Genomic DNA, 66,823 nt, shown 5'->3' with positions numbered 1-66,823 from the left:
TGCGGATGCTGTTACTTGCCATATTTGGTCATCACTGCCTCTAGAGAACACGGTGCTATAAAAATGTATATAGTAAATATCACACCTGATTGTCTGACCCAAGCACCTCCCTGCAGACCTTTTTGAGAATGGAACGCTGAAAAGATGAGATAATGGTGTTACTTTCTGGTCTCAGCACACAGAAGAACACAGGACAGTGTATCGATCATGCCATACCCTGTATCTCCTCTCTGGCCCAGCTTGAGGTGCTGCTGTCTGCTGGTTGAGATTCCAAGCTCCACCTGGGTTTCCCTGTAGATGAGTGTTTGAAAGCTCTCACTTAATGGTGTCATAATTTGACATAACTGGTATCAGTCTGAATATTTTGTACAATACGGATGCTAGTCTGCACAGATGACTGCATATTGCAAGCTCAAATAATACTGACAGTGTAGCTATTTAAGGGATTTCAAGGTGCTGAGATCATGTCGGTCTCTGAACTGTTTAGGCTTAGAGTGTAGACTGAGTGACTACTGACTAGAGAAGTAGGTGACCATACCATAACTTGCTGCTGGACAGGATTCAAACCCTGCTGAGCTCCAGACACATTAGGTGGTGCTGCAGCAACATTATAAGGCTGTCCCTGCCAATCCGAAGTTTGAAATGAGTCATTATGAATGTTAAACAAGACCAATTCTGAAATAAGACTCCTAATAAGATTGTAAGTTCTCTTTTACCATAACTTGCTGCTGGGCAGGATTTACTCCTTGTTGAACTCCAAAGGGGGGTAGAGCACCATAATAGTATGGCAATCCCTGCCAATCAAAATGTTTCAATGAGTTATACTAAATATCAATGCAATTTTAAAATAAAACAGTGGATGCTGGTTAGGAAATATGGTCACGTTCATTGATTCTGTCTCATTTCCATAAACAGAGAGCAAAATAAGGTAAATATTGCAGATGTGAAGCTATCCATGGTTAACAGATACTTTTCCTGTGCACATGCATTTATCTGTCATTTTCATTTACCGCAGATGGTAGAGCACCCTGTCCCAGGAACTGCTGTTGCTGTGGCAGCCCCAGAGCTGGATTATAGGGCATGGGGCCAACTGGCAGCACTGGGCCCTGCATGAAGAATGGAGGGACACCAGGGACCACCTGAAAAGAGTACACCATTATGCTTATACTGAATTCACATCCAGGGTTGCAATTAATGACAAAGGGAAGAAAAAGAAAATTCCTCATTAAACTTGCAAGTGCAGGCTTTAGTTTTGTTACAGGGAAGAAGTAACACTGTTAGCAATTACGGTGTACCACCATGTTTTATGCAACTTTTATGAGCTAAAATAGCTGACCTGTGCAAACTGAGGCTGTGCAATCAAACCCCCTCCATTGATCAGAGCAGTGTTGAGTCCACCCAGAGCAAGACCAGGGTTCAGTCTAGTCACCAGTCCTCCATTTAGGCCTGTGATCAGTGCTAGTTTCTGCAAGAGGACAAGGAAGGGAGTGACATTCACCTTCTGTCACAGCTGATTGCCATTTTCTCACACTTGTATTTGTACATCAAATTGCAAACATAAGGATAAGATATGGATAAGAATGTCTGCTAAATGCCAATACTATAATGTGATGGATTTATCAGCATTCTTACCTTGTCAGCATTCACCTGGAGGTATAGGAACAAGAGGAACAATAGTTAAAGATATCATTTTAATAGTTTACACATTCCTTGATCTAATGTATTGTTAATATGAGATAATTCAGGAAATACTCACAAGGAGAATGTTGGCTGTGAATACTACAAAGCTGATGAGTTTCATTTTATAGTCAGAATGAGGAGCGCAACACTGCAAAGATAAAAATGTCAGCCCTCTCTCCTTAATACTGTCACAGAAAAGTTATAGCAAATGCAACATTTACTGCATGATTCCAAAGAACACTTACCAATTGATATTGGAGAAATTTATTAGAAATTATTTCTTCTTTTCAGTCTTGACTGAATGTCCAGGATGGAAAGTCTGAGTTAAAACTTCAGACTGAGTTCTCTTGTACCCTTTTATACCCTTGATGATTATCCAAATTCTAGCTGCAAATCTTCACCAATCCATGACAATAGCATCCTTTGGAAGGAATCCTATGTTGCCCATCAGTAATTCCTTCAATGACCACATTCTGGGCGCGACCCTCATCAGAGAGGTTAAATCCTATTATTTGTATTTGTAACTGTCTGATATTGTATGCATTCAGGATGACTAAAAATGGTGACATTGTATATTTATGGCACATATATGTAATATGCATGCCTTGGAGAGTATGACAAGGGTCATGAGATCACTGGAGCCATTGTGAATAGCGTGACAACAAGTGAGGTATTCCTTCATTATGTCAACAGCATTGTTCAGTTTTATTTACATTACAGCTCTTCCTGAATGTGGACACTCTGGGAGGTGCAACCAAAGCCAAGATATTTGCTTTATTTTGATACACACGACCACACTGCAATGGCAAAGTCGTTTGAGTGTGAAGGATCAGAGGGCCTTGATTGCTTCCCATGATACAATCACCTGTGGATGAGGTTATGCCCTCCGCTCCTGAGCCATTCAAATGCAGTATGGTGTCTACCATGCAATTTGAGGTTAGATTGTCTGAGATGGATGATATACAGGGATTACTGCCAAGATAAATACCACTTATATGAGAAGGGAGGAGTGCATAATTATGAATTCCATTGTGGTGTGGTTACTGAAGTAAGAAAAAAAATGTTTCTGGTTCATAAGTTGATAATATAAATCAGCTAATGACTTCATTATTTTTATTTATTTATTTAGCATAGAAAAAAACCATATTGAAGAAAATCTAATAGAAGAAAAACTCAAATGGCTCAATGGTTTGATTTCACCATATACACACACACACACACATACATACACACATACACACACACACATATATATATGTATGTATATGTATGTATAGCATGCATGTTGATGCCTTTCTCATAAATTCACTGAAATTCCACAGGCATTTGCAATCTCCTGATGTATGAGGTTCTGTAGCACTCAGTGCAGGTATACACATTATAAAGGGAACCTATACTTTTTCTGAAGTGGTGCTATTCCAAACAAACTCTGCATCACTTGTCAGGGTTGCATTTATAATGTATACTGCCTGTACCCCATAAACTGAGTTTTTCATTAAAACATTTTTCACTCATAAATAACCTTGCATGGATGGAAACTTACTGTTGCTTTACTATGCAATGCAAACTGTTAATTAGAACATCCCCAGGTGTCTGGTGTTGGAGTCTAACTCCATCTGCTGGACATAAAAATAAATATATTTCTTAACCATACTACCAGAATGGGTGCAAATGAAAATTGGGGCCCATCTGGAATACTGATAGCATTATGAAGCCAATTCACAATAAGCAATTTAGGCCACATTAAGTCACCCAGGCTAAAGAGGCAGTATTTTATGTTAATGCTATCCAGTATTTTCTCTGTTCTTCCATGTAATATTACCCTGCATTTTCTGTGCCTACATTCTGAAGAGAAGGTGTTCTCTCAAAGTTGTGTTACAACTGTCTTAACTGTCAAATGTGGTAAAGAGTTAGTGATGAAAACATGTGATTCCATATGAAAGTGCTGTTGCAGACTATTTATATGCATTCCCACCTCTCTTCTTTGTGTATCGTTTCATCTTTTAAGTAAAAGCAGTCTTCTGTTTTTAACCATCTAGACAATTATTCCCATCAGTGCAATGTACAGGTAGTAACAATAATTTGTCCAACAGTTACTAGCATGAATTTTCTACATTAACATTGCTAATATAATTCCTGAGAAGTAGAGCTATAGGGAATAGTAGAGAATAGGAAGAGGGAAAAGAACATTAATACCAGTTATCTGCAACATTTGTGAAATTAAGCAACAAATCTGTGTGTGTGTGTGTGTGTGTGTGTGTGTGTGTGTAGAACCATTTTCATTTCACAGTTTATCAGTTCTTTACTTTTTCATATTTCTTTGCTTACATTTTTACACCTTATAATTGTCTAGGTGTGCATGTCCTTGCAACTGTAATTTTGTAGCCTTAAATTACACTGAGAAATACAGTAGCTTGCTTTATTCCATCTGATTCATGTTCATTTTCCCACTGAATAATTGTATAGCTATTGTAGTGCTGTTTTCACCCAGTGCTGAAAGTCTTCAAATTTAATTAAATGTGCTAATATAAATTAAGCTACACATTTGCCCTGGACTTCTACACTGTTCATATTATGCATATTAACACTATTTTGACTGTTTTCGTCTTTATACAATGTAATAAAATAGCACTTTAATTAAAATCTACAAAAATGTGCACTGTAGCTGCTGTCCGATATAATGGTAATTTGAATTGCTGGCACAGTCCACATAATTACACAACACAACACTAATAAAAATACAGGGAAAATGTTTTTGTAAGGGAGGAAGACAAACGGAAACGGCAAATGAAAAAGGACTCATATTTTGAAGTGATCAAATTCCAATTAAATGAGCCAACACATGTGTTTTATATTACTGTCATTACTAATGGCCAATATGTTTCTGCTATTAAAGATGTTTTCAGACCAAAACCTTAATATATGAGTTCATAAAGCAACATAAGAGATCTATCAGGTTTTGAAAGAGGTCAGATAGCTGGTGCCTGAATTGCGGGTGTGTCAATCTTGGAAAATGTATTAAATTTCAAGGGGAACAGTGTCAAAAATTATCACAGCATATGTCAAACAAGGCAAAGCTGCATCAGGAAAGAGGAACAAATTGAAGCTCACTGATAGACAGAAACTCAAAAGAATAGTTGCTAAGAATCACAAAACAACAGCCTAAAACATAATAATAATAATAATAATAATAATAATAATAATAATAATAATAATAATAATGAAATACATTTATATAGCACCTTTTAGCCTGTCAAGGTTCTTAATGCACTTTATGTTATAGAAAGTTCTGGAACGTACAATAGATTTCCACCTCCTTCATCTCTCAAAGAACCTGAGGCTTTCCTCTTCAGACTATGGTCCAATACCCCACTACAAAAAGTTCAAAACCTGTATAAAAACATTCCAAGAATGAGTGAAGCTGTTTTGAAGGCAAAATATGGCCCAAATCCTTAATATTTGTATGTTGTTTGGTGTTTCCATTATTCTGTCTACTCCATGTATACATACTGACACACACATATACACACAAGTCCATGCGCTGCAAATCACTAACAATCATAAATGGGAGGACTGGTAACACATGGGAAACAATAAGAAATGACTCCTTGTTTTGAATCAGGCTGAACACCTGTTAGCAACTGCCCCTGCCCAATTTAATTTTGCAGCAGGGGAAAGTCCCACATACCTCCACCCTTTTGAACATTTACTTTCAATGAGAAAAACAAGGAGTCTGGTTTCTGAATCTTATGTACTAATAAAATAAAAAATGGCAAGACGGCTGTTCTTATTGCTGTTTTTATTAGTATGAAAGATGCTATTACCTTTGTTCATATGCCATGCTTGCACCTCACATTTGTGTTTTCCTGTAACATGGTGTAAGTGTTCACTACAAATACTACAAAGTATTGGCTTGCTCCAATAAATAACTGAATAAAGATTACATTTTTGAATAACTTGAAAATTCTTGACGGGAAACTTACTATGGATCAGACTGAGTTTTTAGTGTCACATTCGTTGTATTATATACAAGGCCTGCGTGGCTACATGTTAAAAGGTATTGCATCACTGAGTTACTCCCCACAGCTACACCACTCAAACGCCTACACAAACCACAGAGAAACCAGACAAAATCTGGAAAAGACAACATCTGTAAAAAATTAACTTTGGCTCTTGAATGATAGGGCTGTTGTTTTCGGCCTTGACGATAGATCTCAAGGAAGCAAAATCACAAACCACAGTGATTAGGTTTTGTTTCTGAATTCACTGCTTTGGCAGAATAGCTTATGTTTCAGAGGAACAGATGAGACACAAAACATTGATATTTGAAGCACGTCAGTCATTTTATGTTAAGTAAACTGTAACATGCCCTGAACATGTACATGGAAAGTAATGAAATAATACCTTGAGCTAGGCTCAAATCTTCACAACATTGAACAGACCTGGTTTAAAAACCTTTTGGTGTTAGTTTGAATTGAGACAAATGCTACTATACATTAAATATATACAAATACATGCTTGATCCTGCTAAGTATTTCTAACTCTTGAAAGGCCATTTTCTGTAAAAAAGTAATTGTTCAGTGTGTTTTGTATTGTAATTAACTACAGAATACACTGCTTAGTAATAGCAATGATTTAAATTTGATGACACCAAGTGAGACAAAAAAAACCTTTCACTCACAGCAGTTCAGTATTTTCATGCATTAAAGATGGTAGTGTATGTACTTAAAATGTTTTAAACAAATCCACCAGCAGTCTGTGATATTGCTGCTAATGTCTCAGTGCTGGCCAGAAGCTAAAACACATTTTTTGTTTTGTTTCTTTATTTTGTTTTCAGTTGTGCGTCTGCATTGAAATACACTTTCAAAATATTACCTTCATTTATTCTATTATTTACTGTATTTTCCAATGATTTGTCATGAATCCACCTCTATTTTTTCCACAGTGCTTACTCTATTCTATATATTATTTTAAGTTTTATGTATTTATATACTATATATTATAATTCTAGATAAAATTAGTTCCTATAGCACAGAGCTTGTGCATTGCATCTTGCACTCCCTCTGTAGGTTGTTGCATGCGACAGCCACATCCGCCATAGGCAAACCACCAGGCCACCCCTCCAGCATTCTTCTGGTCCTCCCTGGGAGAAATTGTAGGATATGGAGCAGCTCACTTTGTAATTATCCTGGAAAGGCCTTCATATTCCTTGATTTCACTGAAATTTCACAATCAGGCCTTGGTTAAATAAGTCAGCATTCAAAGCTTCCAGCATTTCCTTGGATTCTTTGTGAACGTAGCTGAGAACAGCTGGAAAGTGCATTCTCCAAAAATGGACAAAGCCATGTGTGGTCATGTAATTGCATAGCAGAATTAAATAAACAAAATAAACAAAACAGACAGTAGCGAGAGGCCATACCATGACAATTGAAAGGAAGTAAGAGCATACACCAAATATGGTCATCCTGGAAACAATATACAGTGGGGTACAGTAAGGTACAATATTGAAATCTTTGAGATAGCTACCGAGCATCAGTATCCCACTTTGACACAATTTTAATCCTTTTCCCTGCTAAAGATATATTTATTCATATGTACATTTCCAGCATTCTAGCATTACTTAATTGTGTGCTGTCTGACAAGATTATCTTGGCCGAATTACAGAGATTACATTTTGGATATTACATTATTGTCATTTACCAGGTGCATGTATCCAGAGCAACTTACATAGGTTACAGTTTTCACGTTATCCATTTATACAGTTAGCTATCTTGTCTATGGTTACAATCCCTGCTCCTTACCACTGCAATAAATATTATGTATCTTCTGTACCAACTGTACCCTTTAGTCAAGGGTATGACAGCATTACCCAGACTGAGTCTGAAGCCTTAAACCACCTGACCAATTCTCTGTCCACCAACTTTCTTCCTATGAATTCCTATAATTTGAAACTTTGCTGAAACACACCAATACACCCAACGACCTTCCCAGCGGTGAACACATCATCTGAAGTAAACCCACATAGAGTATTACGCTAGTGAACACAGCAGTGTGTGCTAAAAAGAACTGTCAATCTAATTCTCAGGGAATATGAGCTTGCTGTTGCGGTCTCATTTGTATTTCAGGCCTTCTTGCCTTTGTGCTATAGATACTGATTTGTTGTTCCTATACACACTGTTACAGTTTTCTAGCTTTCAAGTCTGTTGATTGCACGAAATGCGCTACTGACCCTAAAAAAATACACACAGAAAAAAAAAAACAGGACAATCAAAGCTATGTGTACATTGTCCACCAGGAAGCTATACTTTGGGGGCAGAGTGAGGTCTGAAAATGATGTGGTGGATTTGGCAGTGGTATCTGCTGCACGGCATGTTACCGTGGCAGGATGTATGTAAGTGTGTAAATTTGGAAGCCTATACATTAACATTTTTAAGAGATTCAATTACATACATGTGGCAGTCGGGGCTTACAAACCACATATGTTTCTGCGAAATTATACCTGATGACAGGAGGAAATGTAGGCGTTCTACACCATGAAGGTAGCATCAGAAAAGGGCCACTGGCCTTAGATGGAGTATAAAAGACTGTTGCAGAGTTTTCAACAGACAGCTCACTGCAGGTAGTTACATGGAAACTGTATACAGTATATTGACCTAAAATACTGAAACTCATTCAGAAATTCAGAGGTGTATAAACAGCCAACCAGTGAATCAAGTCAGTTCCACAAAGGTAAGAAAGAGTTTTCGTGTATATACAAGTGTGTTAACAGAAGTACTACTGCCAATAATATTATGACATTATTTTTGTTATTTATAACTAAAACTATACTTTTAAGAACAATATTTTGTTATAGTTTACTGCTTCAGATCATCAAGTCATCAAGGTAGAGTTGCCTACTTCTGTCTTCTTAGTCGGTGTGTAATTCCACATTTTACTAGTTTTATGAGGATTGAATTCTCGTTTGTGAACTCTACAACACTACACAGCCAAATATTTTAATCGCATTATCATCTCCTAGAACATAACAGATTATTAAGAGGTTTCTTCAATTAGCTGATTCTATGTTTAGTCCAGTCATCAGTGAGTGAGCAGTTTATGTGTTCAGTGAAGGCCAAATGATGCATTGCATAAGAGATGGAGAAATACTGTGATGCACCTTCAGTATAATACATATCACAAATAACAATATAGTCAGTAATGGGGATTGTGCACTAAAAAATTGCAACAAAACATGGCAATGCATGATTCAGGTTATCACGAACAACAGTGTTGTACTGTTTTCTTTCTGCTTCACATGACAATGCTATTCTTCTGCTATTGTATTGCAATCATTGCATAATTGTTTTTATATTCACAACATCATGTTGCATTGGTCTTACAATAAATGTATTGTACACTGTCTCCCTCATTCTCAGTTAAGTCAATTAAGTTTAGCAGACCTTTCATTCAAACTGAGCTATTAGAGTTTTTAAAAATCATGTTTTAGAAGTATATATTCATGATGAAATCTCGCTGTCTAAAATGGATCCACTCGTTCTATTTTCCATTACATTATTGTTTTCACAGCATTCCATACCAGCATGAAATTTGCTATAGTGGTCATATCCATCCTGGCTCTAGCTGCAGCTATACCTGTAAGTAGTGTATGCATCATACAATTCATATAAGTCTGCTTATTTGTGTTCAATACAAAGATGTAGATTAAAAGAAAACCACATTATTAGACTATAATCCATCACTCACCACACACACACACACACACACACACACAGAGAGAGAGAGAGAGTATTATTTGAAGAATACCACGTAGCTGTGACTTTCAGATTTTGATTTCTAATGGTGTCCTGCTTTCTCTTTTCTAGACTTACAGAAGTAAGCGGCAGTTGGAGACCTCCAAGGAAGAGGTAAATACATATGAAGAACCTACATCAAATGCCTGTGTCCTATGTAGCTGCACATTTCACATTTGCCAGGCTCTGATAACAATTTACCATGTTACAGCTCATTGAGTGAGGCATGAAAGAATAACCCATAGGCACCAGAGTGAGAAGTAACATTGCATATTTATGGACTCTATCCAAAGCAGAAATGTAGGCTATCATTTTATATTATCGCTCTGTTGTTTTTGTTTCACTGGACCTTAAACTCCAGTGTAAAGTAGGATTAGAAACATTACTCTTTGTAGTTATCATCATAGCATTAAATACGATACCCAATATCAATGTATTACACGAGAATATACAATACACAACATTTAATTCTAATTTTATTGATTTGATAAATCAACATAAGTACTTTCAAAACATAGTCATACAATTTAAGCAAACTGTGAATTAGAAAATGTACCCCATGCATGGAAACAGAAAATGATGTTCATTCAGAAATCATAAAAAATTAAAGAGCTTTTGTTATTTTAAAAGCTGTGTTTGAAAACATTGCGTTCTCATATCCATTTCAACTGTTTAGCCAGAGGTAGCAAGCGATTCCTCAGAGACTGAAGATAAGAGTGAAGAGGTATGTACATGCAGGCATCTTGGCTGAGAATAATACAGATATTATGTGAAAATTACAGTCATGATTTAGAGGTCATTACTGTTGAATTACTGAAATTAATTCAAGCCAATACTAACACCATTTGATTAATTATTGAGCGTACCATCAAACCTTTCTTTATAAAAAATGATGAAGTTACCGTTATACTTTCCCTTTTGATACAGCATGTTCTGGAATCTGTGGCCTCGAGTGTTAACAGTAACACTTCCACGGCTGCACAAGAAGACAGTAATAACAGAACAACTACAACCAATGCAAGTCATCCCTCTGACATCAATAGCACTAGAAATACTTTGGATGGAGAGCTCAGTAACTTCGAAGGTGGTCAGCTGAGTATCGCAGCAGTTACTTTGAGTAAGATGCAAAATAACAAAACAGACATCAGTTTTGAAATGTTCACCGACAGTGATATGCAAGGTGATGAGCCTTTCATAAGCCAAGACCTGATTGCTAGCTGTGTGACAGGCCAGAGCAGTCAATCTGACCCAAATACTAGCTTTGAATCTGACTCAACTTCCAGCAGTGACTCAAGCAGAAGTAGTAAATCTGATTCAAGTACCAGCAGTGACACAAGCAGAAGCAGTGAATCAGAATCAAGTTCCGGTGTTGAGTCAAGCAAAAATAGTGAATCTGATTCAAGTACCATCAGTGACACAAGCAGAAGTAATGAATCTGAATCGAGTTCCAGTGTTGAGACAAACAAAAGTAGTGAATCTGACTCAATATCTAAGGTGGACACAAGCAAAAGTAGCCAATCTGATGCTAGTTCCAGCAGTGATAATAGTAAAAGCAGTGATTCTGAATCAGGTTCCAGCAGCGAGACAAGTAGTGAATCTGAATCAAGTTTCAGCAGTGAGGCAAGCAGAAGCACTGAATCTGACAGAGGCTCTAGCCAGGAGACAGGCAAAAGCAGTGAATCTGATTTAAATTCTTCAAGTGAGGAAAACAAAAATAGTGACTCCAGTTCTAGTAAAAGTGAAAACATAAAAGCCACCAGTAATTCTGTTGTCTCAAGTTCTTCAGAGAGTCTTTCTAATGACAGCAGGGACTTCCTTACTGTGTCCAGCAGTGAGGAGGATAGCAGCATTGAGTCTATGTCAGCTTCCAGTGGCACAAGTCATCCTTCTTCCAGCAGCCATGAAAGTAAAACTGGTGGCTTCAGGTCCTTTTTAAATAGTGAGTTAAGCACCGATTCTGTGTTTGTTGGTGTGACGAATGGAGTCCAGACTGACTCCAGTTTGGCTATGAGCTCAAGCAGTCAGGAAGAAAAAAGCAGTGAACAGGTTCAAAAGACTGATTCAAGCTCCAGTGCTAGCTCTAGTGGCGAAGAGACTAACAACAATGAAGTCTCTGGTTTTGAGAGTAAAGGAAGTCAGAGCAGTGAGTCCAACTCTAGTTCAAGCAGTGAGGAGGACAAAGGCAATAATGGAAGTGATAAAAATGCCAGTTCTAACCTTAGCCCTATTAGGCAGGAGCACAATGGTGTTGGTGACAGTTCTATCAATGTGTTCATCTTCAGTAACAGTGCAGAAGAACAGCAGATCAGTGCGTCTCCCTCAAGCTCAGATAGCTCGACAAATCCCAGTGCTGAGTATGCTTCTAACTTTATAATTACACTGAGCCCAATCAGTGAGCTTAGCTCCAGCTCAAGTAGTGAGGAGGGCAGTGAATCTGTATCCAGTGCTCTCAGTACACCAAGTCCCAATTTCAGCAGTGACGAACATGAAACTCTAGAATCCAGTACCATAATCACTGGCACAATCAGTCCTAGTTCTAGTTCCAGTAGTGAAATGAGTCAAAGCAAAGAATCTAAAAGTAAAGAGACAGGTGGAGATGAGCTGAGCTCAAGTGTTGAAGGGCAAGTGAGCAATGACCTTTACTCAATCATTAGCAGTAGCAGTAAAGAGGACAAAACTGGCAGCTCTGATTCTAGCTCTGACGAAGACCCAAGCAGCATTTCTACTTCCATTTCCAGCAGTGAGGAAGTGAAAGGCAGCATCCCACATTCTATTCATAGCAGTGAAACAAATTCCAAAACCAGTACTGAGGAAGAACAACACAGACTTCCGCCCAGTTATTCCCCCAATACACCCGTTCTCACAACCTCTCCCAGACAACTGGATCCTCCAAAGACCTCAGTCCTGAAATGTGTCAGTGAAATCCCAGCCCCTCGGCACAAACCAGTCGGTCATCACATCCCAAATATAAGCAGCGAAAGTGACAGCAGCAGCCAGACTGCAGAAAGCAGTGAAGAAAGCAACAGGAAGTAGAGTGATGGCCCTATTTATGAGATCATTTAACGTATCCTAACAGGTCAGTGTTATCACGGTGGATGTTCTGAAAGTGTCAAGACTTGCCAAATGATGTGCTGGCATGCATGCTTCTTGCAACAGCTATACCTTTAAAATATAATACACAGTGGCAAACAGGAAACAAAACATAGATGCACACCAGAGACAAAAAAGCATACAGATGTGAACCACTGTTAAGTACTGTAGGCCCAATGCACAGTGCACAAAGAATCAAATTGATGGGTTGGTGAGTGACCAGCAAAATACAGAAATATGTATGTGTCAGATACAATTCTCAAATATCTTTGTAAAATAAGAGATTTAAACAGTACTTAACACCTGGATCCAATTCAGACATAAAACCTGGTTGAATATGTGACCAAAGGAACATACCATCATGTGGATGACACAAACTAATTACTTTTTCAAGCCTGAACTGGAAAGTAATGGCAGAATCTTACAACTATGTAGAATGCTTAATCTCCTTTATACCTTATACCTCATTTATACAATACCTCAAACAGAATCATGTGTTGAATGAATCTGAACTCAGCTTTGTATTTTATATGCAAATTTAATAAATGTAAATAGAAGATCAGTAAAGATTTTCTCTTATGCTTCCCATTTTTCTCAAGTACCAGTGTTGTGCTATTATTTATGTATTTACTGCTTTGTCATATCATATTGGATACACATAAAGACTAGGACCATGATTTGATTGGATTGGCTACAAGAAATATGTCCCCACTGACATTAGCCAGAAGCAGTTGTTTATGGGAGCAGCCCATTTCATAGTTTTTGCCTGTATACTTTAGTACTGTTTATTCTGTGGCATTTCAAATAGATTTTTTTGTTATTTTGTGATGACATATTACTATGTTATTTGAAGGAAAACATTTATTTTTATATTGACTTGTCACCTGTAAGATCATGTTTTGCAACAACAACAAGATGAATATTCATGGTTTAGTTCAAAACAAATTGTAACCAACAAAATTTTCTGTGGCATTTCAAATAGATTTTTGTTGTTGTAGTATGATAACATAATGTGTTATTTGAAGGAAAACATTTATTTTTATATTGACTGGTCACCTATATGATCATGTTTTGCATCAACAACAAGACGAATATTCATGGTTTAGTGCAAAATAAATTGTAACCAACAAATTATAACCTTGAGGTCACTAGGGAGGGATAATGAGCGAGGCAGGAAGTAACAGGGATGGAAAGAAGGCACCATCCCCTACACATCTACTTGACATCATCTGTAATTATTGCAGAACTTACTGTTCGTAAGACAAGAAGCCCATGTACTTTTCTCCTTTTAATATGAAAATAAAAGAAAAAACAGAAACAAACAACTAAGTAAAAATATGGGCATCATGGTTGTTACACACAGATTAGATATTGGATCCTGTGTATTCTATATTGAACTTCACCCTTGATAGTAGTAGTTCTACTGTAAATGTTGCTATCATGAATATTAGACATAAATATACAGAACTGTTAACTGTCTGTTAATTCCTGTTTCAATGGAATTTGAAAGAATAAATATCAGGTGTATGAAAATGTTTTCCATTATTGAGAGCAATCATTGTGTTTTGAAAAAAAAAAAAAATCTGCAAACACAGAAGACCTCATACAGGTGAAAAAAATATAATAAAATAATAAATTAAGAAGGGTCAAGTGGATGGTTTACTTTTCGCTAAATAATGGGAACCAATTTAGACCATTATGTATGCACATGTGGTCAAACACATGTTGGATATTGATATATGGATAAATATATTTCATTCAGTGGTCTACAAAGCCAAAAATATCAACCTTCTTTTAAAAGACAAAAACCACAAAAATATTCTGTACATTAAGATGCCTTGCAGTCATCACATTCATTTATGCCTCAAGTAGCAGAATATTCTTCAAGTATGTGCTCAATGACAGCAAACCATGGAATGAACATTTAAAATTAGAGCACTTTGATAAGATGGTTAGTGTTAAGAGGAAAACTGAGGAAGTGTCAACCGCAAGGGAATTCTGGAACAAGCGTTCCTCAATGACAGCGGGGTGCTGGACGAGTTTAGGGTTGGTGACAACTCACAACTTGGACGCTCGTCAATAAACAGTTGTGTTTGGCTGCTAAATGCTCCATATATTTAAACCTAGCTTCAGCTTTTTCAACATTTAGCTGCACAGAGGAAATTCCACTTGACTCATAATTGCAGTGACAAGGCCTATCTGCAAAGCTGATTTAAATTTGATTTTATATCAACTGAGCAAGGTAAGATTTTTTTGAATAGCTGTTATCTTACTTCAGCACTGATATTGAGTATGTTTGTGATAAAATTATAGCCTGATATTGATTTTGGATTCAATGTCTGTGTGAATCAGTTTCATCAAGTGTGCAGATGAGAGAGTATTAGGTAACTTTTACACAGAGAGAGTATAAATGAAGAGTCTCATGATCATGATGGCAATGACATATTATTGAAGAAGCGTGATTAAGTTAATCCATAGACTAGACCATGGAATACTCTCCATGACACTTATTGCTTACAAGACTGGTATATTTTAGATTGATACTAGACATAGACACTATGAAGATAATGTGTTTGATTATATGGCTTAGAAATATGTGATGTTTCTTTCCTTCATAAATATGTGGTGGTCATTAGATTCCACATGTGTAATAATTTGAATACTGAATTTGCATAAAGTTTGCACAGACTTTGAAGACAGCGCTGCAACCTCTTTTGCTTAATTAGAATGAAGGCTACCATTGTGGTTGTTTGTCTACTAGGAGCCACCTTTGCTACCCCAGTAAGTGTATTTCATTAAATTAATACAGATGTTTGAAACATCCATCAGTGTGTGAAATATAAAACTTTCTGCATGGCTCCTTGTTTAATTGAACAGATTTTTCAAAAAGATGTCCTGGATGAGATTGTACCAGAGACACACTTAGTAAGTGATATCCTTCCTTTACAACCAAAACTGTCCTGATCATTCACACTGCCAGTGATTTAACTCCTAACTATTACTGTAAAAATGAACATAAGTCCTGGAAACAAAAGTAAAAAATGAGTAGGTACTCTTTCCACTTCTTCTTTATAGGATTCTGAAAGCTGATTGCTCATGTAATGAGCACCTGCACTTGCTTTTAAGGATAGTTCCTTGCACTCATCCAGTGAGCTCTACAGAAAACAGGAACCTCAAAGTCTGAAGTGCCATCTTTTCTTGTCCCATTAGAGTTTTGTTCCTGTATGGAGATTCTAAATAATTTACAATTCTATGTTCTTATCTTGCTGCGTTCTTGTAATATCAGACTGTAAGCCATTTGTCGTTCTGTCTATAGGATGTCAATAGTTCCGTGGCTGGAGTCCATGTAACAGGAAACAAGGTCATTAAAAATTTGATTGCTATGACGTAACTTAATTAACTCTTCCATGTCTGTAACTTCTCTTTGGCGTAATTAATGATAATAATGATGATAACAGTACAACACATATTAAACAAATGCAACAAAGGACAAGAATAATTATTTCACAAAAATATGGAATATGTTAAGAAACCATACAATACATTTTTAATGTGATTTTCAGTTATATTTGCTTTTCAAAAATCCACTATGAAGTTTATGTGACATGTTGTTGGAGCAGTTTCTTGTTTATTTGAGCAGACATGTCAAGAGAATGTCTGTAATGAAACTTTCCCACAGATGAACCCAGTGAGTAATATCCTTCTTACAGACTGAGTGTAATCTTTTTATTTGCACTGAAAAATGCACAAGCATGTGGAAAACAGTCATGTCTGTAACACGCAATTCAATACTTAGCCACTTCACTGCTGTATTTTAAACATAATTATTTTTACCCGCAACTAACCACAGATTTGCTTCAGAAGTATTTCCTGCATTTGGCAGAGGAGAGACAAGGCACAGCACTAAAATACCATCAGTTGCCATTGTTTTCTTATATGGAGATTGTAAATGATCCATGATTCTTGTATGCCATGCTGTGTCCATGCAGTATTCAACTGTGCAGCTTGTTTTTCTTTCTGTCTATAGGATGCCAACAGCACCACTGCTGAAGTCCTTGTATCTGGAAACCAGGTCATTCAATATATTTACCTCACTTCTTCCTCATGTTTTGTATTTATGTTTGATATACAGAAAAAAAGACTATAAGAAATGACCATGGCTGTTGAAAAATAACAATTAATAATTAAGCTATGTCACAGAAACCTAAAAAAATGAGTTAATCACTCATGGAGGGCAAAGATGGAAGCAAGATAAATGATGTTACATGGTGGTGGTAAAGCCAAGAGTTAAGGCCCTTTCTGGGTTTCCTACAGAAAGTAACCATAATGACCTTGGGGACTGGGTCTTTTTCTACTGTAGAACAGCGTTAAAATGCAGGCTTCAAAGTCCCTTTATTTAGCTACAGTACATGGGGCTGCAGTGCAGCAGAGTGGTAAGGAGCAAACATGCAGCTGTATAAATGGGTAACATGTAAAAAAAAAATGTTACCAATGTAAGTTGCTTTGGATAAGGGCGTCTGCTAAATGCCAATAATGTCATATAATGTAACATGTGGACATCAGCAGATCTAGCTGGCATGCTAACAAGCTGTATTCTAACCTATATCTAATCTTAGTAGTATTTAAAAATATCTTAATTTAAAACGTTAAATTAAGATATTTTAAAAAACTGCTAAGATTGCTAATGAGCTGGTGAGCTGGTTACAATACCATAGTATTGCAGACTACTGAGTTATTCAGGTAATGCTGGACAAAGTGTCGTGTATTTATTTGACCGCAGTTGTATTTCAAAATGGCTGTCTTTTTGCAAGCTGCTTGCTCACAAGCAAGTAACATTCAAGTGTGTGGTAATTACAAACCAAGATATGCTTTACCAAGTCCACAACTTACTAAGTGAGCCATTGAGCTAGCTAGTGAAATGTACCTTTACTCAATCACAAATTAACACAGTGACATATTTTATTAATACTAGTATCCTAGTAACATAGCTAGTTACCTTGAGCTATGAACACATTTTACTTTCATCAGATGCCTAAATGTAAGGTAAAAATGCTCAAGATACATGAAATACTTTAGGGAAACACTGGTTGGAATTGCTTTATTTGTATTTGAGTTTGTGTGCTGTTCAGGTAAAGTTGCCCAAAGTCCTTGTAACTTATTTTCATATCAATCACTTTTAATGGCAGACCTCTTTTTGCAACTGTTAATTTACTGATAGGCCTATACAGAGTACAGTATACAAAATGGTTTGTACATATGAGTAATGGGACACTTTTGTGCCTTGTTTTATTGTCATTGTTGTCCTAAATAAAGCCAGCATTTTTATTGTGGTTCTTTATTCATTTGTGCAGATTTCTCAGATGGATGTATTGAATGAAACTGTCCTGAATATAAACTCGGTGAGTAATAGCCATCATTGATATGACTAATCCATACAAATTGTCTGAAATTATTTGCTTTGGACTGACAAAATACACAAATATCTAGAAAATAGCCATATATCTGTAGTAAAACAGAACAGCCTACAGTAGTTACTTACTAAAATTTGTTATTTATGTTCCCAAAACTAGCCTTATGTTTGTATTTGAGGTGAGGTTTATAAATTTCCTGTGTTATAGCAGTTGGCAAGTGAAGAACAAGAAATGTGATCAGAGTACCATCCATTACCACCAGTTTTCTTTTTCATTTTTGAGGGGGAAATTTAATATATAAGGAATCCATATAATTTGAATGTATAAAACCCAATCCTAAACCAGACTGAGATTAATTGGACTGGCGCAATATTTTACGAGAGGTTTTACATTCCTGAACATAGGCTAGAGAGGATATTTTTCAAGACTAAAAGTCTTGATAAATGTTAGATCAGGTTTTAAAAAAAAATCATAAATTTTGAAACTGTATAAATATCTGCTTATATAATTACAGTTGCACACATGAAGTGTTTTAAATATTCTAGTATTGTAACACACACAGCATGATGGATTATGAATGACAGGACATGGAGAACAGCAAGCCACAAACCACAGTCTTTGGCCTAATGTTTATTCACCAGGCGAGGAAGTCAACACATTCATTCACAGATGATAACAGTGATAAATCTTCTTCAGAGTGAATGAATGAAAACAACAAACACACAAAAAAAGACAAGAACACACCAACAAAAGCAAAGGTCGCTAATGGAAAAAAACCTGTATTGCCTGTTCAGACTCATTTTTATTATTATGTTGTTGCTTTCAATGGCTCCTTATCTTTCTCTTTCAGCTCAGATTCTCATCATAAATCAGGATTTTTGTGTCATAAAACAATCGACTTTATTTATTGTGAATTTGAGTAAACAGAACTATTGTAAATTGAGCTGCCATAAAGCACAGCCTGTCTGTGGAAGCCAAGCTGCACGTCAAATTGATCAGCTGACTACTTCTATTTATTCTCTTCATTTCTCCTTATTACAACTCTTTATTTCTAGGATTCCAAAACTACTACTGTAGGGCTTGTGTCAGAAAACAAGGTAATTTAGAAACTGTGATGACTGGTTGAAAAACTCAGATAAGTTTGTTTCACAAAATCTAAGTAATATTTAATCATATTCTATTTTACAGTTCTATTTACTGTACGTATCTTGCTGTCCATGTTTTCCAGATGCAGACACAGACTTCCCCTTTGCCACCAAATTCTGATTCTTCTAGTCTTGAGGTGGGTATAGTATAGTATGTCAATGTCATAATAATAATATCAATAATAATTCAATAACAATAATAACAATGAGAGTGTGATGGATTACATTTATAGAACATTTGGAAACATTTAAATTGCACAAAATATAAACTGTAATATTACTGAGTATATTGACATTATCAAGCGAATTATGATTAACTTGTTAAAGCGCTACATTATTTCAGTGTAAGATTAACACACACATATGTGTATGTGTGTGTGTGTGTGTGTGTAATAATATGTATTTAATTCACAGAGTTCTCCAGAAAATACTTCTGAAGATACGGTAAATCTTGTGAAATTTTATGTCATTAAATATTTGGTACGGCTGTCACATGATAGCAGACAGCAACAAAGGGTGTAACTCCCACTATAATTCAAGAGTCCTTCATTCTTTCATCTTAAATTGACAGGAAGTGAGAGTCAGAGTCAGACTTCATTCTAACTAGCCTTTAATGTGCAGGCCTCTGAGGAGCACGATACCTCTGAGGACAAGGTAAATTATTTTTGTGTTCACCCAGTTCTGTAATTTCATGCTCAGCTCACAGCCCTCACTCAGCATAGCTGACTTTCCTTAACAATGTTCTCTTTTGCTAACCCTGTCCACAAACCCATGCACTTCTACAGACTTCTGAATCAATGGACACCACATCTGAGGACCAGGTTAGTCACAAAACTCAACTCTACTACACATCTGTGACAGTTATGGCTCCTTCTGAAGTGTGTTCATACATTGCAGTCACAGTACCTGTAATAATTTTTATTTTGTATTCCCACAGACATCAGAGGAGAGTGACAGCCTCTCCTTGGACAAGGTATAACTCAATCATTTATTGCCACACATGACATGCATAAGAAGTTTTGAATCTTGTCACTATTTATACATAAGGTCTCTTTATACTGCAGCACATTACTCAGATGAAGGTCTTACAGTCTAAGAATGTATACTGGGTAGTGGCCTCCATCACAGGATGCCTTAAGTAGCAGTTTTGTCTCTGTGAATTAAGTAATTTCTCCAAAATAACTCATTTTTGTTTATATACCAGCAAGTCAATCATTCATGAGAAAACCTTTCTCATGTAAATTTGCATGTAAATTCAAGATATTTGTTTAGACCATCCCTTTGTCAAAGATAATTGATTGGATTATTCTTGAACTAGGGAGTGAAATGACACACTAGAAATACACCATGTGTGCATCTTTCAAGAATCAAGACTCCTTTTTCTTCAGCAAGCACCGCAGAATACTAAGAAATATCCGATTCACAAGGAGAGGGTTTTTCAAAATACTTGCTAGAATTTAAATACTGAACAGGAGACATTTGATTGTATAAAACATGGTTTCTGTAGTAAATTAGCCATGATCCCTCATTCTATGTGTTTTATTGACTGAGACTGTCAAGGTCTGCAGGGAAAGGACCCAGGCGCAGACAATGCGGGCAGAACAAAAAGGCTAATCTTTAATGACAAGCCCAAAAATCACAAGGAAAATCAAAGTCAGAAAAACAGTCCAAGTAAGTAGTCAAAAATCCAATGGAAAACAGACAACATCCAAAAATGGTAGGCAAAAGAGAAAGCCGGGACAGGCTGAGTCAGTAACAAGCAGAAACAGAGCAGGCTTACAAACAACCGCCAGGACCGAAAAAGCTAAGACACCAAGCCAGTCAGGCAAAGAGCAAAGAAAACAGCAGGGTATATGTAGGCTGGCAGATGAAAAGGGGACGAGACACAGGTGTGCGGAACAGGCTTCAGGTGATGGGCGTGGCTGAGTAACAGGAGGGCGGGGAGACAAGCGGGACAAGGAAACCCAAGGACCTGTAAACAAAAACAAAAGGCACACCCACACAGACAGAGGGGGAAACCAAGCAGCTCAGGCCAAAGTGCTGACAAAACAACAATGCCATAAAGAGAGCTATCTGCCCTAAAAAATTATCTTGTGTCAGTTTTGCGTCATTGCTTCCTCCTGTCTGGTTAAAAATGTCCCTTATTTTTTGATGATCTGTTTGTGGGGATTAATAGCCTGGATGACACCATAAATGTGTTTATGAATTGTCCCTCCCACCTCAATAAAAGCAATTATTCAGAAGTGAAAACTACAATCACTCGTCCAAGGCTGTGAAAGTGATTACTATGTGCACATGCTGTGTATGAATTACAGCTGCCCTTGTTAAAACAACTGCACATTTACTGGAGTGATTGTTAGTGTGCATGAAGCATGGTAAGCCATTAAAAGAGATTCCTCACAGTTAATTAGATTTATACTTACGTATTTAGTCATATAATATGTTGCTGTTGTCTTTAGCCAATAGCAACCTTTCATATTCATTTTTAAACATTTTTAGTTAGCTCGGTAGCTGGCTATATAAAAGAGTTGCTGGCTAGCTAAATTAGACAGGGAATGTTTCAGAAGCAGAAAAGTCATGCTTTGAAAAACATATATCACACTGGAAATAAATCTCACTCTCCATAAACAGTAAAGTCTCGGTGTTGAAAAGGAGATATGAGGCTCAATATAAGATGTATGAAGTATGTCTGAGGATAGTGGTTAGCATTGTTGCTATAATGGTGAAGCACACAGCATTGAGCCTTTATCAAGCCCTACAAATCTTGGGTGGGTATACTGAAGATCGTTTATGAGCATGTGATGCATAAATCCAATGATCTTCATTACATCTGGCTTGGGGAAATAGTCCACATATTATATCCACATATTATAATGACATATCCATCCACAAGTGCAATACTGTAAATGGATCTGTGCAGTGCCTGATAAATACCTATGAGCAAACAGATTATGAATGGCATAATGTCAGATAAAGTCAGTTATGTTATTTACACTCTCATGATGCTTGATTGAGATACAAGACTGTTTGCTTACCATGTCTGGTAATACCGAGCCGTTATTTTTCTGCATTGCTCACTTTTAAAGTGAGGGGACACTTTTGCAGCTGGCTAATGTGACATTTTATGTATATGTGCATTATGGTGTATGTATATTACTTAAACCTGGTGGGAATATTAGATATTAGTCACCATGTCACTCATGTGAAGTTGGGATGATTCAGTGGGGGAATCATATTCAACATTTTCCTGGGGAGCACTTAAAAATATGTTCAACAGACAACACAGTGACTGCTGTTAGTAAATGGAGTTGCCAGGCCAACTGTACTTGATGTTTTGTGTACTGGCCAGGAAGATCTGCAAAAACTAGGAACATCTTCCAAGACCAAATGTGCACTGTTATATTACAGGGCATGATGTAGCAGCATTATGATTATTTTTTCCAGCTACTTTAAGTACCATTGTTGAATGTTGCAGAAAGAGGGATATGACTACTCTAAATATATTTTTACATGTAAATATAGCTTATGGGCATGAGCAGTCCTAGCAATTTTGTATCATTTTGAATTCATTATCACTTAGCAGACCTGGTACATCAAGCTGGCAGCCCCATCTTCTGATGCATTTTTTTTCTTTTTTATAAGTCTGAACAGAGTTACTCTCATCTATATGGTGATATGAGAGATGACAGCCGTGGAAGCGAGGAGAACATTCGCAGGGTGAGCAGAGAGACATACTATATCCATGCAGTCTCACTCTAGTGCTCCATAGAAACCAAAATACATTACATTGCCATTTATCAAACACTCATCCAGAGTAACTCACATAGGGTGCAGTTCTTATGTGTTACCTATTAATACAGCTGGATATTTACTGAGGCAGTTCTGTGTTAAGTACCCTACCCAGCATACAACAGTAGTGTATCAAACCGGCAACCTTTCAGTTACAAGTCTTGCTGCTTATCACTCTGTTACACTACCTGCCACAAATTCACATTACTTTATTCTTTCTTACAGTCATCAAAAATCATGTGACTAATTCACTGTTACTATTGTGCATTTAGAGTTGGATTAAAGTCTTTAACATCAACCTGAAGAGCGAGGAGGACAACAGGTTTGCCAGCGAGAGCCTGAAGTTGGTTACCACTGGTGATTTGGCCACTACTGAGCCCCAGGCAGTGGGCACCTCCCTGACCAGCGACTCGGCCAGCGATGTCAGTGACAGCCCGGAGAGCGACGAGAGCTCGGAGCAGCAGAGCGACTGTCTGGAGGGGGCGCTCACCACAGGTTGCGATAGCACTTCGCGTTCCATTGAAGTTGGAGACGACAGCCATGCCCAAAGTGAACATTTGCTAATGATTTAGATGATGTGCTGAAGGAAAACAAAATCACACACTCACATGACACAGCCTATATTGATCATTCATGCATGGGTCATATACAAAAGAGGAACACAGGTACTGCAGAGGTGCCCGCCTACACTAAATGCCTCGACTGTGATTTTGGTTGTATTGGAAATGGTTTGCACACTGAAGGCAAAAATCAGGAGGCAACAACAATGGGCCATGCAAATTAAAATCTAGCTCTTCTATAGCTTATTGCTAAGGCCCAGTGACTTACTAAATATATTTCTATTTTTATCGTTTAGAAAATAGTACAAATAGGTCCAAAACACTTGGTTTTCAGATTTTTACCAGCATGTTTTCAAGCATCAGCTTATTTGATTCATGCAGCTATTTACGTTAGCTACCAGTGTTATGCATTTCTGTATCCAGGTATGCAGGATTTATAGAATTTACATTTAATTAAATAACAAATCCTCAGAAGGACTCAGACCTAATAAATGGTAGCCTAAATTATCAAAGGACCCACCTTATGTTTTGACATGCCTTGGGTAGCATTATCATAATAGCCAATTGAATTCATTTCTTCCTCACAGCTACAATTGTATTGTTTTTTAAAACAATCCAATTAAATTAGTACTGATAGGCCTAGGAAAATATTTAAGTTGTTTTGCATTGATTTTGTAGTTAAAATTATTTGCTTACTTCTGTTATTGTTACATAGTGCAATCGTCCATGCCACATTGGATGGCTGTTTCTGACAGAAAATCACAAAACATAATGCAGAGATAAATTCCGATTTTCAGTCAGATTTTTGCATTTCGCAAATTTATAACCCGATGTTCACTTTTTAAAATTGATATATAAAAATAATCACCAGTTTATTTCACATGCACAGTGGAAATAGTGGAAAAAGCTTGTCTGTTTGACAAATGACAAAAAGGTCAACACCATACAATATACAGAAGAGATGAGCAATTCTGGTGAATAGTTGCACATTACTACTAATACGCATAGTATCAGTAGTAATAGTACTATTAGTTACTAATAGTCCGCATATGTATTATTGATGGGTGCACAACAGACCATATCTATACCGTATATATAGTGTATGAAACTTCTCCCATTAATAAAATAAATAAACCCTGTCAGAAAGTTTCAATATTTAAGGTTCACTAACAGACACACTGACAATAAACAAAAACATTGTTTGATTTAGCTAGCTACCTCATGATATCATTCTTGCATCTGTCCTCTCGCTGCAATGAAACCATATAATTTAAAGTATAGTTTTTGTGTCAGGGCAGAACCATTAATCTTTATCTTATATGGATGGCTTATCTAATCATCTGTTCATCAAATTGCTAGAACCAGCAGACAACCTCACCACGTAGCAAGGAAAAACTAATCAAATACTGCAAAAACATCTTCAGATTTTGTGAACAGTCCACTATGAGACAGATGACAGGCTTCGGTGTGACAAAGAAAATAATTAGCTCGTCAATAATGTGTAGTATTAAAAAATAGTGTGTTGTATATTAAACCATTATTATAAAATTATAGTGAAGACATTTTTACTTGGTTATATTGTGTGAAAATGTATTCATATAATATGTATATTAATATTTAGCATTCATGTATGTTGTGAAAATGCATATAAAAGAATTGATTAATTAAGTTCACCTGCATTATTCTTGGACCTCCTTTGCGCACTTTCATAACCACTACCTGAATTCACTTACAGTATTTCCTTATTATTCATTATGTGAGCATATATCAACTCCTATTTCTACTCAAGAGTTTGAAGTTCCTTAACTTCATTTTTTCCCCTTTTTTACAGAAATTTGTTTTTATGAAGCTGTATTGTTTACAATGTTTGTTTTAATGCATTTGTTCCTGATGACCCCTAACATGTATTTACTGAACTGTACTGCATTAAAATGCTGAAGTAATGTCAGTCTGGCACCATTATTATTTTTTCCACATCTTTAGATTCTTTTGATTCTAACAGAGCATTTGAATACTGACTGATAAAGCAGACCTTAGGTAACAGGCCAACTGAGTAGCATTCAGTGGCTGCTGGTGCCACCACAAACTGAGGAGGCTGTGTGCGTTTCCCTGTAAAAATGTTAAAGCTTTGATCTGAATAAGAAACAGGTCCCTTGTTCTTGTAGGGATATAAAAGGTGCTACATTTGGCAGTGTTTCTCAAGGTCAAAACACTACTGTGTTTTCTGTGGAAATAGAAGAGAGATAAGAATCTAATTGTATGTGCCAAAAGAGATAGAATGTGATGATATATATGATCTTTGATTGTTGCACTAGAGTATCTGAGAATCCATTCATATTAAGAAGGGTTATGTTGCAAATATTTTTAAAACCAGCCAAAATCAGCTGGTTCAGCTAAATAACATGTTTTGGGGGTAGCGCTGACATAAGCATTAAAGGTATAATGTTAAAAGTCCTCTGGCTGAGGAAAGCATTTTTTTTTTTTGCTCTTGATTAAGGTGTGTATCTACCTTGTGACAGGAATCTTAGAATTTATAGACATATGAATGTGAGACGGGGATATCTACAGAGCAAAGTTATGGTGAAATAGAAGTGACAAAACAAATAGGTGAAATCCTGATTAAATAAATACTGCTGTAAAATGCAGAGGGTTGCATGCGTTCACAATCATTACTATTCAATTCACAAGCAAAGCAGTTCAATTAATTGCTATATCCTGTTCCACTCTACCATATCTAACCTTACTGTCAGCCTAAAAACACATAATTCAGTCTGCATCTTATTATTAGTCATGAAACCCATCTGAGTGTATTTATATTTATATACCCCTGGATGGTATGATTTATTCATAAGCAAATTTGTGGCTAAACTGATGTGACAGTGTCACAACACCTGTTGTTAAAGTACAAGTATTATGTATTACGTACGTACAAGCATTACGTTTTAATTTAGGTTTTTTTTTTTTTCAATTGCTCTTTTGAAACGTTTGGAATTATCTGTTTCTAGGTACGAAATATCACCAGAATAAAAATTAACATAATAATAGTTTGCTTGTCCCATGACCTATTTTAATGGTATACATAAGATGATCAAACTTTCAATGAGCCATTATGACCAAAATAATACTATAACCATTATAACAAAGAAACATAAGCATGGCAAGGCCCACCATACACAGGTTCAGTCCTACTCCTGACATCACTGTAGCATTTCTCTGAGCACTGCTCAAGTAACCCTGGATGCGAATATGTCAGGTAAGTGCTCAAAACATATTCCAGAGAACACACATATGATAAAGCAACATGCAGGATGTGTTTGCAGATATATCTAGCAAACACTTTTAGTTCAGAAGTATGAAAAATTATATAGGCAGGAAGAGCTGAATTCCACTTTTCAACAAGGTGTCTGTGGACAAAATTTAAAGATGGAAAGCTGGCTTGTGTGAAAGTGCAACTATTTACCAAGGCAAAACATAGCCTAGCAAGAGCTGTGTACCTGACAGTTTGTTATATCTAAATATGTCCTCCTCCTTCTCCCTAGAGGTAATTGTATATATTTAGATACCAAAACATAAATTTGTGAGAAGGCATGAAATTATGAGGACAGCACGCTTGTCATTAGCCAGCCACAACTGTATTTTAAGGTAAATATATCTTCAAGACAAAGAGGTGTGCAGTAATGTTACTGCTTTGAGAGAAAGTTAGTCACACCTTGTGACATCACTGCCATTGCAGTGTTTTGATTTTTTTAAGGGGTCTTACCTGAGTCTGTTTAAATAGGCCACAGAGTGCAACCACCTCACCTCCACAAACACCCACAAACCACAATCTGACAGGTGGATATACTATCACGTTGAGAGGGCAACCCTTACAGGTAAGAATGATTTATCTGTTATGTCTCCCAGTATGAAGCCAATTAGATATTTACTCAGCTATTTCAAAATTTATTTAAAAATATCAACTATTTTGTGGCTTTCTGGATCAAAGAATATGTGCTAAGGTAATGTGCAAATGTAATGAAAAAATATATACATATAGTACCGAATCTGATGGATTGATAGATGCATAATGATTGCATATAATTTATTTCAGAAAGAGCTGAGATTATGAAGGCAACACTGCTACTGTTTTGCCTAGCAGGGACACTCTTTGCCCTTCCAGTGAGTACTTGTATTAAATAAAATTAGACTTAATTTTGAAGGATAACTGACTTCCATTGAAGATAGTTTGCATTTTGTGTTACAGATACCACAAGAGGAAAATGTTTATGTGGTAAGTATGGCTAGCATTTTCAGCACTGATGGTTATGAGTAAAAGGTAATGCTAAACTGTCAAAGAATTATCATATTAGAGTGTCAAAATGGTTCACAGCTGGTTGAAGCCAAGTTTAAAAGGTGAGCTCAAGTAATTCATGCAAATAGTGAAAATTTGCAATTACAGGTAGTATTCTGAAAAGATGCTTGATTTGGAAAATACAGATGTTTCAGTTTTACATTTCTCTGTTTTTATTCAGGGTAGTGGTGATGATGGCATCGACAGCAATTTGCCAAAGGTAGAAATAACCACTTTTTCAAATATCCATATACAATTGTGAATGACAACATTGAAAGAACAATAGCATGCCATTTTTTGTTTGTATGTGCGTATACAAAAGCAGTCACTGTTAAAACATGTTCATATTTTGAACAGTTCAAATGATGCTTATTTTTTCCACTTTCATTCCAGATCAATATCAATGTCAGCTTGATGCTGTTGGACCTGTCCAGGGGAGCTATTGGGAGTGGAGATGGAGGGCTCCAAAGCAGTTCGGAGTCTAACAGCAGCTCAGCTCAGAGTTCTGAAAGCAGTTCTGAGGAGCATTCTGGGGTTAGCTCAGAGGAGCATTTGGAAGTCAAATATTTTGTGTCTTCATTTAACAATAATATTACGCTTAATGCAAGTGCTGTTTCTAGTGACAGCAATACTTTCGGAGATGAAATACATAAGAGCACCAGAGCTACAGTAGCAAAAGATGACCAAACTACTTTGGATTCCACTAAAGAGTTAAAAGATGGAGTGGAAAGGCATAGATTTTTGAGAGATCTTCAATCCAATATGAAATTTGATGAGAAAGAGAGTGAAGATGTTTCGGCTCCTGTGGCATTTGAAAGTGAAATCAGAAACATGCCCAAGGAAAAACAGCTCAGTGCTGATGAACCAAAATTAGCCAATGTCTTCTCTTTTGAACATCAAACAGATGAGTACACATTTGATGATGACGATATGCAGGGAGACGATCCATTTGGTGGTAGTTCCAGTAGTTCAAAAGCTGGTGACTCATGCAAATCAGATTCCAGTTCATGCAACCAAGAAGACTCAAACAATTCTAACAATCCAAGTGATTCCAGTGACTCCAGTGATTCAAGTGACTCTAGTGACTCTAGTGATTCCAGTGACTCTAGTGACTCAAGTGATTCCAGTGACTCTAGTGCTTCCAGTGACTCCAGCAGCTCCAGTGATTCTAGTGACTCTAGTGATTCCAGTGACTCCAGCAGCTCCAGTGATTCTAGTGACTCTAGTGATTCCAGTGACTCCAGCAGCTCCAGTGATTCTAGTGACTCTAGTGCTTCCAGTGACTCCAGCAGCTCCAGTGATTCTAGTGACTCTAGTGATTCCAGTGACTCCAGCAGTTCCAGTGATTCTAGTGACTCTAGTGATTCCAGTGACTCTAGTACTTCCAGTGACTCCAGCAGTTCCAGTGATTCTAGTGACTCTAGTGATTCCAGTGACTCCAGCAGTTCCAGTGATTCTAGTGACTCTAGTGATTCCAGTGACTCCAGCAGCTCCAGTGAATCTAGTGACTCTAGTGACTCTAGTAAATCCAGCGATTCCAGTGATTCTAGTGACTCTAGTGATTCCAGTGACTCCAGCAGTTCCAGTGATTCTAGTGACTCTAGTGATTCTAGTGACTCTAGTAACTCCAGCAGTTCTAGTGATTCCAGTGACTCTAGTGATTCTAGTGATTCCAGTGATTCTAGCGATTCCAGTGACTCTAGCAATTCTAGTGAGTCCAGTGATTCTAGTGATTCAGGTAATTCAAGTGACTCCAGCAATTCTAGTGATTCCAAATCTAGTGAATCAAGTGAGTCAAGCGATTCCAGCGACTCTAGCAATTCCAGTGATACCACCTCAAGCAGTGGCTCCAGCAATTCAAGTGAATCATGCAGCTCAAGTGATTCAAGCAATTCTTCTGATTCCTGCAACAAAAGTAACTCTACAAAATCTGACAGTGGCTCAAATCAAAGCAACAGCAGCCAGGGGAGCAAGTGACCCAGAAGGGAGTCGCAGAATGTCATGTTAGAGGTTAAGTGTTTCTTTGTTATTTTTAGTTGTTGTTATTGTTTTTCCTTTTTTTACTTTTTTGCCAAGACATACAAAAGTACAAGTCCAGCTCATGTAGATGCATTGTTGCTCAAGGTCTTAAAATAGAGATACATGAAATATTCAGATGTTATTTTTTTTATTTTAGTGTAGAATTTTCAAACATTCAAATGTTTTATATGTGTGCAATATTATATGTTCATCAAATAAGGTAAATAAAGTTCACTGTATATTTGGCCTTGCAGGCATATTCTGTTTTGTATGTGTGAGTGTGTGAGAGTGAGTGTTTTGTATGTGTGTGCGTGTATTGGTGTATGTGCATGTGTGTATCACTATATATACTAAAATTCCACATACCAACCCATTGGCAGCTGTGTAAAACTGCAGCTATGGAAACAGATTTGTGTAATAATATATGCATACATATACAGCACATAAATAGACTGTCTGTATACTGTTGTTGGTTCCTTTGGTCTTTGTTTCAGCACATACTGTAGCTAATTATAAAGGGCAACGTTTAGGACCATGCAATAAAAATCTTCTGGGAAACACAGACAGAAAATTATTCTATGGAAATACATTGTGTTCAAAGAACCCTTTTAGGATAGGTCTGTACTTTGCCTAACCACTGTACACTTAGTCCATAGCTTTTTTTGAAAGGTTCAGTGGTCCTTAAAATGAATGCAAATACAAGAATGAAAACAAATATGGGTATAAAAATAGGTTATATGGTTTCTTTACTCTTGAGCTTACGTTCTTTATCCTGTTCCTGATTACACTATTGACACATTATGGATGCTCTGTTAGACATGAACTCTGGCCAATAAAGAGGGGTACTCAGACTACATCACATTTATTACAGCCAGAGGTGAAGGTTATTAGAGCCAATGAGAGCCCTGAATTACTGGTCCAGAAAATAATTTTAAAAATTCAGTAATGAAATTCAATAATAAAATTCAAGTGTAAAACAATACTTTGCTGTTTAACCCTCCCTATTCTGGAGAAATTAAGCCAATTACATTCCACTGCTTTGAACTCCCTGTCATTGTTGGCTTAGGAGCTAAGCCCTGAATGTGTGATATGTTGGACTATAAGGCTTTGGCTGTAGGGCTCCACATTTCAGTATGAATCAGGTGAAAATATCAACTGATACAGTAGACACCTCTCCACCTAATCACCAATCAAACGTAAAAGAAACAGTTATAGAAAGATTTAAAAAAAACTTTTTTAATCCCAGCACAGAAGATTGGATGGCTAAACATGAGAAAAGCATGGATGCAAAACAGAATGTTCCTGCTTAAATATCACACTTTAGTATGCTGAGATGGTGTCAGGCTCACCAGTGAAAGCATTCTGTGGGTGTATTTGACCTGCAGTTATATATTATCTAGGAGAAACTGTCTCCCACACAGTGTATCACATTTAAAGGTACACTATGACAAGTATATTCTATAAGTACATTAGTGTCCTTGTCAGGAGCGTAGTTTTCTCAGAAATGAGGGAATAAATATGAAGCATAATGCAGGGGGCTTATATATGTGTTCTGACAGCATTACTTGCACTTTGGTCATAGCATACAACAAATGCCAGGCAACTTAAGGTGTAAAGTAGGCATTTGCCCTCACTGGCTTTGACATCTGTTCATGCTTATTGAGAACAGATTATATTTACATTGAGTTATTTCAATTTAAGCATATATTACTTTAATTGTTTGACAATTATTAACTATTGGCCATACAAAAAAGATATAGGTTACTTCGCCTCACCGCCAAAGCGCTATTGTCACACCCACTCCCAGTCAGCCAGCTCAGCCACCCCCAGTTCAGCCTGGCTCAACCTCACCCACTCATCAAGTGCACCTGTGACTCGTTCTTCCGTCAAGTCCGGGCTACTTAAGGACTCAGTTTGTGTTGCCTCATTGTGAGGTATTGTTTCCCACAACGCTACCAAGCCTGATCTCTGCCACTCTGTATTTTACTACCGTGACCCTTGCCTGTTCTTGGGACCTTGCCTGTGTGTTCTGGATCTGGTTTTTGTACTGCTGCTTCCCGTTGCCGACCTGTTTCGTCCCTGAGTACGTTTTGACTTCTGCGATTAAATCTTAATGACCGCACTTGGATCCCAGTCTGTTTTCATCACAGCTATAATCATAAGTTTTAAAAGGAAGCCACTACAAAATGACATAGAACTTAACAGGACATTACCATTATAATTAAGTATCCTTAACAGTCTGGACATATGTTAAACACCCTAGATGTGTCTAATTTAAATATTCTCATCTTTGAACTCAACAAATAAGTTCTTGCTTTGCCTCCCTGCAACGGTTGTGATATTTCTCAGTAACAAACTCTTTACTGGCTACCCAATCAAATTTAATTCCTTGCATTTTGGCCATTGGGACTAATGTTAGCCTTTTAGCGAGCTGATAGTGATAGGTCTTAAGTTAATGAGCTGACCTAACATTATTGATGCTGGCTAGCTCACATAAATAACATTGCATGGCAATGACCAATGGCATATTTCTTTCTGCACCACTTGGTCTGCTATATACTTTTTTTCCCACTGTTTGTCCAGAAATCAAATGAGTACTAATTTATTGACTGTGCAACAGCATGCAAACAGTTTGAGAGCAGTTTTAGGTCTATTGTGTTTTATTTTAGAAAATCATGTATATGATGATGTGATGAAAAAAACTAGGACACATAGTGTCTGACTTAATTAATTAATTTGTTTTATCCTTAATGACAGTCTTATACTCTGTGATTTAAATAATGTCATTCATCACCTATGTCAGATTATAGTGTGCTTTTAATGCTAAATATTTATTGAATATCAAATATTTTAAAGCCAATTTCAACAAAACTTGTTGTTCATTTGATTTATTTGTTTATTTGTTGGAAGTCCCATTAAAGGGACAGTAGACAAGGGATGAAGTCTCCTGGTGTAATACCTAACAATCCACACATTTGTTAATAGGCACAAACATTCTGAACAAAATATTCTGAATTAATGTGATACAATTACAGACTAGAACCCCTGTTCTTGCCTAATAAAGTAGTATGGGGTATTAAATGCTAACAGTGATTTCAGACATCACCCTGACGTCCTATCCCCAAGAACAGTGCTTACACTACAATGCTCTATGGCATTGGTTTTACCTGGTCTGAAGGGAAGGTTGCCCCCTACTGGCCCACCAGTTCCACTTCCACTAGCAACGTGATTACCCTATCCAAGTCTTCCATCCAAGTACTCATCAATCCCAGCACATTTTATTTCATCTGTGTGGCACAAGAAGGCTATATAGTGGTATGATTGCAATTTCAGTAATTTCACAGTATGCACATGGATTAACATGTGCTTACATTTGTGGAGGGGAGACAACTTCTGAGTTAGATACCAGCAGCTGATAAAACCAATAAATTATTTGTGAGCGTTTCATACGTGTGTGTGTGTGTGTGTGTGTGTGTATATTTATATATCAGTACAGTATGTGTATATAGAATGAACACATACACAAATATGCCATTAGACCTAATGACTATTTCACTGTTACTGCTTTACCTCTCCTTTTGATGAACAACCTTTTTTGTTGGTAAAAAAAACACTTTAAAACCCCTGAAATGAAAACATCATGTAAACTTCTTTAATAATGTAACTGAGCTCAAACAATTCCCAAGATGTTTAATTAAAGAAACTAGTCTCCCCCAGTGTATGACCACAGAGACTCCCTTGTGTAAAATTTACCTCTCTTTGTAGTTGTCAGGGTGGAGGCGTGTTGTCTACGCAGTTAGAGTTACACATTATGTACTTCAGGATGGTCCCACCGGTGACGTAAAACGTGGGCACTGTTTAAATTAAATCGTTCCTTTGGGTATTTCTGTTTTGTGGTATTTAAAATTAAACAAAGAACCTCTAGGCAATATTTTTCCATTTGATTACATTTTTTTACATTTTTTGGGATATTGCTCATCTATGTACAGACAGGTAAGAACCATTGTGAGTTACTTTACATTTAACCTCTGATATTTGAAGATGATGTTGATAAAATGAAATGTATATATTGCACATGTATGTATTTAGTCCTAGTTTACTTTGAGTATGAGATTATTGAACCTTCAATATAAAATACCTTCTTTGTCTATTAATGAAATAATCATTTTGGTATTTTTTCCATGTATTCTTCTTCATCTGTGTTTTTTTTTAATGTCCTTGCAGACTTATACAATGAAATTTGCTTTGTTATGCATCTGCCTTTTGGCAGCATCTCTTGCCTTGCCAGTAGGTATATTTACCATTACTAGTTTTTAATCTTTCTTAATGCATTTTAATGTATTAGTCAAATACTTACCTATTAATTAATTAACCAATTGGTCTATTTTGTACAAAGGCACAGAGGAGACGGGTAGCCAGATCTGACAGCTCAGAGAACAGAGAGGTGTGTCAAATCATTCTTCTCATCAGGTGCATGGTTCACATATGCTCATTCTGCATTTATTCTATTGCTATTAAAATTGTATTAGACAACAAAATCCTCATATCCTAACAGACATTGTTTCAACAAATCAAATGCACATTTGGAGCAAAGAACATAACCTCATTGGTTCATCTATCAGTTTCCAAGGATATAACTGTTTCCTCTTTATTTCTCTCCTACACTTAAACTTAGTGGTTAATATTTCAAGGATACTGTCCTTAATAATTCCAGTTTGATTCATGTTTCTCCCTTCCAAAGTATTAGTATCCATGAAACATGAAAAGCTTTTTTTTCTGTCATACTGCAGAGAAATGATGACTCCGAGAGGAAGAGACGCAGCTCTAATGTAACTTCTTATGGTTTTCTGTTTTACTATGTATATTTTATTGGTTGATACAATCCACACTTAGATTAAAAGGATCATTTTTGTTATATACACTGGAATTGTGTAATAGACATTAGATATTTTGCATATCCAAAACATGGTATGAATATGACAAACATAGATGATATACAAGTGAACAACACAGCTCTTCATCGTTCAACTGTTCCATATTGTTAGTACCTATTTAGAAGGACGAAGTCATTTATAGTGACACTGGTAATCTCTGTCCTATAGAGTGGTTCCCGTGAATCCAGTAATGAAGAAGAGGAGGGTGAAGGAGGTGAAGAGCAGGGAGAAGAAGGAGAGGGTGGAGAAGGAGAGGAGGGAGAGGGAGGTGAAGAAGAGGGTGGAGACAAAGAGGGTGATGGAGATGAAGCAGAGGGAGGAGAGGGAGGAGAGGGTGAGGAAGAAGAAGAAGAAGAAGAAGAGGATGATGATGATGATGAGGGGGGAAATGAAGGAGAGGGAGGGGAGGAAGATGAGGATGGTGAGGGCAAAGAAGAGGGTGATAAGGAAGCAGAGGGTGAGAAGGGAGAGGGTGGAGATGAGAACACTGAGGGAGGAACAGAAGAAAATGGAGAGGGAGAAGATGAAGAAGCCGTAAATGGAGGTGAAGGGGAGGGTGAAGAGAAACCAGTTATCGAGGAGGACATGAGAGAGAAGAAGAAGGTTAGTCTCACAGGCAGACTCCCACAACAGTGTAGACTTCTCCATAACTCCTCTGAGTAACAGTCATCTAATTATGTGTATATGTGCACATCCACATGTAGTTTTACAGCACTTAAACCACACAGTGAAAGAATAGTGACAAAATAAACCGGCTGATCATAATACAAAATGATTGTGGATTGTTACCTGATCGCTAAGACACATGAAAATGACTATAGTGAATATTGACCACAGCATGACATCAGAGTGCAAATGGTCTCAATAATATGTGCACTTATACCACCCATGTGCTGTTTTTAATTAGCCCTCATTCTTTTATTAGTGTCTTTCTAAACATTCAATAATTCACTCTGTGTGTGTGTGTGTGTGTGTGTGTGTGTGTGTGTGTGTGTGTTTCAATCATTTCCCAGGTAAACGAAGACAACAACAGTAATGATGGGAAAGTGAATGGGAACGGTGAGGATGGAAACAGCGGTGACAGCGATTACAATTAAAACACTGATGCTCTGCAATAAGGACGATGTGGGGAGCATCATTGCAAGAAGTGCTCTGTGAGAGACAATGGTGACAGCATTGAAAAGCATTTTGAAAAAAAAAAGAACTTTGAATAAAGTTGAGATTATAAATGTGTCAGTCAAAGAGAAATGAAAACGAAAAACCATTGCCTGGAGATTACAACTTAGATAATGTGTATTTTTATTATGTCATTAAAGAAAGTGTATGTGTAAGTGTCAGTCACAATATGCATTACCCCCATTAAAAACTTATATCACGAGTCTGTTTATTTCAGTGACAATGCTAAAGATCCTATACCTAATCAGTGTCTCCATAAGTTGATGAAGACTGTAAATACAGCATTTCTACAAACAAATCATGAAAGACTTGTCATTGTGCATAAAGTATTAAATACACCTTCATTTTGATCATTGCTATGTGGGGTTCAGTTTTTCATTTTGTCTTACAATTTGGTCATTTAAGAAATACGGCCAATTTCAGATTCCAGAATTCTACTTTAAACATGAGTCCACTTCTTTGCAGAACCAGGCAAATATTCTTGTTTTTATTTCCCCATCCAAAATGCATTGTGGAATTTTGTGTATGCATAGTACATTCACAAGTCACAACAAAATGTTGTTTTTTGTCAATGATATAATGTGTGGGAGCAAATAGCATTTTGAGTCATTATCCCAACCCCTGGAGGTTTTGTCTCAAATAACATTTATAGTGCATTATTTCTTTCCTTGGAAGATGCCAGCGAATGTTCTATGAGGGAATGAAACCAAAAAGCTCCTAGCTGAAAAGTTAACATTTGCAACCAATACCCCAAAACAGTGAATGGCAGATATGAACCACACACCCAAGCATCAAGTTCTCAAACAGTCAAGTATTTCTATTTTCTGGACCGGTCATTTCCCTATCCCTAGCCATCAGCTATGTGTATGTGTGTTTTTGGGTGTGTATAATAGCAAAGTACTCATACACTTTCAGAGAACTGCCCATGGTAAGTCCCTGTAATATGTAAGTGCCACAAGAGGGCAGTGCATACTTGCATGATTAATTAACAACGTCCATGCCTCAATTATGCAAGACTGTACATTTTCCCTGGAGCATATGCTGAAACAAATGTTACAGAAAGCTGCAGCAGAGGAAGTGATGTCCATCAGCTCCAGTATATATCAATACACAATTTGACTCTCCAATAACTATTTTATAATATATTTTTAAATTGTCTTAAATTGTTGATCTCAGTTAAAAACATTCCAATATACTATCCCTGAGCACATTAATAATAGCATTAAATTATGTAGTTATATCATTTAAAGTTTTTCATGTTATCTTCCTAAAATGCTTACCTTTAGTACAATTGCCTAGTCATCTATTTATGGGTGTTATTTCTACTTGTACTGCCTTTTCAAAACTGTGGTTTTATTTCCTTCTGTGAAAAACCACACTAACAAAATGATTATCTGGCCAATAAAACATTGAAGATCCATTTTGCTTTTCACTGCATTACACCCCTTTCCCCAGCCACCATTTGTTTGTCCTCACTGATGGAGGCCTTTTCAGGAAACTTTTCAGCAGTTTCCTGTTAGCAATTCAAGTTACCACCAACAACACATATTTAGACATGTAAGTATAGGATAGACATATAAGTATAGAAAAATATGCCAAAAGTGTAAAGTGACTTTCTACAGGTCCATTGTTTCTGGCTACCAGTCATGTAAGTCACATATTCTTAATATAACATTTGTGTTAAACTTGATTATCTGGAAATGACTGATAATCTTTTTTATCAATTTGTTCTAAATATAGCTACTCTAACAACTCTTCCAAGACAAAAATAGTGAAATAAATTAATGATTAAACAGAATATTCAGTGTTTTGTTGATTTGTTTTGTTTTGTTGTCCTTGAACAAGTGATTTTTAGATAGTGTACTAATTTTTGTTACACTATAAACAGATGCTTATGGTACATTATAGCTTAATTGATCACTTACTCCTGTAGTATAATTTAGGCATTTTAAGGGTGGATATGAAAACAAACAAACAAAAAAACTTTCTATAAGCAACTCACTCCTTTGTCCACACACTCCAGATTACCATATTCACCCCTCGTTATTGCAAGTCTGGTGTCTAACTGCCCAAACACCTACACATACCACAGACGGGCAGGGTTCTAATTAGGAAAATAGATGGTGTTCTGCCATTTTGAGGAAGTACAAAAGACTTCTTGGGAGACTGATGTATACGAGCGTTTGTGCTTGTGCTACTAAAGGGAGAACAAGGACTTAATTGCCTGTGAAGGAAAGAACACAGCAGGTGAGCGTAGCATACATGCATTCATCGCAGAAGCATTGCTAACATTTAAAAAATCAATATAAAACACCACCACTTTCAGGAAATTGTGCTAGAAAAACAAACTTCACCATTGCTGCTAAACGTCTGTAAATACAAAACGTACTTTTTTTAAAGTGTATACCGGAAGCGACTAGCGCATGCGCGTAACAGTTAGATAACTTTGTGTCAAGCCCAAGCAGCTAGACTGGGGAAAAAAGTAGCAATGAATGATGAATTTAGGAATGTTGGTTGGTGCATTTGATCTTTCAAAACATTACCGTAAGCCTTTAATCAGCTAAGCCCAAAAGAGTATTCATTAAAGTATCCCAACCTTGTTAAGAAAGTAAAGTACAAGAAAAGTCCGCCGATTCGCAGGGGAAGTCCCGCAAGGAAATCCCCAGAAGCGATGGAATATTATTATTGTGAAACTCCATGCACCCATCTCGAATAGAGTTGACCTTCTCGCTAGCTGAAGGATTTGCGGCTGTTGAGCCCACGACAACCTACAGCTTGTACCAAGCGGACGAAGAATTAAAACGCCAAATGCTGATGGAATAGCTACATACTGACAACAGTCCAGACAACTGTCAGTGCGAAGTTTCTACCTTGTGGATATAATCTAGAAGTATTTGCAATGGAAAATGTCGAGAAGGAAAACGAGGTGCTGAAAACCAAACTTCAGAGTTACAATACGCTAAATACGTTTTATCACGAAACACGTCAGGAAATCGCTTCGCTAAGTCATCAGATATGCAAGAAGGACAATATTATTGCAGATCTTAAGGCAAGATTGGGAAGATATGAGAAAACCGCCGTTCATTTGGAAGGAGAGGAACCTCTTGTATTCGGGCCTTCTAAGTCTTTGTTCGACAATTTGTGCAAGGAAATCGCCACATATAAACGGAAATTAAGAGACGCGGAGGCACTCTCTGTCCAACAATTGGAAAAGAGCAAACTAGTGAGTAAAAACAACCAGGATTGTAACATAATGTTTTAGGCATTCTGCATAAATTCAAAACAGTTATTTGGCTTTTTAAGAAAGTTAAATGTTTATTTGAAAGTTGGTTAGCGTTATTTTTTCCAAATTGTTCCGTACGAAAGGCTAGCAGTCGTTTTAGAAGTACTGCATACTGGAACACATGCATTGGAAGTTCCTCACATATCTTTTTTGTTACGCCACAGCACTGGTAACGTCAGCAGCCTCTCCCTAATATGGTATATCAACATTGATTGGAGAGAATGTGTAGTTATTTTTACAAGAGAAATTTAATTTCCTCTATTATATTCCTCTACTATAATTCAGATTCAGGCTTACAAACCTGGGTTCTTACTGAAGGCATTTGTCCTTTATCAGCCATTGTGGTAATATGATTTTTTTTCCGCTACTGTGACGAATATGCGTATTTCAACAGCTAAATGTATAGTAGTGTAGATATGACGTGCAATCCGGGATGGGGATTTCTATACAGAAGTAAGCCAGTTTCAGTCTTTATGGCCAGTTTGTACTTGACTTTGTTTCTCTTCCTATAATGAGGCACATTTAAGTATGCTTTGCTATCAGGAAGAAAGCACGATAGTAATGCAATTCTAACCATGTTAGGCCCAGAATAAACCTTCGAATGTAATAAACCAACTTGCAACTCTGACTGTGAGAGCGATTTAGTTCAGCTCCAAGCATTATGGACAAAACTAATGAAAATGAATTAATATATTGTTACATTTTCACATAAATATTTTGTTGTGGAAGATTTGCTATTTCAGCCTGAAACACCCGGACACTACTTTAAATCTGTCATTCTACATTAAGCACAAATTGCATGTTGTGTATAAACTCACTACATCAAAAAGAGCCATAGAGTGACTAAATAAGGTGCGACCTGAAGTAGCTTGTGCTACAGCCTGTGACCTTCAGCCCACACAGTCTGGGTTGGGGGCTAAGATGGACTTCATGGACATTGTCAGTTTGTGTTCACAATACAGTAAACATTAATATGTTCACAAGTGGCCTGTGAGTGTTGTTTCCATCTATTTTGTCTTTGCAGTGACACAAAATGGTTTTTTTGATTTTGTTCCTTTACCACAAGCCTGAACGTGTTACTTATTGATTGCAGGAGATCCAGCGGCTGCAGCAGCAGGTGAGGGAGAAGGACCAGGAGATCCTGAGGATCACGCACAGGCCCCAGCATGAGAAGGACCTGGAGATCCAGCAGCTGCAGCGCACATTGGCGGAACGGGATCGCACACAGGCCACCAGGGCGGTGCTGTGCAGCTCACTGGCGGAGGAGGCCGACCAGCTCAGGGCCCAGCTGGGAGCCACAGTTGGGGTGTGTCAGGAGCTGTTGAGGAGGCTGGAGATGAAGAAGCAGGAGGACGGCTCAGACGAGGGCCGCACACCCTCACAGCAACCTGGTGAGGTATGTGTACCAGGGAAACACACTCCTATCACTTCAGGAGCCAAGGAATGTTTTCAAAAAATAAACAAAATCTTTTCAAGAAAATGAGGCAACACTAGTTAGGCCTATACTGATTACTGATTCTGTGTATTCTGTTATGTGTACCACTTTACTACACTCTGCAGGTAGACACTTCATAATGCTTTTATTTGTAATTCTAAACATCAAATTCTTTGTTGTGCTTTTTCTCTCTTTTAAATCAGTGTACAGTGTCTGCAAAAGCTGCTCATCTTAACCCCATTGTCTGCAAACTACAAGAGGAGAACAAAGTGCTGAAGCAAAGAGTGGCTTATGTAAGAAGAAAACTCATTTATTATGTACTGTTTTGTGTTTTTGTACGTTGCCTCTCATCAGCAATGGATCCAATTTCACAACTTCATCCTTAAGACCAGTGATTTTATACAATTAAGAAGTAATACATTAAGAAATTAGTCTGAATCATTTCTTTAGGGTAGAGGTCAAGCAAGATTTTAAGCTACAGTGCCCTGCAAATGGAACACCATATGCTAACCTCCTCTTCACTTTAATGTCATCTAGGATATGTTCCAAACAACCGTGTTAAATCAGTAGAAGCCTGCATTGTGGTGAATCTTAACATGCACTGTGTGGAGTGGAGTTACTGATCCTGGCCCTGCCTCTGTCACAGGTGGAAAGCCTTAATGCCAAGTGGCAGAAGTATGACTTGAGCAGGGAGGATTATGTGAAGGGCCTGTGCCAGAGGCTGAAGGAGGTAAATGTGCCGGCGGAGCTGCGGCCCGCCAACGCCGGCATGCTGCAGCAGGAGATCCTGAGACTGAACCGGCAGCTGGAGGAGAAGATGAGAGACTGCGCCAAGCTGGGGAGGGAGCTGGAGGATGTCAGGAGGAAGGACAAAGAGCACATCCAGATGCTGGAGCAGCAGGTCATTACAAAGCTAGAAACTGTGGTCTGCGTTCAGTCAAACTGCTGTGCACTTTGTTCATGACCTTGAGTATTAGTGCCCACTGAGTTTGTCCTTCATTGTTATTCTTTGATATATGAGGAGAAAATTGCAACATTTGCTAAATTTGTTACTCAATAACTGAGATAAAGTGCATTGCAGTTAGTCCAGTAAGTTACCTACTTAGGACAAATAAAGAAGCTGTCACATAGTGGCAACATTGTTTGAGGTGTGACCTTCTAAACCAAAAGGATGGTTTGGATGTTCTAGATGCATTAGTATGGATTTTGGGTCACAAAATGTAATTCCAAATTCAGTTATACTGTAAATATTCAGACATGGGAGTTTGTCTCATTGCAATAGGTCAGGAGCAATGGGAGCTTTGTGTGTTGAATTTGGAGAACTTCTCAGCCTGTCCCAAGTGCACTGCGTATTGACTCAAGTCTTTTTGGTTTGTCTTCTCTCAGGTCCTCATTTATGTGGATGACTTCAAGAGTGAGCGTTCTGACCGGGAGCGGGCCCAAAGCAAAATTCAGGACCTCGAGGAAGAAGTGCTGCGCCTCAAACTACAGCTCCGAACACAGGTATGAGTCCCGCTCACACCCAAGCTGAAATGCTCACAAAAGCTTAAAATAGCTTAAAAATAAAGATAAAATAGCTTTTTTAAAGTAGTCTCACCAAGGTGAAACTGGGCAGTTCAATCCTAACTGTAAACGTCTGGTCTCTCTCACAGGACGCAAAAGATGCCGCAGGACCGGTGTGCCGAGTTCACACCGGACGCAGGACCGGCGGTCACATTCAGACCGACACCGCCGAGCCGCTGCAGAGGAACGCGGCGGATCAGCCAGGGGCAAGCCGAGCAAGCGGCCCGTCCACACAGGGGCCTGTTCGGACTGAGCGCAAAGGCCCGACAGACTTACAGTGTCCCCGCTGTCTGACGTCTTACGGCGACGATCAAACTGGCGAATTCCTGAAGCACTGTACAGAGTGCGCCAACCTCTAAGAGAGGGTGACGGAGATCACTGGAAAACTGCAGTGGGAGCTGCAAGCCCTGAAGTAAAGCACTACGTGTCAGAAAGGTCAACTGTGAAGAACACAAGGTCTGGAGCTGGCGGTTTACATAACAACTTATTTCAGGAGTATCTTTTTAAAGCCACTATTCAGCCAAATTGAAAACCATTTTCATTGCACGTTTTGGTATTCAAATGCTACAGTTTTGTTCAAAGAAAGAGCCAGGTTAAATCAATCACTATGCTGTAAAAGACAGTATATTGTGGATTTATCACGGACTTTGTCATTTCTGCTAATCCATTGTTAAGGGTTACGCTTTCTGGGCTGTCCTGTTTGATTAAGCAGACTCAGACAGAAAGTGGTCTAACCTTAAATTCTTTTTACAAATTCAAGCGTGTACCTATTTATATCTGAACATGCCGTTAATTCATTATTTATATCAAGCTGAAATGTATTAATGCATTACAATAGTACTGAAACTTCAAGTCCAACTACTATGAATGAACCTTTATTGTGACATGGATTTACATCATAGAAACATATGTGTGTCTTATTATTTTTCAGTCATTTTTAAATATCAGACAGATCATTACATGTTAGGGAAACACAAAACATTATAAATGTAACCCTAGCAACTGTCCTGTTTGGTGATGAAATATGGTACATTTTGAAGACATTAGTCAAAAGTTAAGAATATTGCATAACACCAATATGGTCTTTCATTTTTCTGAGAAAATGCTAGAGCTTAGTCATTTCTTACTCACCAGACATTTCCAGATCACAGTGGGAAACTCAGCGTACCCTAAATAAAGTTACACTTCCTTTTGGCCCTTTCTGTATCTCAACACACAATAGCTCACAAACTCATGTGAATTTTTGCACTTTTTATTTTTTTCCATTATGTAAGATTATTTATTTATGAATGTGGAAACTTTTTATGGGTTCTTGAATTTACTGATTTTATTAAAATGGTGCTATTTGTGGTTATGATGTGGTAGATTGTGTTTCCGTTTACGTATCCTGTCTTACACTTGTTGGCTGCATATTAGTTTAAGGTACAGATAAACAGTATCTGACAGGTTCTGCTAGTACCTGGTTAAAGCCTTCATGTGTACTCATAGATACAATTAGTAATCAACTAATCTGAATGACTGAAAGACATGCATCATTTAAAGTGTATGACAGTGTTATATTGACATATTTTTGAATGCAATTATCTATTCTTTTGCACTTTTTCTTCTTCTAAATGACATTGAGCATGCTAATTATTAACAATCTATTCAGTTAGTCCTCGGTATTGTAGTTTCTAATTACAATACAGTGATAATAAAGATGGTATTTTTTTTAATGAAGACTGCTACCTGAAGGACAATTTTGTGTTTTTAATTGTGCTCTTGGAGCACTTTGGAGAGCAGTGAGTGGAACAAATATGGTTTGGGTTCATTGAAGTCCATACAGAAACATGAGCCGATATGCCCTAGTAAGCCACTGAGTTTCAGTTCCTTCCGGGTGGATGCAGTATGACTGCAGGGCATTCTCAGTTGTCATTTTGGATGTAAAAAAAAAGGGGGGGGACAGAGGAGCAGAAAGTCAGAAAAGCCAAGGAACACAGGTTCTGCTTTCAGTTCACATTTGACAGGGGAATGACCAAAAGGAATACAATCGCCTAGTGAGAGAAGCATTCTCACAGAATAAATATTTCCCAAAGACATTCCCAGTGAAAAATGCCCAGTGCATCACCACTTGATGAAAGACAATAGCACATTAATGCTATTTTGAAATTGTTGGCTGTGTTACTGAAATGAATCAACATTTCCTGAAAACAGTTATATCTTCACCATATTTTTTAACTAGCTGTATGGCAGGAAGGGTGGGTGGAGACAGTCTGACCTAAAGAAGCCCATTTAAAGACAGGGACATTTATTGACATTTCCATTGGCTCATTTTGTTTTTCTCAGAGAGACTTAGGCGTAGTAGATTCAGGCAGAGATACCGCAATTGACTTTTCCCTTGACTCTTGAGTCAAAAATTAAAGCATCACTTTTTTTCTTAACTTCTTCACTTCACACGACACATCATTTTGAGCTTGGACGTTGTTGCATTAAAAAAAGGATGGGCGAGAAATGGGAAAATTCATTACTGACTTGAATTAACCCAGCAAATTTAAAGACAGTGTGGGCCATACTTTTGTCTGTACTTTCATAAATACAGGTGATCACAGAGAAACTACCTCGAACATGTAAATGTGATGTAATATAGGCTCACCATCCAATAAAGACCATAGATACTCCCACGTTTTCAGATCTTTCTCAATATGAGAGACCCTTCTCACATACGCAAATCCCCTGCACTTATGTACATGTGGGGTACTCTGGAAGATGTGTGGGCACTCTTGGTTTTACAAGTGACATTCACTAAGTCTTCAAGGAGGTTCATCTTAACATGAAGAGTGAGCAACTCGTACAGTACATTAGATCTCAACTACAGTAACTCTAACCAACTGAGTAGGTGTTTTTGCAAAGCTGAATAGGGATGATTGAAAAAAATGTCCCCACCTTACATTGTCATTTTAGGCTGAGACACACTCCCCCTTTGATTGTCATGGTATCCTCTTGATCCCCAAATAAACATGGTAAACTCCTGAAGTGGAAATATTTAGCTCACAAATATCTGCCCAGGAAACATGTTACAAAATTGTAAAATGACACCATTAAAGTGGCATAAGGCTATGCCTACATAGTCCAGTTTAAGAAATATATAAATACTAAAAATGTCAATTTAAACTCCTTGGGCAACCAGACTAAACTTCTAAATGTGCAGAACCAAAAAAACAGGATGAAGACACACAGGATAAAAACAGAGTTGGAAACAGTCACTTGATTTTTGCTGCTTGCTTCCATAATTGCATCTGAAATGTGTGCTTTCCTGGAAGACATTCTGTCTCCTCCTGTTCCTTTGGTTCCTTGAGGAATCAACAGAGTCTGTGTGACACATGCACACACATACACACACACACACACACACACACACACACACACACACACACACACACACGCACACACAGTAAATAATAAATGGGTAAATGTGACTCTTGATCATTTGTGTATACATTAACACCAGGGAAATTCCCATAAAAAACAGGGGATTCCCAAACCTGACAGAAATGTGGGCTCTGCCTCTGTCTTTAACTTGGGAATGGCGTGCTTTATAGTTAAAGCTGGATATCATCGTCATCATCACTACATTATTATTATTATTGGTTAGTTTGGTTTTTTTTAAAGGAAGGAACGGTGCTTTCAACTGTGTTTTCACTGTGCACATTTATGTCAATTACACTATTTGGACCAGGCGAGTGCATTGTGGGATATATGGGTTTCCCCAACTTGTGTTTCTCGGGCATCTCCACACTGCTGCAGGGTGATCCATGATGACACGATCTCCATACTGATCATCTGTTACATTAGCTTCCCTCTCATCTCTCCTTCCCTCTAATTTTCAAATCATTACCCGTCTCTGCCATTGTTCAAATGTTGTTCCGAGGACAGATTTACTGGCACAGCAGCTCCTTTTCTTTCCTCTTTCATAAAATCTGGGCCAAGTACCTGCTGAGCACCTAAAAGTAGAAGGAACAAGAAGTAGGACATTGAGAGAGGACAGTGTTAGACACACCGCAGTCGAAAATGACAGGCTATTGGACATGGCACCAGCACTAAGAATGCACAGTCATAATCATCAAGGTACATGAAAGTGACTCAGTGTGGACATTTATTTTCTGTGGACAGTGGACTGTCCGCTGTTTGTTTTATGAGAGTAAACAAATCTCGTTTCTCAGCTTTGCTGTGTGTTGAAGGTCTATTTGTGGTGTCCGCTTCTTGCACCCCGCATGATGCTGCCTCCTCTCACCTTGGAGCTGCTATATTGTTTGACTGAGACATGCTAACTTTCGGCTCAGTCTCCTTATCTTGATAGCATTAAATCCTCATGGATTAATCCTTTCATTGTTTACATAACCAAATTCTTCCCCATTTCCTCTGTTGCTCTGTGAGAGAGATTACATCATGAATGACTAGCTGTAGTACGTTGTAACCTTAGTGAGCTGTCCAGTGAACTCCTCTGACACAGGAAAGTACCACCCTGAGAAAAGTTCAAGAGGCTCAGTTCACATGAATAGCAAATTAATTGCTCCAGCCATTTAATACTCAGACTGAAATAGTTCCACAACATTGTATTGCCACTATAAACTTCTGATCAGTAATAATGAGTACACTGCACAAATAATCAAAGCATACGTAGTGTTCATCACGCAGAACCTTTAGCAAAGTTTGCGTAAAATCTTCCCTATCAGAACATAATCAGGAAGCTGCTGTCTGGCAGGTATGACAAACTCTCCAGTGCTGAAGTTTACCAGTACTTCCTCTTCAAACAGAAAATGTACAGATGTTGTGACAAATGTCCTTATTCTTTGTGTGAACTACCGAATAACCACAATCTGATAAGAAATAAGCACAGGTCTAATGACCCTAATCTGAAGCTGTTACTCTACAAATTTATTTGAGAATATTCAGTATATGCTTATGTATACTGATGAATCCAGACTACCCATACATTTTACAATCTGAAAGCCAAGAGGGAAATTACAACGTTTATATATATATGAGCAAAAATAATTCCCCCCTCAGTGCTTTTTGTTCAATATCTATTTCACTATTTCATGTGACGTGAACGTGGTTGTTCCACCACACACCAGAGCGCTAAATGACAGGATGTGTGAAATAACGCAGGAAGTTTAAAGATGACAGATATTCAGCACCAAAAGTTCCCTTTTCATGTGAGTAGGTGTCTCTGTAGAGTGGATATATGTGACATGATCCCTTTGAAAGACCTGTGCCTGTGCTCTTCACTGTGAGTTTTAGAGAATTAACCGCTGTCACAAAGAACCTGCACAGAACAGAAATCATTTAAAAGCCTGTACATCTCTCTACGATTCTGGCTGTTCAGACACATCAGTAACAAAAAGGGCAATGTCTGAGTTTCCACTTTCAATTGCCAAATGAGTGTCTGAGAAAAGGGCTTTTGTCTGCTCTGGCATTTCTCTTAATCTCATGACTTCCCCTCACATTACTGACTGTAACCCATTGAACAGAGGGAAATATCATACATGCATCTTAAAGGCAGCTGACCACTTTTAAACTGGAACTTTTTTGATTTTTTCTTTCCAGTGATACCACTAAATTTCTTCTGCTGTCACTGTGTACTGAGTCACACTTCCCTTACTGCTTCTGAGACGAAACAAGGCGTAGTGTAGAAGTTTACGGGGGGCATGTTCCTGCATGTTGATAAAGGGAAAGCCTCACTTCCATCTGAATTTTCTTTATTTTATATGCAGTTTTTAGGTATACAAATCTTAATGTTTTTTTTTGTTAATAGTGTATTTTTTAAATACTATTAAATTTGTTGTTACTGCAGGTCTCTCATTCTGACTGTAATGATTTTGATAAGGAATGGTAGTCACTAGGGAAGCTAACTGATCCTGTGACTAGCGAAAGGAATGAATTAGAATATTTGACTGCTTTTACCAGAATACTTTTCTTGCAGTACCCCAAAACATGACTCATGACTTCGTTCCAGTTTCACCTGTAGTCTGTGATGCAAATTACGAGGATGCTGTAAGAGTCATACCCTAAAGCCTGTTTTGTTGTCATCAGTGAATCACTTACAGGTTGATCAGATGTTACCGTCTTGCCGAGCATTCTGCATTAAACGCACCGGCTGCATTGTGTATGCCTTCCCTGAAAGATCAGCATGACTAAGTTTCCAGCACTTATAACTTCAGCCTCTGGACAGATAAAAATAAAGATGTAAGTCAAGGCTAAGTCACCAAGTGGCGTTTTGATTGCTTACGGGCATAACCTTGGGCTGCATGATTCACACCTCTCCCTTTAAACCATTTTTCTCTTAAGCACGTAAAGCTTCAACGTGCATAGTTTTCTACCCATTCACTCTTTTTTCCCCATTTTAGACTATCTTCACAGATTATTAAGCTGGATAATTGATCATTTATAAACAATCCTTAAGTGCATGAATCATGGCATGCACAAAAAAAAAAAATCAAGGCACAAGAGACATCCTGATGTTCAACTGCATTCCATCTTTCAAAAAAGAAAGACAAGATTTAATAATACTTAACAATATGTTAAAAAAGTAGCCGGTTTGGCTTCAGTGTTAACTTGATACACACTCTAACAGACAGATAGTGAGTATTGTTCTTTTTCAGTTCTTTCTGCATGTATTGATACAAGCTGGCTACAGGTAAAAAAAAAAAAAAAAAAAACACATAACATCTACAATTTAACATTGGGTTGTTAAATGGACCAAAAAGAAAAAAGTATTAGCTTTCCTTCCTCATTGAATAGTTTAGCACATAAAAAGGGGAGAAAACAATTTTTGGTATTATTTTTTTTTAATAAAGATCTGTTTCTTCTGGCTCTTTCAACCCTAAATTTTCTTACAGTACCCAGATATCTATCAGGGTTCTGCGGTAATGTCATGAAGGACCAGGAACCTCTATGCTGGATGGCAAGCTGAGGTACTGCATGTATTAAGTGCTCTTCGCCTGCTTCACAAAGTGAGAGAGAGAGAGAGAGAGAGGAACATTTCTGAGTGAACAATACCAAATGCTCATTTCTGCCATTTTCTGAAGCATTGCAATGTACACATTTACCTGGGGACTAGGGAAAAATATCTGAGACGAACTGGACAGTTGATAGGTGGATAAAATACATCCATCTATGTAGGTGGATATTAATAGGTAAATAAATAGACAAAAATCCCAACAATAGAAGAGTATTGCTCCTGAACGATTTAACTGTTGGGTAGTTCCAAAAGAATGATCTCTCTTGCCCAATAGGGCACTAAAGCACTTGTCTCCTAGTCTGCCATCCAGCATGGTGAAAGCTAGCACTGTGACGTTACATGCCAAAGAAAACCTGGAGCAAAATCACAACCAGTCTGGGAAGACTGACCCACACTGGGAAGTGGCTCAAATTACAAGAACTCAGTCCCACTCACGGGTTAAAAGCACACAAGCCAAACAAACTCAGGTAGAAAGCAGTTGTTTTTTCCTGGTTCTGTGAGAGTACAAGAACAGATGGATTTTTGGTGGGTCAGTCCAGCAGCAGCAGCAGCAGCAGGGACAAGGCCAGGTGGCGGTGGCATTTCCACACAGCAGGGCTGGGTTGTCAGTCGTCACGGTGATTGGGTTTCCCACCGACCCCTTGCCATCAATGGGCAGCAAACGTGGTTTTCTTCAAGCTAAAATTGGACCAGTTGATGGACACCCGTTGCCTCGTTAACCTAGCTGAATCCAGGCAAAACCTGCAGATGGAGAAATTACTGTCACGCATTGCAGGAAGAGGCAGTGACACAATCTATCACCGTTTCTTTCAGATGCTTCTTACAGAGGCTTCACCCAAGGGAAGTGTCAAAACTAAGTTTCTGATGACTCATGACTTTCCCACAAGTGTGACGTTCCCTGAAGAACAAGTTCAATTAAAGACCATTGACTGTAAACTTATACCAGGAAGCTGCGCTGGGGGAAACTGTGCTTTGTTTTCCTCAGAACTGCACACTCATCGGCTTACAGTACATCAGAGATGTTACAGAACAGAAACGAAATCCAGAGGTTGCTCAGCCGCATGGGAACCCTGAACGTGAATCCGAAAAAGGGGTGGCGAATAACAGGAGAGCGGCGTGCTGCATCTAATCATTACGGCGACTTTGCGCTAAAACCGATACTCGTACCTTTTGAAATACTCCACCTCTCGCTCAGTCTCGTCCATGTCTTCACTGTCCAAATCAATGGCTTTGGGCAGGAACACGTCATCTAGGTCAGAAATCATTCCTCAGTATGACAAAATACACACTAATAAGAGCCAGAGAGAAACTTCTACTCAAAATTCCAATCAAAATTTTAAGTTTTAATCTTCCTCTAAAATATTGCCTGGCAGTTAAGGCTATGTGTCATAGATGCAACACAGGTGTGCGAGCATGAGAGGGATGCCTATGCATGAATTTTTTTTTGTTCTAATTTGTTTATAACACTTTTTTGGTCACTGCATGGCTACACTATAATTCTAAAATGTGGAAGATAGTAAAAATAAAGTGTGTCAAACATTGAGTGGTATTCATGGCGTGTGTAATATATATTACACACACAAACATATACAGACACATTTCTGTGTGTGTGTGTCTGTGGTTGTCTGTGTATTCTGGCTGAACAGAAAAGGTGGCAGAGAATACAGTGCATTCGGAGTAGCACTCACCAATGGAGCAACTGTTCTTCTCTCCTTTCTTCTTCCTGCTCTTCTTGGCTTTACTCTTGGGCTGTGGGGAATCAGCAGTGCTGGCCTTCTCATGCTGCAGTGGTTCTGCCTGTGCTGGCTCTGTGTCAGGAGACCCTCTCTCCTCTTGGATGTGGTTCAGCTGGTTCTGCCCGTTGGACCCACTGATCCTTGCCTCGGCATGCTGATTCTCAGCGGGTGCAGACCTGGCGTCTGTCTGGGCTCGAGGGCAGCTGCTAGGCCTCACAGCCGATATTGTGACCTCGGGCTCTTCTGAAGATATCTTCTCCGGCTGGGTCTTGGGCTTGTCCGTCAGCTCTGTTGGCAGTGCCGGTGATTCCATGGATGTCTCCTTACCATTTTCCCGGCAAATCAGCTGGTGGAGCTGTATGAGGTTCTGTTGGGTGGCTTCCGGCTCCTTGCTGCTGATTGGTCCATTTGGGGGACCAGGTAGCCCGATGATGTTATGCAGAAGCTGGGTCTTGCCGTTCTTCAGGTTGTCCAGGGCCTTCTGAGCAGACTCCTTCAGGAGCTGGGGAGTCTGCAGAGCCTCTCTGCCTTTCTCTTTCTTCTTCTTCTTTTTGGTGTTTCTGTGCTGCTGGAGCTCTCGGAGCTGGAGCAGCTCCTGCCTGAGTGCTTCCTCCTCCTCCTCCCTCCGCCTCTGCTCCTCCTCTCTCTCTCGCACCTCTGCCTCCTGCCGGGCCTTCACTTCCATCTGCAACAAGCACAACCACACCCTCTATCTCTCTGCAGCCACATCACATCCCCTATGCAGCAAGGCCACCATTGAGGGAAAGCAAAGCTGGCTAGTTTATTTTAGTGTCCCCCTTTAACTGTGAAATAACACCAACATGCATTGTTAACTGCAAATTCGGTTTAACTAAAATATTGGCAATGACTATTTTCCAAACACATTAAGAAGTAATAGAATGTTTCTTGCAAAGTACTTTTTTAAAAAAAAAAATGTTTATAAATGGGGATCTTAGTGTGGCATAGTGATAAGGAGCAGGGCTTATCACCAAGTGTTCAACTGCCTTAGTAAATATCCAACTGTATAAATGCGTAAAATTGTAACCTACTGTAAATCGCTCTGGATAAGAGTGTCTGCTAAATGACAATAATATAAACTGTATGACGGATACATGAACCTAAAAAAATGACCACTCTCACTCTCTTGTTTTATGAGACACTAAAACGTGAACCATCAGCTATGACGCGTAAGAAGGGCTAACACCCGGGGGGCGCTTCTACCTTCTTCTGTTTGTGTCGTGCCCTTTTGGCAGCCCGGGAGCTGCTGGCAGGTTTGGAGTCCTCGCTGTTGATGAACTGCAGCAGGTCCTCCACTTTGCGGTGGTCCTCCACGCCGTCGCGGTCCGACAGGTGCTCGTCTCTCTTGGGCTGCTCCTCCTTCCGTCTGGTGAGGCGAAGGCGAAGCTTCTCTCGCATTTCTGCATAGTTTCGGCTCGTCGGTGCCGCCGGAGGCTGGAGAGAAACACACTTTTTTTTTCCAGATATTCTGAATATAACTGTGCTACACATTTACAGTGAAAGTACTGCGATAATTCCTACAGTGCCTTTGTGGTCTCATACACTTGAAAAAACAGCAGCCTTTTTTGCCTGCGGTGTGTAACTATACATTTTAATCTGTTACTCTGATTAATCTTAGTCTTAATAGAAAATGTTTCATGCACTATACATGCTCACATACGAATGTACATTGGCAGTGGTGGCTTTAGTAACCGTCTTCATTACTTTGATTTGGGAAAAAAAGTCTCTTACCCCTCCCTGGCCAAAGAATTCACAGTAGCAGCAGTCACAGTACTTTCCCTCCTTCTGATTGGTGGAGGTGGAGGTGCTGGAGCTGTGTTCCGAGCAGCTGTCCTCGTCCTGGCTGTCCTCGCCATCGTAGGGCTGATGGTCATAGCCGCCACGGCCGTCGCAGCGATGGCCCTCACAGTCAGGGTCACTGCCGGGGCACAGGGAGCATGCTGATCAGCAGACACGCACTCTACAGAGTGAGACTCGCTGTGTGGAACTCTGATGCTCTAATCATTTGCTGTTTTGATTTGCAGGATGTTTTTGGAATTGTAGTAGATATAAAAACGAATCAAAATCTCATTGACACACCACCCTCCATTGCTACAGACTTTGAAAGTTTGACATGTGATCTGAAACGACAGCTGAAGCCTTTTTAAGTGATGGAGACATACCTGCACAGGCTGGGTGGCGCACTGATGGCACCCTCGATGGGTGGGGCAGAGAGGACAGAGGGGGAGGGGCAGAAGCCCTGGTGAGGGTCCATGAAGCCGGGGGCCATGGCAGCAGTCTTTGGGAAGGGCGGAGCTCCGGGATTGGGGAAGTGGAGGGCAGAGCCTGGAGGCACCGTTGTAGCAGCAAGAGGAGGGAAAGAGGCAAAACCTATGGGACTAGTCCTAGGAGCAACTGCAGTCAGCTGTCTGTAGTCTTCTTGACCTATATGGTGAAATACATCACCTAGAAGACAGAAGAACACGTCAAATATCAAGCTGCTTAAAATTGTGGAAAAAAAAGAATAAATGACTGATATTACTTCAATTGAATTTGCAGGAGCAAATCTATGATTATTAATAGGGTATTTTATATCATATATGTTGATATATTGTATAGTAACACATCTCAGAGTACGGAGCAAAAGATGCATTTTAAAATGATTTTTTCAAACACTTTGACCTCTTAGTGCTTATATTCACACAATGAATTTGGCAATATTTAAGTATTCTTCACACTTTCAAGATTGAACAAGCTTATGAGAATTACTGCATTTTGTCTGGCAGCCAGCCTTGGGAGAGATTGCTATTGCTGTGCACGCCTAATGCCCTCTTTACCTAGGGAAGTGGGTCTTTTGGATGAAACTTTGATCTGATTATTACTTGACTGGACAGTGGTTGCTGTGCAGGATACGGACGAGGTGGCCGACGACGTCGCCATCACTACTTTGTTGGCATCCATGAAGGCGTTTTGGAAATTATAGGGGCACTTCTTCTTGGCAGCGTTTTTGTGCTCCTTGGTTTCGGCAGGAACTGTGGGTTCACCGTTGCATGACAGTGGCGGAAGTTCTGGCCTCATCTCTGGAAGACTCAGCATGTCACCTTTGAGAGGAAATAACCGGAGCTTAACAGGACTGTATACACAACAAGACTGAGGACTACAGAGCCATACTAAGCATGAGGATCACATTAAACAAATCCAGACCACTCCTACCACCACTTCCAAATCTTGTTTAGTAACACACATACAGTTACAGTCCACCAGCAGCCATGCGTTAGCTTTGTGTATATATTCATGTCAATGCATGCCAAAGGCACATGCTTGTTGCAGTTCCCACAAACTAAGGCAGAAAGTGTGGTCTTTGTGCAGAGGCATGTCAGAGGTGCGTATAATGTTCACAGAGCTCTAAGCACTCCTCTAACCTGGCTGGTTCCCCTGCAAGAAAGCAGCTGAGTTCCAGGTCTTCATGGTGGTCTCCCAGATGTTCTCAAACTTGAGCGGGGGACCATGTGGAGGGCTGCTCCAGTCAGCCGCATTCCCGAAGCAGTTCTGATAAATGTGCTCTTGTAGAGAGGGGCTGAATTCCTGATGCTGGCCCGCATGGTTTGACACAGGGGCTAGTGGAAGAGTCTGGGAGAAAGAAGGATATTTATTTGCTGGTAATTGTTTTGCACATGCTGCAGATGAAGGTTCTCATGCTGAAGAGCTGCAGCATTAGCAGAAGTCTGAAAAGAGGAAGGCTTTTTGGGTTGGGTGCCTGAGACAGGACTGCTTCTTTTTCATTTACTGAACATGGTAAATAGTGACACCTTGTGGCTGATTTGATTAAAAACATAAGTCGCTACCAGACTAAGAATAAATTGACATTTTTATGCAAATTTCTATGAGTTTAACAAATTTGGGCATGCTAATTAGGTAACAGTCTCTCCATTTCCCAAGACAAAGTGACAGTTTTTTAAACTGATAAATAACACCCACAAAAAAGGAAGACATTGTTAAGGTTCATCAAACTTTTGAGAATAAATCAGTTAAAAACCAGCTCCTGAATAGCTCAGTGGTTAAGCCACTCACTTTGAGTGCAAGCTGAGCTCTATGGCCCAGGTTTGATCCCAGCCACCTCTTTTTCCCCGGCTTCAATGACCTGGAGCTAACAGCAGTATAACAAATTTGTTCCGCTGAGGGTAGGGGTGGGCAGGTCGGGTAGGGTGTTCTTGTCTCACTGCCTGTGATACACAAGTTGCCTGCGAGTTTTCTGCAGAGTAGCATCTATCCCCCAATGAGCACCATGTCTGCTGGAGTGTGATATGTTATGCAAAAAAAAAACTGCTGACTGCAGGCGAGTGTATCAGAGAATTGCATGTGCCTCGCATCAGTGCTCCTGTACAAGTGCAGAGGTTGCCGCAGTGAGACAAGCCCAGTACACAACTGCCAATAGCAAACAAGGGTTGCATAAAGGGGAAATTGCATTAAAAAACCAAAAAACAATACAAAAAACCCTGTATCCGTTTCCCCTTGAAAGGACACCCTTAAGACTTTCTAATAAAGCCTGTGACCTGTAAGCTCACCTTGCCGTGTGAGAAGGGGGCGCTTGGGTAGGGCATGGGGTGAGGGAGAGGTCTGGGCAAATGGGACATGTTTTGCAGGGGGAGCTGGCCATGGATGTGGGGGTAAAGGTGCAGGGCGGGGTGAGAGGTCTTCTCTGGGAGGAGCTGGTGACTCAAATGCAGCCGGCCAGAGGGGTGCAGAGGAGCGGGACTGAATCCGCACACTTCCTGCTTGCAGACGTGGCACTCACACACATACGGGTCCTGCTCGGCCTGCTGATATCAGACAAAGACAACAGCCTGTTACACAACAGCCTTCACGCAGCTCTGTGAATATCAGTATCAGCCTGCTCATGCTGAGAGATCATACCATTTCCCATGTGCAAGCCGTTTCTCAGTTTCCATGGCTTCCCACTGAACTACAGCGCTTGCTGTGGACTGCCATACCTGCTGGTTGGGGTACGATGGAGGAGGGCTGCTGTTCCTCAAACTGTCCTTCACGGAGTTAACCTTCCCCGGGGACGGCTCCCCCTTCAGTCCTGGAGGATCTGCACTGTTCATGCCATCCCCCTCCTCCTCCTCCTCTGACGAGCTGCTGCTGCTGGTCGGTCGTGGAGACTGAAGGAGTGGGGAAAGTTTATTCAACACACAATCCGATACAGACAATACGAAAACCTGTCGCATCCTATATTTAACAACAGCTGTGATTTGTAAACACTCCGCTAACACCTTTCGGGCTGTTCACACAGTTCACATTTCAGGAACGCAAAGGTTAAGGATGTTGAAGGAAAGAGGTATCACAGGCTGTTTAAAGCTGCATAAAGCAAAGGCTGCACAAGAAGCATCACAGTAGTGACACAAGAATGTGCATACTGCCAAAATGTATTAAAATATTTAAATGGGCAAAAAAGAACAAACCTCATCATTCAGTGCCATGTTTTCGCCCCTGCCATTCAGTTCTCTGTGGATACCATTCATGCTGGACACCACCTCTGCGACATCATAGCCGTTCAGTGGGTAAACGTCCGCAAACTTGGCTGACAATGGAGAACCATCACTGTCGCCATCAACACTAAAAGAAAGAATTCTTTTAATCTTTCCAGATTGTACCAAATAATGCAGATGAAATTAACAAATGCATTCAAAGACATGGCTTCAGTATGTCCCCTGTATATTACACAATGTGCAGTGAACAGTGATAAAACTTCTATGTGTCATTTCAAGTCAAGTTCCTTGACTTGCTGGGTCAGCTCTATTTGCCATGAAGCCTGACACGTCAAGGAGAACAGCAATCTATAATCTAGAGCTGCTGCTGTCCACCCCCCCTCGCCAAAGAAAAGAATGCATTCCCACCCTGCCTTGATCTATATTATTAAGGTCAGATAAGTCTGAAAAGGTAATACTTGGTGTGTGGTGTAATAAGTATGGTTTGAACAGCAAAGCACACAAAAAAAGATGCCACATGCCTAAAGAAAGTGTTCAAATTGGAGAAATGTGTTCATCATACAGGACGACAGGTACAGGTACATACTGACTCTCATTGGTAGAGGTGAGACATGTGGCCTCAGCTTGATGAAGGCATGTGGGAAGAGATGACTTACACTCCCCCTCTGTCCGGGAGGATGAGGTGAAGGTGCTGCTGGATGGGGGAGCCGGAGCTGGAGCCGGAGCTGGAGCCTGAGCTGGAGCTGGTGGAAGACATGCTGGGCGGGTGTACCTCGGACGGGTAGTCCAGAACGGCCTTAGTCACGTGGAGCTCCTCCGTGACCGCGGAGTCCATGATTCCACAGGTAAGGATGTGCGACAGACTGCAGTCATCACAGGTACACCTGAAGCAGGAGAGATGAGACATAATTGTGATGAGAAGCAAAGAAACAGCTCACAAGTAACTCTCAATAGCAAACTTAAGGAACTGCATGGTATTCCCTGAACATTGTAATTTATTACTTAGAGAAAGCACCATTGCAGTTAGACTGAATACCTCTCTACTGCCAACTCTATATTTAAATTCATGAGAGAATAGAGAGTCACCTGACTAACTCCTTTCAAGTCATGACAAAGAAGCAGACAAGGACAGAATTGACATTGATAATGCTAAGCTAACTGAAGCAGGAACTTCATGATTGGAATATGTTATATGTACAATCTCATTATCATTAAATTGTGCTCCAAGATAGTTATTAAACTCATGATTCCATTTCTGAAGGATATTTTTTCAAACTGATGATAAGTTTTAATGTTCTTTAGTATGTACTATTAAAGATACTAGTGTTCTCTTTACTTTTCCACATGTCACAAAGTGATCATAGCATTTTGGGTTTTGCATCTACACATGGGTTTTACGTAGTAAAGACTCTTATTTGGACATTAGATGTTGACAGATGTAACAATACATGCACTACACACACTTATAAGCACAAGCAACATGGTCTTTCACTTTCCCCCTAAGTCACACGGGAATGCAAACAAGACAATTTTTTAGACTTGCCTTCTTCGATAATTACAATTTGGGCAGTCAGGTATACTCAGCCTAGATGACAGCATGTGTCTCATAGTGTCAGTGAAGTTGTCTCCTGCGAGGGATTTCTTACTGTTTGTTAACTGAAATAAAAGAAGAGATGCTGACACATCCACTACACAGAACAACAAACAGTGGTTGACTTCAACAGCACCCTGAAATAATGGGGGGGATGGGGGGGGGTGACAACTACAAAACTGTTACCGTGAATCTGTTAAACCTTTGATGGCGACATAATACATCATGCACAGAAAGTGTATGAGCAGAAACACTGATAAATGTGTACATCCAAAATTTAATGGTTTCCTATTAAGAAGTAGTAGCTTCATACTGAGCTCACCTGTTCTTCATTAAATCTTCTTTGTTTAAAGAACTCCCAGTCTTCTTTTAGCATTTGCTGTTTTGTTTTTAATGGCACCTTAAAAACATTGAGGAATTTGAACAGACAATTGAAAACAGAATATGAAATATCAATACATACAATAACATATTCATTCTCTACAACAACTGTCTGCAAAAAAATATTTCTGGATGGCCTAAACAAAAACTCATTACAAAACCTCCACTACAATTATAACACAGATTTGAAACAGAAGTGAATAAATAAGTAAAAATGGGTGAATTAATTCAGTATCTGTCTGGATGTCTGAATGTCTCAGAAGCGCTGTGATGAGCTACTTACATTTGTGTTTATAAGAGAATTATGTGGTTCATTCCTTTGCTCCATGTGGCTCTGTCCTTCATCCTTAAAGAGTAACTGTCAAAAATAAACATGTATCAATATTGGCCCATGTACTTTATTCAAGGAGGATTTTACTCAGATAGCAAATGGAAAAAGACACTTCTGTTCACAGTGTTCACAATGGTTTATTACAACAATAGTAACTGGACAGGAATTGCCCTGTATTGCTAGTGCTGAAGTGATAGCAGTTACTCACCTGCTCATTGACATAGCTGTCGATTCGCTTCTCGCATTCCAGCCACTCCAGAGCAACAGCGCTCATCTCCCGATCCAGCTGCTGGTAGCTCTCGAGCACTGCGCTATACATGTCCTCGCTGTACGAGTCCCGCGAGGTTGTGCCATGCCTGAGCATTCAAACACACAGAGGCCCGCAAACCCCCTCTGTGAGCACAGTGAATGCAGTAACACCTGTATCTGCTTTCCACAGAAATAAGACAAAGTCCAGACCATTCATTTTACATTATTGGCATTTTGCAGATGCTCTTATCCAGAGCAACTTACATAGGTTACAATTCTTTTGCATGTTTCTCATTTATACAGATGGATATTTACTGAGGCAATTCTGTCCCAAGGGTACAGAACCAGTGTGGCAGTGGTGCTTACCAGTCCTGGTCCTTACCACCATGCTACACTGCGGTCCCATTTAACAGAACATTTCTGTTTGTAAAATTACAGTCTCTGTAAACTGAATAATACATTCTGATAATCATTCATGTCTGTTTTTCATCAAGTTCATTTTGTTTGGTGTTTGGGCTGTTTGGTGATAAGAGTGCCATATCAATAAATGATCTGTTCCACTACACTGACCCACAAAAAAATTCCCATGATTGCTCAAAGGAAAAAGTGTTTCATCCTAAGCCTTTCACATTGTGTAGTTTTAGATACTAAGAATCCTTTAGTAAACACATGAAAATTTGGAAAATTTCCATGCTGTTGCCATTTATATGCGCTCATTAAGACCTAATCCTCTAAAACCAGTTACGCACCAGTAGGTTCCCATTTCCACTGTTTTCAATGAGGTTTGAAAGTCAGCGCTTTTATGGTTTAAGCTCTGACCCTACCTCAGCTGTGCAACCAGAGACGGCAAACTGTTGTGCAAAAGGGGTTCTGAAAACACCAGCTTCTCAAAAAGGTGCTTGTTTTGCAGCTCCCACGTCACCTGGAATTTCTTCAAATGCTCATTCTCCTGTAAAATCATAGAAAAATCTCAGGTCCCTGCAGGTGATGACCACATTACAATCCAACATTTTTTTTTTTAAACAATGACAACAGCAAAAAATATCTGTGCAATCAAAATCAAACCATAGGGCTTCCTTCTACAAATAAAACAATGCAATGCTGAAGCAATATATCAGACATTACTGGCTCCAGGCCTCACCTCTCCCCCTCTGAGAGTCTTACCAGCGTGAGCAGGAAGGTGCTGATTGTCCGTGCGGCCTGACAGAGGGCGCTGTACTCCTCTAACAACAGGGAGATGAACTGGTGTGCCTGAGGGGGGCCCACCTCCTCCTCGGACATGACCTTCGACCCCGATGACAGCTGTTTGAGAAGACGCGTCTTCACCTCCAGAACGTACTCCCGCGCCTGCTGCTCCAGACGCTGGTACAGCTGGTAGGGGTCCTTCTCACAGAGCCTGCAGTGCAAACAGGAAACACACCGTACAGCCCTCGCCACACGCTTACACACACAACGAGAAGCAGGGTCTAGAATATTCATGCTGTCGCAGCTGTTGTTAACACTCCTGAGAACTGCACAGTCACTTCACACAAGACAGGGTTTTACACATGAAAGAGAACATTTCCAAGAAGTGTGGTGCAGCTTAAGCTTTAAACTCTGCTAGGTTGGGAGTACCTATCCACCAGTCTTTTTATGCCCTCCTTGTCAGGATCCTGAGGCTGGTCTTGGTCATCTGCCAGCGGTGTCCCAGTTTGCCGGTAAATGCACCTGACCATAAAGCGCACCTCCGACCAGTACTTCTGCATCTCCTGAGACTGCCTCTCCGATTCCGCAGAGTTCTCCCTGAAAGATAAATCTGGATCATAGAGTTGTTCATAATGTATAACCGTCCTGCGGTTTTTGGATTCGGCTGACTGGGTGTTGCCCCCTCACGGTAGCCCCCCTCACCTCTGTATGATGCAGGCCTCACAACTGCACAGCGCATTTGTGGCCAGAGCGGGGCTCAGGTTCAGGGCCGGGGCGGGGGGAGCTCCAACAGCCAGCGCCCCTCCTCTGACGGTCTCCTGCAGGGACCGGCCGCTCCCCACGGGCATGTGAGGCAGAAAGTCCTGGCTCTGCATCCGCGGAGAGAACAGCACACACTCGGCATCACTGGGATGTCTCGGTACATGGGTATTAGCAGGCGTCAAATCCATTTCACATCGCTGAATGATCAGTCCAGTTAGTACAAACAGCGCAAGGAGATAAAAAAGACTTGCCCCTTTAGGCAAAACAACATTTCATGGAATCATGGATTTTCCAGTTTTGCGCTTGAATTATGCCTTCGGTCAACACCAACACAGTAGCAACTGTTCAAGCAAAGAACTAGGACATCGTTCAAATACAGATGTAAACAAACAGAAACACCACCAAATGGTCCAAATTCACACAGGCTGTTAGCCCCGTTTTGAGAATACGATGAGATTAAGCCCTTATATTTCATTACACTTGCTTAGCAGATGCATTTATCCATAGCAAGTTACACAAATAACAGTGTCCCAAGTTACCCACTCATACACCAACATATTTACTGGGTTAAGCACCTTGCTCTCATAGTACAACGGCAGTACCCCTCCAGGGAATCAAACTGGCAAGCTTTGTCAGTCCTGTTTCTTACTATTACACCACACTGCTGCACTTTCCACTTTTATCTGTCACATCCAACCACACAGTATTGCCTTAGCTAATACAGGTCCTGGTTAATACTGGCTAATAGCTTTATTCTTCAGTTTGGTCTGTGATGTTCATTATGAGGATCGCTACATTAAAATGTGATTTTGTGATTATTAATCTGGTTTGGATCCGGTTCCCCGGGCGACGCTGGCACTCACCCCCGGCAACAGCTCAGAGGTGGTGCGCCGTTCCTCTGTCTCCACGGCACGCCTGCACTCAGGGCACACCCACAGGGGCAGCTGCGGCGCGCTGCTGCTGCTCTTTGAGGATGCAGAAAGTGCCACTGTGCTTGAACCGGACACCGCAGGGTCCAAAAGAGAGTCGTCTTTCCGCTCTCTCCTGCACAGCAAACAGCACTCTCCGGTGCCGTACGGTGCCTTCTGGCCCATCCCAAAGGTGAACGGGGTCTGAAAGAGAGGAGGGTCGCAGATTTGGAATATGCACCGCCACTGCTTTGCTAGGATTTTAAGCAACATCATTATAACAAAAGATTATCATCACTGCATTATAAGTGGAATGAGGTGTCTTAAAATTCAAGACAGGGAAAGGAGCAGCAGAGAGGAATCCTTAGAGTATGGAAGAATGTTCCGGTAAACCCACTTCAAACATATATCAGACAGGATCTTAAAAAACAATTAAAATGGGTCTCTCTCAATTTTGTCCGTTAAACAGGGAAAACATGACACCTCATTACCTGAAGAATAATTACATGTGCAAAGATTTTGTAAGTTGACTTTTTAAGTAAGTAAAAGGTGCACTTTTTGTAAGCACATTCCCTGAAAATGCCCCGAGGATGTTACCATGAACACCAGGACAAAATCAGGGAGAAAAGAACAATGTATAACATTAGTACTGTTATAAACATTGACAAAAGGAACATGACATTACCTGCATGGCTCCTTTGAAGTCAGAATTCGCTGGCCCTTCTGAAAATTGTGTACCAATCATTGACACCTAGAGGACAAAACATAATTTATACACCTCAGAACCATTTGTCATTGAGTTGGAAACACAAATACAAGTTTAACAGACATACATGGTATGATGTGAACTAAATGAACAAGATGCACTGATCTGGCTTGCATTGCATTTCAACAGACAAGTTGGTCTGTACGGTCATACAAAACTTCCATATACAACTTTATATGAATACATTAAAGGTTCATGTTTCAAGACTCTCAAAATATCTTGCTGGAAAATTACTTCTATACTACATCATAACTGGCACATCATTTCCATACAATGACATGAGCAACCTTGGATCACAGAAAAAGGTAGTATCAGTACAGACTTTAGCTGAGCCCCATAAGTCTGTGGGCCTTGACAGTCACCATATGATGACTGACATAAATGATGTCCCAGATTACGGCACTGGGTTGGATTTCTTTCAGGTGTTATGTGCGAGGTGCCATCACTGTCACACACTTCAGACTTGTGCAACACAACCCAGCTGTTCTTGTGAAGCATTTAACTCTGAAAACAACCAGCATTGCTTTGTCCCCCATAGGACCAAATTAGAATTATCTGCTTGATAAAGAAATGAGTAACATTTCATGGTGCGAATGTGCATTGTTTCAATACCATAAATATACAAGGCCTCCCATAGCCCTTGTAAACCATATAAATAAGATATCTACACACAGTGAAACGAGGCACCATGTTCTCAGTATTCTGTAGATTGTTCAATTTAGCAATGCAATTATGGAAAAATGGGTCAGAAAATCTTGGAATTAGATTAGTGCACTACACATTTTTACTAAATGGTTATATACCCTATAGTTCCATTTTCCTGTGTGTTCTGACAATGTATGTCATACAGGAAAAAGTAGGCTACATTTTTGACCTTTTGTGCTCTCAAAGTTAATGAAAACCTCCCATGACATGAATCTTGGAAGAAGTGTAATTTTCAATGCCAAAGCTGTGCCACAACTGTAGAGCAAGCTGTGTCTTGGCATCACCAGCAACAGATCTGCCACACCACCTACCCAGAAAGAGGGACAGGGAAGAGGACCTTACTAAAGTTCTGCATAAACTACCAGTAAACCTGTAGAATATAAATATCAGACTATTTAAAATGCCCAAAACAAATCAGCTTGATTGGCAGGTAACAAAGTTCTTTTCAGGCTACTTTTATGACACATCAATACACTTTGCACACACTTGCTATGCTTTAAAATCCATAAGATTCTGAACCCTTGCGTGGATGGAGAGGTGGGAGGAGGGGGGTTAAATGTAATTTGTAATGTACTTTAATTGTGATCAATGTCAATACTGCAATAGTGACGTTATTTGGGCAATGGTGAAATAACATTAGTCTTGCTTTTTATCTGCATTTTAGTATGCAATGCAAATAAGTGTGTGTTACAGATAGACACTACCAGAAACATTACAGCTCTCTATTTATATTTTACATTTCTTTAGACTAAGGACAGCAATCTCTTATAACCTACAATGGTACAACTACCTGCCCTGTTGTTGCCAACGACAAGTGATTCTTCCGCATGTATCAAGTATCAAGACACATTCTTGGAGTGAACCCCAAAATGGTTATAGTACTTTGTCAAATGTAAAACAAAAACACAGCGTGATATCAAATATTACGACAATCAACACAACAGGAGAAAAATTTTAGCCCCTGAAACTAAAACTTTTCCTGTGGCGAACCGGTGTTTTGCGTTATAGGACCCTTTAAAACGTCAAGTATATTTATGTCATTTACATAGATGGGGTGAGGGTGGGGCTCTTTGTATGGCAGGAATGGCAAGACCCTGAACACAACATCAGTTGCGTCACACGACAGCATGCCTCGAAATAGTTATCTGATTTACAGATATTGACTGTCACACACGCTTAGGCCTACCTAAATATATGAAACGCTTCTTAACTAAGATAGCTAGCTGAAAGACCAGGGCTTCCCGTTTGCAGACGTCAATATTTTGCATACGCATCAGTGGTGAAGGAGCCACTCAGAATGCACTTCCCCGTTTGGGAGGGTTAGCCATTAGCAAACGCTAACTTCGCTGGCGAACTTTCAGTGACACCAGTCCGCAACAAAACAGAAATATACGATTCCGGTCACTGACAGTTCCTTTTTTGCAAAAAATGTATGTCAAATGAAAGTCATACTTGTGTCTTAAGAGATTGCTATTACAAATAAGCCATCTCTTAACGTTCTAGCTGGTTCAGCTAGCTAGGAAACTGACGTTACGTTAGCCAGTGAGCTAGCTGTCTACAACTAACTTAGCTAGTTAGTTTTCAAGTTGGTAGTCTTTGAAAACTGCGGGCTAACAACAATACAAAACTAGTTTGTGAGTAGACAGGCGAGGCAAGGTCCGACATCAAGTATTCTAATAAATACTGTCTGTGTACTGTCGAGGTAAGTCAAACCATAACGGTAAACAACAGACTCAAACTCTGATAACATCTAGTTCACTAGCTGACAACAGCAGCTCAATCAGCACCAACTTAGCAAGCTAGCAACTACTTCAGTAAGGCCTCAAATGGGTAGCTATCTGGGTGATCGCCCCCATATCCTTACCTCTCCGTTCAAGCCCGCGATGCCAGCTGCATTACTGTTTCCAGGGCACCCTGCTGTTAATAAACTCATGAGGGGATCGGGCGCTCCGGGGGTCTGGGGACTTCTGACCGCGGCTGAGGACCCGGCCTTGGCGTTATAGCCACTTATAGCGCTACCGCAGCTACTGCTGCCACCGCCCCGTTTGCTCTTTCTCCGCTTGGCTCCTCGTTTAGCGTCCGTCGGGCTCATTTCTCTCCTTAAGTCAGATATAACCTACCATTTACAGAAGGCGGAGATCCGGCTGGAATGACAGGCTCTGAGCCCTTACCTCTACTGACTTCACAGACTCTGAAACAGTGTAGGCAATCCGCACCGCCGGTGCACACAGACCTGATATCAATATGGCCCAACAGGCATGAGCTATTGACGTCGATACGCAACGTGACATAGGGTGCGCATACAAGGTATTCTGGGAAATACTGTTTTCTTGAAGCATTTATAGATGATGCGTGTTTGATTTGTTTGTGGTCACAACAACAACAACACAGCATAAGATTCTGTTTTGACATGTATAAACACCCATTACAGCCAAAAGTAGAGAACAGGTAAAAAGATCTATCTCTCCAGGGATGTATTCAACTTTGTGGAGGCTGAGGGAGACGACACAGAAAATGATGTAACAGGTGCAGTTGTGTGAAGCTGCCACCTTAAGTATGCACTGACAAAATAATGGAAATTCTCTAGGGGTTGTTTACAACTTGAAAGTTATTGTGCAAAACAGTTGCAATGTTCATGCTGCATGAAACTGTTCAGTGGTTTTGCAATATCAAGTCATATTACATTGTACATTTCACAGACTTGGTCACATTCTGGCTTCCAAAGGCATCTCAGATGGCTGCCTTGTTCTCCTACTGTGCTCAGACTGCAAAAGTGGTCAGCCTAAACATTTATGGTCAATTTCACAAGCAGTAGAGCCCATGTTCTAGTGAGGTTGGAGATGGAATTTTAATGGCCTTTTAACAGCAAGGTTTGTATTTCATCAGCATGTATTTCATCAAAATTTTGACACAGTCTTGTTGTGTTGCTAAGTATGCAGTAGATATCCTCTTTTGCATTAACAGATCTAACAAACATTAAACAATACCATGCTTTATTGTTACAGTAATGTCTTAAGATTATTACTGATAAGATTTCAGTACCATCTTTACTAATGAATTGAAATGTTAAATTCATTCATTGGTTGAGCTATTGTGTGTGTGAAAACACACACACAGTTAACACACACTGTTACCATAATAGCATTCAAAACATTTGGGTTTTAGAAAGAATATTCAACTGCCATCCACAGTGTCTTAATTCTTTGGTATTACTATGAGACAAACAGTATTTACAATATCACAGTTTAATTTTCTAAATGTTGACAGCCAACACAGTGGTTCATCAACAGATGGCACTGTCTATCTATGCCAAAGACCACATACTACCTAACTGAAATATACAGTATTGCATCTCCCGTAGAAAATGATGTTTACAAAATTATGTTTTATTGAAAATTGAACTGAAACACCATATTTAATTTGACTTTAATCTTAGCCCCACCCCCACATTATTTAACATTAAGGTGAATGGTTTCTTCCTGAACTTCCTGAGCTGATAGTAAAATAATTGTATTAAC

General features: G+C 39.3%; 3 protein-coding genes across 3 annotated transcripts; 2 read left to right on the top strand and 1 right to left on the bottom strand.

Moving 5' to 3' along the window:
* The first annotated feature begins 22,791 nt into the window (after positions 1-22,791).
* On the top strand, positions 22,792-29,772 carry LOC118793620 (dentin sialophosphoprotein-like). The gene is made up of 3 exons (XM_036551847.1): positions 22,792-22,833; positions 23,178-23,362; positions 28,761-29,772. Exons 1-3 carry the CDS (start codon positions 22,792-22,794, stop codon positions 29,770-29,772), a joined length of 1,239 nt encoding a protein of 412 aa, XP_036407740.1.
* Positions 29,773-38,403: 8,631 nt separating this feature from the next.
* LOC118793391 (TNFAIP3-interacting protein 2-like) lies at positions 38,404-43,007 on the top strand. The gene is made up of 6 exons (XM_036551555.1): positions 38,404-39,147; positions 40,301-40,603; positions 40,846-40,935; positions 41,289-41,543; positions 42,029-42,145; positions 42,295-43,007. The coding sequence occupies exons 1-6, from the start codon at positions 38,824-38,826 to the stop codon at positions 42,562-42,564; spliced, it is 1,359 nt and encodes a 452-aa protein (XP_036407448.1). The 5' UTR covers positions 38,404-38,823; the 3' UTR covers positions 42,565-43,007.
* Positions 43,008-49,008: 6,001 nt separating this feature from the next.
* LOC118793335 (protein FAM193A-like) lies at positions 49,009-65,542 on the bottom strand. Its single transcript, XM_036551473.1, has 23 exons — positions 65,170-65,542; positions 62,520-62,585; positions 61,790-62,038; positions 60,867-61,033; positions 60,594-60,761; positions 60,144-60,375; positions 59,804-59,928; positions 58,939-59,086; positions 58,683-58,757; positions 58,341-58,418; positions 57,971-58,083; positions 57,084-57,311; positions 56,401-56,554; positions 55,930-56,100; positions 55,504-55,758; positions 54,361-54,568; positions 53,776-54,039; positions 53,122-53,404; positions 52,691-52,877; positions 52,163-52,393; positions 50,894-51,626; positions 50,373-50,454; positions 49,009-49,946 (listed from the first exon to the last, which is right to left on the bottom strand). The coding sequence occupies exons 1-23, from the start codon at positions 65,395-65,397 to the stop codon at positions 49,853-49,855; spliced, it is 4,539 nt and encodes a 1,512-aa protein (XP_036407366.1). The 5' UTR covers positions 65,398-65,542; the 3' UTR covers positions 49,009-49,852.
* Between the last annotated feature and the right edge of the window lie 1,281 nt (positions 65,543-66,823).

Source organism: Megalops cyprinoides, chromosome 18 (genome assembly GCF_013368585.1).
Source record: "Megalops cyprinoides isolate fMegCyp1 chromosome 18, fMegCyp1.pri, whole genome shotgun sequence".
NCBI classification, from domain to species: Eukaryota; Metazoa; Chordata; class Actinopteri; order Elopiformes; family Megalopidae; genus Megalops; species Megalops cyprinoides.
Note: the sequence above shows the minus strand (reverse complement) of the source record. Positions and strands in the feature narration are given on the sequence as shown.

What these genes read in the sequence shown, in the direction of transcription:
- LOC118793620 (XM_036551847.1), top strand. Translation starts at nt 22,792, where the DNA reads ATGAGAGATGACAGCCGTGGAAGCGAGGAGAACATTCGCAGG. An exon ending in GCGAGGAGAACATTCGCAGG is followed by an intron (nt 22,834 to 23,177) that starts GTGAGCAGAGAG and finishes TTGTGCATTTAG; the next exon opens with AGTTGGATTAAAGTCTTTAA. An exon ending in GAGAGCGACGAGAGCTCGGA is followed by an intron (nt 23,363 to 28,760) that starts GCAGCAGAGCGA and finishes TGGTAGTTCCAG; the next exon opens with TAGTTCAAAAGCTGGTGACT.
- LOC118793391 (XM_036551555.1), top strand. Translation starts at nt 38,824, where the DNA reads ATGGAAAATGTCGAGAAGGAAAACGAGGTGCTGAAAACCAAACTTCAG. An exon ending in AATTGGAAAAGAGCAAACTA is followed by an intron (nt 39,148 to 40,300) that starts GTGAGTAAAAAC and finishes TATTGATTGCAG; the next exon opens with GAGATCCAGCGGCTGCAGCA. An exon ending in CCTCACAGCAACCTGGTGAG is followed by an intron (nt 40,604 to 40,845) that starts GTATGTGTACCA and finishes CTTTTAAATCAG; the next exon opens with TGTACAGTGTCTGCAAAAGC.
- LOC118793335 (XM_036551473.1), bottom strand. Translation starts at nt 65,397, where the DNA reads ATGAGCCCGACGGACGCTAAACGAGGAGCCAAGCGGAGAAAGAGCAAA. An exon ending in ACATGGCACTGAATGATGAG is followed by an intron (nt 56,101 to 56,400) that starts GTTTGTTCTTTT and finishes CCACTCCTTCAG; the next exon opens with TCTCCACGACCGACCAGCAG. An exon ending in GAAGAACAGTTGCTCCATTG is followed by an intron (nt 50,455 to 50,893) that starts GTGAGTGCTACT and finishes TTTCTGACCTAG; the next exon opens with ATGACGTGTTCCTGCCCAAA.